The 67,250-nt window shown below is 55.7% G+C and overlaps 6 protein-coding genes across 7 annotated transcripts; 4 read left to right on the top strand and 2 right to left on the bottom strand.

Moving 5' to 3' along the window:
* Positions 1–3,478: 3,478 nt before the first annotated feature.
* On the top strand, positions 3,479–5,265 carry NKG7 (natural killer cell granule protein 7). The gene is made up of 4 exons (XM_079906554.1): positions 3,479–3,851; positions 3,925–4,071; positions 4,159–4,293; positions 4,397–5,265. Exons 1-4 carry the CDS (start codon positions 3,695–3,697, stop codon positions 4,453–4,455), a joined length of 498 nt encoding a protein of 165 aa, XP_079762680.1. The 5' UTR covers positions 3,479–3,694; the 3' UTR covers positions 4,456–5,265.
* Positions 5,266–6,595: 1,330 nt separating this feature from the next.
* On the top strand, positions 6,596–7,918 carry CLDND2 (claudin domain containing 2; the record flags this gene model as incomplete). Its single annotated transcript, XM_079908439.1, has 4 exons — positions 6,596–6,764; positions 7,115–7,252; positions 7,470–7,589; positions 7,845–7,918. 4 exons carry the CDS (start codon positions 6,596–6,598, stop codon positions 7,916–7,918), a joined length of 501 nt encoding a protein of 166 aa, XP_079764565.1.
* A 737-nt stretch (positions 7,919–8,655) lies between these two features.
* ETFB (electron transfer flavoprotein subunit beta) lies at positions 8,656–22,306 on the top strand. The gene is made up of 6 exons (XM_079907644.1): positions 8,656–8,780; positions 15,854–16,012; positions 16,174–16,332; positions 17,060–17,122; positions 19,052–19,210; positions 20,604–22,306. The coding sequence occupies exons 1-6, from the start codon at positions 8,724–8,726 to the stop codon at positions 20,772–20,774; spliced, it is 768 nt and encodes a 255-aa protein (XP_079763770.1). The 5' UTR covers positions 8,656–8,723; the 3' UTR covers positions 20,775–22,306.
* Positions 22,307–23,544: 1,238 nt separating this feature from the next.
* VSIG10L (V-set and immunoglobulin domain containing 10 like) lies at positions 23,545–32,337 on the top strand. The gene is made up of 9 exons (XM_079907600.1): positions 23,545–24,596; positions 25,019–25,312; positions 25,471–25,755; positions 26,723–26,977; positions 27,397–27,675; positions 28,092–28,385; positions 30,842–30,955; positions 31,180–31,334; positions 31,834–32,337. The coding sequence occupies exons 1-9, from the start codon at positions 23,636–23,638 to the stop codon at positions 31,903–31,905; spliced, it is 2,709 nt and encodes a 902-aa protein (XP_079763726.1). The 5' UTR covers positions 23,545–23,635; the 3' UTR covers positions 31,906–32,337.
* A 1,961-nt stretch (positions 32,338–34,298) lies between these two features.
* IGLON5 (IgLON family member 5) lies at positions 34,299–50,605 on the bottom strand. 2 transcript variants are annotated; one of them, XM_079908437.1, is made up of 8 exons: positions 50,434–50,605; positions 41,804–41,882; positions 40,903–41,135; positions 39,095–39,214; positions 37,647–37,781; positions 37,301–37,421; positions 36,561–36,715; positions 34,299–35,838 (listed from the first exon to the last, which is right to left on the bottom strand). In XM_079908437.1, the coding sequence occupies exons 1-8, from the start codon at positions 50,510–50,512 to the stop codon at positions 35,750–35,752; spliced, it is 1,011 nt and encodes a 336-aa protein (XP_079764563.1). In that variant the 5' UTR covers positions 50,513–50,605; the 3' UTR covers positions 34,299–35,749. The 2 variants fall into 2 exon arrangements, with proteins under 2 accessions (XP_079764563.1, XP_079764564.1); XM_079908438.1 differs by lacking the exon at positions 36,561–36,715.
* Positions 50,606–61,135: 10,530 nt separating this feature from the next.
* Positions 61,136–66,984, bottom strand: SIGLECL1 (SIGLEC family like 1; the record flags this gene model as incomplete). Its single annotated transcript, XM_079906670.1, has 4 exons — positions 61,136–61,323; positions 65,105–65,204; positions 65,351–65,632; positions 66,948–66,984. 4 exons carry the CDS (start codon positions 66,982–66,984, stop codon positions 61,179–61,181), a joined length of 564 nt encoding a protein of 187 aa, XP_079762796.1. The 3' UTR covers positions 61,136–61,178.
* Positions 66,985–67,250: the final 266 nt, after the last annotated feature.

The raw sequence follows: 67,250 nt of genomic DNA, 5'->3' as shown, positions 1-67,250 counted from the left end.
AGCTCCTGAACTCTCTCACACCTCTCATCTGCTCCTCCCATGGTCTCCCCCAACTTAGTAAATGACAAGTCCATTTTTGTTTTAAATTTTTTTAAGGTCTTTTTTCTTTTTTTAAAAAAAATTAATTTATTTTATTTATTTTTGCTGTGTTGGGTCTTCGTTTCTGTGCGAGGGCTTTCTCTAGTTGTGGCAAGCGGGGGCCACTCTTCATCGCAGTGCGTGGGCCTCTCTTGTTGTGGAGCACAGGCTCCAGACATGCGGGCTCAGTAGTTGTGGCTCACGGGCCTAGTTGCTCCACGGCATGTGGGATCCTCCCAGACCAGGGCTCGAACCCGTGTCCCCTGCATCAGCAGGCAGATTCTCAACCACTGCGCCACCAGGGAAGCCCGACAAGTCCATTTTTATCTAGCTGCTCAAGCCAGAAACATTGGGATCACCCTCCATAGCTTTCCTTCTGTTACGTCTCACATCTGATTCATCAGCACATCGTTTTGGCTCCACCTTAAAAATGTATTCGGAATTGGACCCCTTCTTGGTCAACCATGGTTACCCCCTGATCCCAGCCACCATCATGTCTCACCTGGCTTATTGCCACAGACTTCTAACCAGCTCAGCCTCAACCCTTACCCACACCCCATCCAATCCCTGCCCCCGCAGTCCATTCTCTACACAGTATCTAAAGGATTTTTTTTTCATTTTTTCTTTTTCAAATTTAATTTTATATTGGAGTATAGTTGATTTACAATGTTCTGTTAGTTTCAGGTGTACAGCTAAGTGATTCAGTTATACATATACATATATCCATTCTTTTTCCGATTCTTTTCCCATATAGGTTATTACAGAATATTGAGTTCCCTGTGCTACACAGTACGTTCTTTTTTTTTCTTTTTTTTTTTTTTTTGCGGTACGCGGGCCTCTCACTGTTGTGGCCTCTTCCATTTCCATTGCGGGGCACAGGCTCCGGACGCGCAGGCTCAGCGGCCATGGCTCACGGGCCCAGCCGCTCCGCGGCATGTGGGATCTTCCTGGACCGGGGCACGAACCCGTGTCCCCTGTATCGGCAGGCGGACTCTCAACCACTGCGCCACCAGGGAAGCGGGTTCTTTAGGTTTTTTTTTAGTTTTAGTTTTTTTTAGTTTTTTTCTTTTAGTTTTTTAAGGAACCTCCATGCTGTTCTCCATAGTGGTTGTACCAATTTACATACCCGCCAACAGTGTAGGAGGATTCCCTTTTCTCCACACCCTCCCCAGCATTTATTGTTTTTAGACTTTAAAGGAGTTTTTATTAAAACATGATTCAAATCATGTCCCCCCCTCTGCTCTCAGTCCTCCAGTGGCTTGGACCTGGAGGTTGGATGAAGATAAAAAATGGAGGGGGTGTGCTGGGATTGAGGTAAGAATTACAGGGTCGGGGAGAAGTATGAAGAAGGAAGTGGGGGTGGGACTGGGGCTGGAGTTGAGACTGGAAATGCCATCTGGTGTGGGGATGGATGTGAGGAGAGGGTTAAGCGTCTGGGTGAGGATGGGTTTGGGTTTGGGGATGGGGTTGAGTTTGGAGTTGGGTTTGGGAATAAGAATGGGGTTAGGTGAGAAGATAGGGATGGGGTTAAATTCAGGGATGGAGTTGGGGTTGAGAAATGGGTTGTGTTTTGGGGTTAGGTTTGGCGTTTTTTTTGTTTTTGTTTTTTTTGTGGTACGCGGGCCTCTCACTGTTGTGGCCTCTCCCGTTGCGGAGCACAGGCTCCAGACGCGCAGGCTCAGCGGCCATGGCTCAGGGGCCCAGCCGCTCCGCGGCATGTGGGATCTTCCCGGACCGGGGCACGAACCCGTGTCCCCTGCATCGGCAGGCGGACTCCCAACCACTGCGCCACCAGGGAAGCCCCTAGGTTTGGGGATTGGGATGGGTTGAATTTGGGGTTGGAGCTGGAGTTTGGAATTGGAACTGGGGTTAAGGATGAGACTGAGGGAATTCCCTGGCTGTCCAGTGGTTAGGACTCAGCGCTTTCACTGCTGGGGCTGGGGTTCAATCCCTGGTCAGGGAACTAAGACCCCGCACGCCATGCGGTGTGGCACACACACACACACCAATAAATAAAATAAATAAAAGGATGGGATTGAATTTGTTGTTAGGAATGAGAATGGGGCTGGGTTGGAGGGTAGGGATGGGGCTAAGGATGGGATTGGAGCTGCCTGCGGTCAGGATGGTGTTGGGTTTGGGATGGGGTCAAGATGACAGATGGGGGGAATCCCCTGGCGGTCCAGTGGCTAGGACTCCGTTCTTTCACTGCCGAGGGCCCGGGATCAATCCCTGGTTGGGGAACGAAGATCCCACAAGCCATGTAGTGAGGCCAGAAAAGAAAAAGAGAGAGAAAAAGATCTCAGATGGGTTCTGTGCGTGTGATCACCACGTGCCCTCAGCTGAGACTTCCCGAAGCTGGTCCGGCAGCTAATCACAGGAGCCGTTTTGGGAGTGGCACCCCAGCTGCTCAGGACCTGGATCCCCTTCTGGGAGCCTGTCCTCAGGAGCGGCCAGTTACCCCACTGGTGAGCATCTGGGAGAAGGATGGGGGCCTGCAAACTGGAGTCTCCAACCAAGGAAGAGGACAGAGCCTCCTGGGTCACTCTGGTTCTCCCCTTCGCCAGCTGTCCTGGGACTGTTAGCTCAGTTCATCTGCGGGACAGAAGTCCTCTCCCAGGTCATTCCTGCTTCGTAGAGGTCAAGTTTGTCTGGGCCTTCCACCTGGGCTGTGGTACCTTTACCTTCTATTTGAGGTGGGGCCCAGGACCTGATGCTGCTGTGAGGGGAGGGCCAGAAAGTCCTGCACTGACATCCTTGACCCCCAACTCCCACTCCCCGACCACAGAAACCCAGATCCCGTTGATGAAGCACACCAGACGGAAAGCCTTGCTCGAAACAGCACTAAGTGTGAACTCATGTATCAGATGAGGATGTGGGCGTGTCTTCCCGCCACAAACTTTCAGAATTGCCATCGCTGTTTACCTGCCCTGGGCATAAGCTCTAAGTAAGGAGCCGGGAGTCTGTGTCCCCACGCTCAGGACCTGGAGTCTAGGCTTCCTAGCAGCTTCCTCCTTCAGCCCCAAGCATCCTAGCCTCCTTCCCCCTCCTTTTATGGAGACCCTAGAATTGGGGCCCCCGTCTGCCAGAACGGAAGGTTGCAGAACCCACAGGAAAGAATGATGCATCCCCCAACGGTCCCCTCTGGCTACACCTCCCCCTCCCATTGAACTCACACCCTGGCCTCACTCACCACACCCCACCTCTGGGCCTCCCAAGCCTCTCTCTCACCTCTTACAGGAAGCCCCCTCTGGTGTGGAGGGCTCCGAGGGCAGGAGGTATGGAAACGTCTGTAGAGACACACTCTACCCACCCAAACCACTGACAATGTGACACCTCCAGGGCCCTCCCCCCACCATATACTGTGAGGAGAACCTCAAGGGGTGGGGGGCGGGTGCCGATGCAAGCCGGGAAGAGAGGATGTGTGACGAGTCAGCCGCCACGAACTGGGTGAGACCAAACTAGTCTGATCTGAAGGACCACAGGTCCCCCAGCTGCCCCAACTGCTTGACTCTCCCAGGAGTCCGGGGGGCAGAGCTTCCTCCTTTCTCAGAGACCCAGGAATCTGTATCACCAGGCTTTTCATCACCCGGGACCCAGAAACCCAGCCTTCGCCCCCATGGAGCCCTGCCGGTCCCTGGCCCTGCTCACTAGCTCCCTGGGCCTGTTGTCTCTTTTGGTGGCTCTGAGCACGAATTTCTGGTTTGTGGCCGAGGGGCCCAGCTCCTCGTCTCACTCGGGCCTCTGGCCAAGGGGAGATCAGGGCTCAGTAGAAGGTAAGGGGGAGCGTGGGGAAGGGTGGGGAAGGGCCTGAGGGGACGGGCACTTAGCGGTCCCGTCTCTGAGCAGGCTATATCCGCGTGACACAGAGCTTCTGCATTCTGGCTGTCCTGTGGGGCCTGATCTCTGTGAGCTTTCTGGTCATGTCCTGCATCCCTTCACTGTCTGCCGCTGGACGCGGCCCCATTGTCTCGACCTTCATAGCCTTTGCCGCAGGTAAGGACTCCGGGCTGCGCTTGGGGCGCTGGGACCTGGTGAGTTTTCGCGGAGGGGCTGAGCCATCCTTCTTGTCTCCGTCCCCAGCCCTCTCCCTGCTAGTGGCCACGGTGGTCTACACTATCGAGCGGTGGAAGCAGCCTGGACACCCCCAGATCGACTCCTTCTTCTCCTGGTCCTTCTACCTGGGCTGGGTTTCAACTGTCCTCTTTCTCTGTGCAGGTGACTGCTGCCCTGGGGAGTTCCAGGGGTGGATAGGGGCCCAGCTGGGGGCTCTGAGGGAGCAGGGCAGGAGCCAGGGTTTAACTTCTCTCTGCCAACCCAGGTGGCCTGAGTCTGGGAGCTCACTACAGGGCCCACCGGCCTGGCTATGAGGCCGTGTGAACCACAGGACGGCTTTGGCGCTCCATTCTCTGAAGGCGTCATCAGGAACCATGAAGACAGCTGGCTCTCCTTCTTGCCCTGACTCCCAGCATCTGCAAGCTCTTTCCTTTGTGTCTTCATTCATTCAATAAAAATTTGCTGGGATCTGGTTATTCTGAGGTTAATGCTACCACAACAGAAGCCAGCGACACTGCAGCTCCACGGCGGATGACACTGGGCACCCAGAGAGGAGTCAATCCTGCTACCTGCCCTGCCCTAGAGATGCTCCCACCAGAGTGGGAACCAGTGTGGGCTCGGGCCTGGCCCCAGGGCCCTTGTCTCTCCATCCTCTATCTCTTTTCTTCCCTTTGTCTTTCTCCCTTTAGCTCTTTTCTTTTGCCCCTTCTGATTTTGTCACCCTTAGCGCGCCTTCCTCATTTCATTAATAAATTCACTCTTGGGACTTCCCTGGTGGTCCAGAGGTTAAGAATCCGTGCTTCCACTGCAGGGGACACGGGTTCAATCCCTGGTCAGGGAACTAAGAACCCGCAAGCCACGGGGTGCAGCCAAAAAATAAAGAAAGAAAGAAAAAGAACAAATTCACTCTTTCAGCTGGCTTTTCCTGAGTGCATCCTTTCTGCTGGGCCTCCCACTGGGGACGCTGAAGGTGAGTCAGATCAGGCCCTGCCCGCCAGGGGCTCCAAGTCCGGTGGGGGCAGGCAGAGCCCAGGGCGGGTGTGGCAGGAAGACTGGCTGTGTCTGGAGGAGGGGTGTGGTGTGGAGGTGAGCTTTCTGGGGAGACTGTGTTTAGGGAACACCTAAATACCGAGGGAAGGTAATGCAGGCAGAGGGACCCTAAGGTGAAGGCGTGGAGAGGCTGGGAGTTCTCAGGGGCTGGAGAATAGTGCTTTGTGGTCCACTGTAGAAGGTGAGCGGGAGGGGAAATGAGGATGGAGAGGCGGGTAGGGGGCAGCACCTCTAGCCCAGCAGTTGACTGTCTCTTGAGGGTGATGGAGAGCTAAGGGTGTGAGCAGGGGAGGGACAGCGTCTGGCCTGGGTGCCAGAAAGCTCCTTCTGGGGCCCATGGGGGAGGCTTGAAGGGGAGAGAAGAGCTTGGCAATCCAACAGGTGGGACATGAGACAGGACAAGGGTGCACTGGGGCCAGGGCATGAGAGGGAAAGGAGGAAAGGAGCCAGAAAGTTTCAGGGGGTGGGAGGAACTGGACTCAGGGATCCAAGGGCTTTGTAGGGTGAGGGGCAGGAAGAGGGCGAGGATAGTGCCCAGGGGTGTGGTCCAACTAGCTGGATGGGGTGATGGTGTCCTCCCTGGTTTGGTGGAAGATGCTGAGATCAGTGGGGATGTGGTTGGGTGTCAGGGTCTGGGAGGTGGTCAGAAGCAGGTGAGGACCTGGGCTGGAGATGCAGTGTGGGGTGCTCTCAGAGCATCAGTGGTCACTGGAGCTCACCTGGCAAGAAGATGCAGAATGGAGTTCTCCCGGAGAACCGGCCTTGAGAAGTGGAGGGAGGGGCAGGAGGCTGCCTGGGGGCCTGGGAGGGCACAGAGAGCTGGGGACCAGGAGAGCTTATGGGGTCAAGGGAAGAGCAGCTTCTAGGACACGGGCTACCATGTCATGGCCCTCAGGGTCCCCCAGACTTGCCACCTGACTCTGAGCTGTCAGTTTGCCAGAAGAGCTGCTTCTGTGTGTGTGTGTGTGTGTGTGTGTGTATGGGTGGGTGGGTGGTTATCTCTTTAAATGGCCACTAGAGAAGGGGGTTCTGGAACTCCTGCTGCCTCACAGAGACCCAGTCTCCCTTCCCCCACCCTCTGGGCTCTGTCTGAGAAGCCCTGGGAGCTGTGGGTGAGTCATTTAGGTGGGTGTGTGGTGGGGAAGGCAAGGGACAGGCCAAAGTCACGTCTACTGGGGGATGGAGGTCTCTGGAAGGCAGAGGTTCCTAAGCAGTGATGCCTGAGGGGGCAGGTGGTCTTGGGTCTGGGAGGGGCCTGAGGGGGGTGGTCCCAGAAGTAGGGGCACCAGGCAGGGGTGCAGGGGTAGCCATCTGGGATATGGAGGGACATGCAGGAGGGGGTCTCAGGGACCTGGGGGTGGGAGGAGCGTTGGCCAATCCTGCATGTGTGGTCCTCGGCAGCAGCCTCCCTGGCATGGGGGTGAAGCGGAGCCTTCAAAGCGGGGGCACCTTGCTGGGCTTTTTGGCCAACATCCTCACCATTCTGTCCATGGCCACCAACTACTGGATCCGCTACTCTGGGGGCCACAGTGGCCTGTGGCAGGAGTGCAGCGGGGGCACCTGCTCCAGCATCTCCTGCCAGAGTGAGGCCCCGCCGCCCAGCTGTCAGACCCTCCCCCCCTACTGGACAGACAGCCCCCCAGCACTGACCACAGCCGGCCCCCTCTCCTGACACTACAGCCGGGCACATCCTGCGGTGCCCCCGCCCCCAGGCCTTCCACTTCAGCCTAAGATCCAGCTGTCCCTCCGTGACCAGGCCACCAGGAACCCCAACTCGGGGACCTGCCTCCCTGTTGCAACATTAACCGCCGCTCACGATGTAACTTCCAAGTCCCCATCCAAAACCCTGACTCTGCTCCCAGCTCGGAGCCGGCGGATGGGGGTGGTGGCCAGGAGCGGCGCCAGCGGGGTTGATGCGGCCCGCTGTCCCCAGCCATGCTGGCGGTGACCGGGGCGTGCATGGTGCTGGCGGCGGGCTGCAGCATCGTGGGCTTGGTGATGGGGCTGCGGATTCTGTGCCAGGAGGGCGACTCGCGGGGCCGGACCACGAGTGCCATCTTCTTCCTCTGCGGTGAGATGGCATAGGGTGGGCCTGGTAGCTGGAGGAGGTAGGGGCCCCGAGGGGGAGGAGCTAAAGAGGCGGGGTCATGAGCGGGGCCAGGGAGAGGGGGTAGAGCAGGGACGGGAGGGCGGGCAAGAAGGGCGTGGTCTGAGGCGGTGGGCGCGGTCAGGGTGAGGCTGGGTGCAGCCCCCTGGCCACCCTCACCTGGCGGGTGGGCGGGGCCCAGGCCTGCTGCAGCTGATCGCCCTGACAGGCTACACAGTGAAGAATGCAGGGAAAAACGACGTCTTCTTCTCCTGGTCCTGTTTTTCGGGGTGGCTGGCTTTACCCTTCTCTGTTCTCGCGGGTAACCTGGATAACGGAAGAGGGTGGAGAGGAGACTGCCCCGAGGACCCCCCCCCTCCCTGCAGAGACTCCCCAGCTGTCCTCCCAGGAAACACCACAATGACCTCCCAGGGACTCCTGAACACACTCCACTCTGGGCTCCCGTGGACCCGACAGAAACGCCCTTGGAGCCCCAAACCCCAGTCCCCGGGGCCCTCCCGACCATCCGCCCTAGGACTCACCCTCCTCCACCCGCCCTCCGTTCCCTTCCCGCCAGGCTTCTGCTTTCTGCTGGCGGACATGATCATGCAGAGCACGGATGCCATCAGTGGATTCCCCGTGTGCTTATGACCGCAGCTGCCTGGGGCAGAATAAAGGAACTGCTTCCATTGCCGCGGCTCCACGTGCCTTTCTGGGGGACCTGAGGACGCGGACACGGGGGTACCTGGAGGCTCAGGGAGGAAGTAAGGACACGAACCTATAGGGAACGTGGAGACATGGGGGGACACGGGAACGGAGATTCGGTCATGGACAGGACAAGAGTTTTGATGGGAACAGGGACAGGGGGTAGTGGGGTCAGGAGGGGACAAGGGCTCGTGGAGAGGATGTAGGGACACAGACATGGAGGAAAAGTGGAGACAGGGACGGGGGAGGACGGATATGGGGGAACGTAGAGGCACGATCATAGAGGGGATGACGAACACGGGCATGGAGAGAATGGGGGGACTCGGACACATAGGCACCGCGACTCGGAGAGGCGAGTAAGAGGGGTGGAACTAGGGGAGAGGGCTAATCCTAGGGCACTGGGAAAAGTTTAGGACTACTCGTTGAAACTCCTCCCTGGCCGCGCTTCCCTCCCCCGCAAGACCTTTCCCCTAGTTCTCGGCCACGCCCCCTTCACAAAGCAGTTTTTCCCTTCCCCTCCGGGTTCCGCCTCCCTCCCCAGGATCCTCTCCCCATTGGCCCGCATCCGCTTGCCGCACCGCCCTCCCCTCAGGCCTCCTGATTGGTCCTCTGTCGGGGCGCGGAGGCGGGCACCGCAGCGGTTGACTGGCTGGTGGCGCGGGGCGCCGGCGCAGAGAAGGACAGGGGGCGGGGCGTCCGGACCGTGAGGCCGAGGGTGAGGACTGACCCGGCGGGTCGCCGCGGAGGGAAGATGGCGGAGCTGCGCGCGCTTGTGGCTGTCAAGAGGGTCATCGACTTCGCCGTGAAGGTGACCGGGCCCCCCTCTCCCTCCTCCCTGAGCCCCGCGGCCGTATACTTCCGGGGTCACGAGCGCACACTGTATGAGGGTCTTCTGGTACCTCTGATCCTCTGCAGCTCTTCCCTCAAACGTCAAAGTCACACCTGAGGGCAAAGGTCAAGAACTGAGAGTTTCTGACGCCCGATCCCTCTTCATTCAAACCCAGCCGTTCTGGGTCATGACCCCGTTCCCCTTCCGCCAGTTCTGTACTCACTGTCTTGAGAACTGTGTGCAGGGCGAGTTACCTTCTCTTTTTCTTACCTGCTGGAGGAGCCGTGGTTCCTGTTTGACACACGCAGAAACTGAGGCGCAGAGGGGTCACTCAGCTGGGAAGGGGCACAGCCGGGATTCCGATCCAGGTCCCTCTGACTCCTCATCCCAGCTAGTGCTTTGCACACAATCCAGGCTTTCACCCACTCGGCTGCACTGCAAACTCAGTTGACTGTTCAGCACAGAAAAAGTGCTGTCATGGAGGTCCTATGGGAACCCAGAAGCTATCACAGCCCCAGGGCAAGTGAGGAGACGCTGGGAAGGGAGAAGTGTGTTTGCTAGAGATGAAAACCAGTCTGACAAGTTGGTGGTATAGCTTATGGTAAGCTCCATGAGAGCATACCCTCCATGAGAGGGGTGGAGGGCAAGGTCTCTGAGGGCCTGACTTGTCCCCAGACAGAAGATGGTCCAGACAGAGATAAATCAGAGACAGTCCCTCAAGCCACTTTGTCTCAGTAGTTGGCCTAAACCAGACTGAAGGCAGTGACTGTCCATCCGTGTATGTCCCCACCCCGCAATGCCCATCAGACCAGGTGTCCACCTCTGTGTCCCCAGCATTGCCCAGTACGGGGCCTGGAGGCCTGACCCTCGCATGAAAACTTAAGCATCATTAACAACCCACATTTAGTGGGTCCTTACTGTGCACTAGGCAGCGTTCCGGGTCCTTGATGGAGATGAGCCTATTCAGTCCTTTCAATACCGTCTAGATTTTTATTTTATTTTTTTTGGTCATGCTGCGTGCCTTGTGGGATCTTAGTTCCCCAACTAGAGATTGAATCCTGGCTACGGCAGTGAAAGTGCAGAGTCTTAACCACTGGACCGCCAGGGAATTCCCCTGTTCAGATATTGTTAATCCTGTTGGACAGGTGAGGACACGCCTGTGGAGGTGCTGTTGGCTGCCGGATCACCCGGCTAGGCAGCTGTAGCCGCCGTCAGGTCAGAATGCAACCAAGTCCTGCTCTCACTCAGCAGCCACTTGGCCTAATGACAGCTCTGGCAGTGTGTGGCAGGGGGGTTGCTTGTTTGGGGGACAGGCTCGTCTTGGGGTCCTGGGACCCAATTCTTCTGGTTTCCTTCCCATTCTGACTGTCCCTTTGGGCTCCCATTGCCCCCCTCTGCCGTAGCCCTGGGCCCTGGCCTGAGATGTCTGGGGTCATATCTGTCTCCCCCGCCAGACAGGCTCACATGTGACTCAGCTCTGGCTCCCAGCATTGCGCCGCCCAGGACCTGGCCCATGGGTGCTTCTGGTGTTTGTGCCAAATGGGGAAGTGTGAACTCCTCCTGACATGAGCTCCTGTCCTTTTTCGCAGTGTTGGCAGGGCCGCCCCTCCCACGGTGCCCCAGGGCATCTCCCTGGATGTGTCTGAAACGAGTGATTCAAACGCTGCTAACTCCCTTAATCACCAACCAGACGCCACCCCAGCCCTCCTTCCCTCGTCTCCCATAGCCTGTCGTTTCTCAGCCCCGTCCCCCCTGCCCTCTCCATCTCTCTGCCCTGCTCCCTCTTCTGCAGCAGTTCAGGCTTCATCTTCTTCTACCTGAACCCTCACCGCTGTCTCCTCCTGTTTCCCCAGTCTCTCCCCTCCAGTCCATCCCCTCCCAGCCTGCGTGTGGGGGGCTTCCTGCCCCCAGGGCTGACCATGGCCCCCTCCGCTCATCCCGCCACTCCCAGCACCCTGAGGACAAAGTCCCAGCCCCTCCGCCACGTGCTCGAGCCCCTTCGTGGTCCAGCCCTGGCCCCCTGGCCCTCCATCACCCCTTTGTGCCTCCCAGCTGCTCATACTTTCCTGACAAACCCGGCTGCTGCTTGCCTTGGGCCTTTGCCCCTGCTGTGCCTTCTGCCTGGGTGCCCTTACAGCTCCCCGCTTCCCCCCTCTGCTTCTCATCCCTCCTTTGTCCTGCCTAACTCTGATCCCACTGATTGTAATAGGGTGTAGGGATTACCTGGCATCGCCACGTCCAGGAAGCCGCCGCCCCCCCCATCCCCTCAGGCTACCCTGATGTGTCCTTGGGCGCTCCTGCAGCCCCCTGGGCTTGCATCTCAGCCCTTCCCACACTGGATTGAGATCCTCTGTTTGCCCAGTTGTCACCCCCTGCCCCCAGACTGGCCGCTCCTTTCGGGAGGGGGTGGTGGTGGTGTGCAAGGTCTGACCCAACTCTGTGTTCCCAGCATTGCTGCCTCACTCCCTTCCAGACTTTCCTCAGAAGTCACCTTGTCGGGCTTCCCTGGTGGCGCAGTGGTTGAGAGTCCGCCTGCCGATGCAGGGGACACGGGTTCGTGCCCCGGTCCGGGAGGATCCCACATGCCGCGGAGCGGCTGGGCCCGTGAGCCATGGCCGCTGAGCCGGCGCGTCCGGAGCCTGTGCTCCGCAATGGGAGGGGCCACAACAGTGAGAGGCCCACGTACCGCAAAAAAAAAAAAAGTCACCTTGTCTATGAGGCCTTCCATGGTCACCTGCTTGGCCTCTCTGTGCCTGAGTTGACCCATCTAGCAAATGAGGGTGGCGGTGGCAGCCACCCACCTCCTGGGCTGTCCGGACGGTTAGATGAGTGACACCTGTAAAGCCCTTGGAGGTTGCCTGCCTCCTGTTTCTGGCTGTTTCTTTCTTTCCTTCTTTCGTTTTTTCTTTCGGCAGCGCTCTGTGGCACGCGGCCAGCCCGGGGTTGAAGCCGTGCTCCGCCATCCCCCAGCCCTGGAAGCGCGGAGTCTTAACCAGCGGACCACCAGGGAGGTCCCCTCTGGCTGTTTCTGTTGAGAGTTAATTTGTTACACCTTTAGAGGGAAAGCCTGGAAGCTTCACTGAATCATCTCCCTCAATTTATAAAACATCGTTATTAAAAAAAAAAAAAAAAGGATCATCACTGATTTTTCAGGCCAACCATGGTTTCCCGACTTACGTAATTTAACTAAACAGTGTTTTTGAAGCTTGAAATCAACTCAGGCTTCAAAGGTCTTCCCCGGAGAAGGTGAGCTGGCACGGGCCCTGGTGCTGGAGAGCTCGCAACCCTTCCTCCTTGGGGGTCAGGAGTCTGGGGCTGAGAGTCCTGCCAGGGCCGGAGCAGGCTTGAGGCCCTCTCTTGGGCCCCCTGGCTTCCCAGTGAGCCCTTATACTGATGGGCTGCTTTCCTATTTATAAAGGGGAAACTCCCATCTTGGATTTTATTTTTTTTCATGAAAGACAGGGCTTTGGCCTGTTAGTTTCCATGCTGTTTAGTAAGTGTTTGATGAACGGACAGGTGCAGGATTTAATGCATTACTCTTGTGAGCAAATTCTCATTCATGCATCCGACAAATATTTCCAGTGCATCCACCACATGCCAGGCACCGCTCTAGACCTTGGGGATGTGGTCATGACCAAAATACCCATAAGTCCCTGTCCTCATGGAGTTGACGTTCTGCTGGGGAGAAGACAGCTAATCAGTACAGCATATGTCATATGGCAGGCCTGCTCCAGAAAGAAACAGAGGAAGGGGGCGGGAAGAGTTAGGAGGGATGCAGTTTGAGGAAGATGACCAGGGAAGGAGGTGAGGGATGGAGCCAGGGGCGTGTCTGGGAAATTCTGGGGAAATCCTGGGTGACATGCCCAGCCCAGGTTCTAGTGGAAAAAAAAAAAACATGGACTCAGTGCATGGTGTTTGCTCCATGGCTTTTTCTGTAAAGTGCATTTATTAAGTTCTGGGGTTTGAGCCTTACTGTTGGTGCTAAGGTGACTTTTTCAAAATGAAGTAACAGTGATAGAAAGTGGGAGTTGTCCTTTTCCTCATTCTCTTCCTCCTTAATGTTACTGGCCCCTGAGGTGCAGCCAGACTGGGGGACCCCTGCCTGAATCCCACATTCCCATCTCAGTTCTGTCCCGTGGATGGGAGGAACAACCACATCCTTCAGCCCCAGAGAAACAGGTGCAGGGAAATAGTCGCAGAGAGAGAGTCCCTGCTGTCAGCCCAGGTCTGCTCCGGCCAAGGAGAAGAAAGAGGTGAGGTCCTGAGCCGGATTAGGCAGGCTCCCAAGCCAGGCTTCTCTGACAGTCTCTCTCTCAGGCTAGAGCCTAGTTCAGCATCCTCCCCCGCTGGGCTGATGTACCCACCAGAAACCCGAGAGTCCTGCTAGACTCTTCCCTCTCCTGCCCCCAGCACCCTGTCAGTTTCACCTCCACAGACCTCTCCAGTCCATCCACTTCCACATGTGGCTGGATTGTCCGAGCCACTGTCATCTCTTAATTTCGGTGACCAACAGCTGCCCACTGTCTCCCCACTTCCGCTCTTGCCATTTTTCCAGTTTTCTACACCGAGATACAGAACGACTTGTACAAACTTAAGTTGGATCCACTCACCTCTTTACCTTTCCTTGTTGTTCTTTGGATCAAGACCCAGCTCCCCGGCATGGCCTGCTGGGCCCTGCGCAGTTGAATTCGTGTCCTATTGCTGCGGTAACTAGTTACCATAAACTCAGTGGCTCACAGCAACACAGATTTATTCTCTTACAGTTCTGGAGGTCAGAAGTCTGAAATGAGTCTACTGGGCTAAGATCAAGGTGTCAGCAGAGCTGCATGGCTTCCAGAGGCTCAAGAAGAGAATCCGTTTCCTGGCCTTCTCCAGCTTCTGGAGGCCACCTGCGTCCCTTGGCTTGTGGCCCCTTCTTATGTCTTCGATCAGCAGTCTAGCGTTTGCTCTCTTGGACCCTGACGCTCTCTCACCTCCCTCTTTCACTTGTAAGGACCCTTGTGATTACTTTGGGCCCACCTGGATAATCCAGGGTAATCTCCCTCTCTCAAATCCTAAACTTAAATCACTTTTGCAAAGTCCCTTTTGCCATGTAGGTGACAGTCACGGGTTCCAGGGATTAGGATATGGGCGCCCTGAGGATCTGTTATTGTGCCTGTCACCCCGGTTCAGCCCCTGCCAGCTTCGCTGACAGCGCACTGTGTTCCCCTGGCCACACCAGCCTCCTGGGACTCCTCAAACCTCAGGGCTTTTGCACATGCTCCTCCCACACCCCCAGCACATTTCCTCACACTTCACCTACTCGATGCCAGTTCCTCTTTCAGGTTCAGCTCAAGTGCCACTGCCTCAGGGAAGCCTTCCCTGATAGCCTCCAACATCAGACTGGGTCAGGCCCCGATCGTGCTGTCTCACAGCTCCTGGACCCCCGTTCAGGAATTGTCAGGTGGTGCAGAGGGGGCTCGAGTGCTTGGGGCGCAGAGCACTGCTGACTGGCCGTGTGGCTTTGGGACAGGTACTTCTACTCGGAGCGTCAGTTTCCTCGTCTGCCCACAGGGACAGCGACAGCTCCTCTTTCACGGGGCTGTTGCCAGGATTGATGAGTTAGGACGTGATTGCTTAGAACAGGGCTCCTGCAGTGGCCAATGCTGTCATCCCTGTTCGCTACCAAGAGGATTGTGGGGGGAACAGTGGCCCCCCTGGGCTATGAAGTTCCTCATCCGTGGAACCTGTGACTGTTACCTTCTTTGGAGATAGAGTCTTTGCAGATGTGATTGAGTTAAGGATTTTTTTTTTTGGCTGCACCGTGTGGGTTGTGGGATCTTAGTTCCCCAACCAGGGACCAAACCCAGGGCCCTGGCAGTGGAAGCGTGGAGTCCTAACCACTGGACCGCCAGGGAAGTCCCGACTGAGTTAAGGATCTTGAGATGGGGAGGTTCTCCTCGATTCCCCAGGTGGGCCCTAAATGCCATCTCAAGAGTCCTTATAAGAGAGGAGTCGAGTTTCGTCTCACACACACACACACACACACACACACACACACACACACACAGAGAAGGCTGCACGGAGATGGAGCACAGAGCTGAGGGTGAAGTGACGCCACCCCAAGCCTAGGACTGCTGGCAGCCCCTCCAAGTTGAAGACGCCGAGGAATAGATTCTCCCCTCGAGCCTCCCGAGGGACCGCAGCCCTGCTGACACCTTGATTTCACGGCAAAACCTATTTTGGCCTTCTGGCCTCCAGAACTGTGAGACGGTAAGCCAGCAAGTTTGTGGTCATTCGTCACGGCAGCCTCGGGAAACTAACAGAAGCAGTAGTTGGTTGTTCCTGCCATGCCCCGCTGTGCCAGACCGGGAGCTCCCGGGCCAGCAGACCTGTCTGCCTCGCACACGGCGGCGCCTAGGAATGCAGCGCAGGGCCAGTGTTCAGTGAAGACTCGCCGTGGGAGGAAAGCAACAGACGAGGTTTGCTTGCCCTTGACCTTAGCCTGTTTGGCAGAGAGAGGTTTTCAATGCTAGTGTTTCTCAGACTCGATCTTAACCATGTGTCGGTCAGGAAAACCATGTGGCAGGCTGGCAGTTTAAAAAAAAAGAACAGAAAATGTCAGGGTATGGTGTATAATGGAAGGGTTAGCATCGATCACCGAACCTTACATTGCCTTGGTATTTACGTTAATGTGTAAATGTGTGTCGTGCATTTATAATACACTTGGGGATGTTGTAACATGCACCTCTCGCAGTGGGTTATGGTAAAGAAAAATTTGAGAGACACTCTTTCAGGCCCGAGGAACAGCCACAGAGTAGGACGAGCATGGCAGACGCCCCTGGCGCTCAGCGAATGTCTGAGTGAGAAGGTGACCTCCACCCGTCTGTGAGTTCTAACCCTCTCTGTCCCTGGAGCTGTGGGACCCTGGACAAGGCCCTGCCCCTTTCCAGGTCCCTGTGGTCCCCGTCCAGCCTGCGCGAGGCTTGGTGTCTCGGCCACTGCCCCCTCCCGACCCCCGCCTTCTCGCCCGCTTCCCCCTGACCCTGCCACCTCCCCTCCTGGCTGAGCAGATACGGGTGAAGTCCGACGGGACGGGTGTGGTCACGGATGGCGTGAAGCACTCCATGAACCCCTTCTGCGAGATCGCCGTGGAGGAGGCCGTACGGCTCAAGGAGAAGAAGCTGGTGAAGGAAGTCATTGCCGTCAGCTGCGGGCCTACCCAGTGCCAGGTGCTCGGGGGCCTGGGGAGGGGCTGGGACCCCAAGTCCCGGGTCTAAGGGAGGAGGGACTGGGGCCTGGACTCCTGGGTCTGAGGGAGGAGGGCTGGAGACTGGGCTCCTGGGTCCCCCTAGGGCTAGAAGCCAAGTCAAGCCCCTTCTCCGCTCCGCAGGAGACCATCCGCACCGCTCTGGCCATGGGTGCAGACCGAGGCATCCACGTGGAGGTGCCGGCTGCCGAGGTGGATCGCCTGGGTCCCCTGCAGGTGGCCCGGGTCCTGGCCAAGCTGGCAGAGAAGGAGAAGGTGGACCTGGTGCTGCTGGGCAAGCAGGTAGGTGACAGAATCGTGAAGCCAAACAGCAAGCTCATTAGGTTAGGTAACAAGCTTCAGGCACAGCTGGATCCAGTCCCACGTGCTCCACACCCCCTCCTCTGTCTTGGCGTCACTCTGTGTATCTCCAGGCTCACATCCCACCAGCCTAACAAACCCAAGAGAAAATAAGAATCTCTTTCCCAAGGACTCCAGCAGAACTTCTAGAGCTGGTACTTCATTGGTCCAGCTGGAGTCACGTGTCCATCCCTGAACCAATCGCTGGGGTCAGGGATAAAACGTTCTCATTGGCCCAGGTGCCATTCATCTAGTTCCCTAGTGTGACTGGCGTAGGGTTTGGCTAGAGGGAGGCCTCTGGATTATTTAGACAGTGGGCAAAGATTTGGCATCTGGGATGCCAGGTGCCCTCATGTACTCCTGGACGAGTGACTGCCTGTCTCGGGGCCCAAGTGAGGGCATGGGATCATTCTAGACCAGGAGTCAGCAAACTGTGGTCCATGGCCACCACTGATTTTATAAATAAAGTTTTGTTGAAATGCTACTGCGTTTGTTTACATAGACACTTATTGTCTGTGTCTGCTCGCGCACTGTAGCAGCAGAGCTGAGTGATTGTGACAGAGACCTGGCCCATTAGAGAAAACATCTGCCAGCCTGCATTCTAGAGAAAGGCCCAGATGGTACGTGAGAAGCTCCATCAGTGTACAGTCTTCTCTCTTTCCCCACTCAGGCCATCGATGATGATTGTAACCAGACAGGGCAGATGACAGCCGGATTTCTGGACTGGCCACAGGTGAGGCCGGAGTGGGGAGCATCTGCTGAAGGCCAGGCCTGGGGGCTCAGAACACAGCCACCCCTGTCCTTGCCCTTCTGGAGGGAGGCAGGTGTAAAGCAGGATGGCTACTCCAGTGGGCAGGAAGGAGGGGCGCACAGCCAGGACACCAGGCCACGTGGTGTGGGCCTTCACATGCCGCTTCCCCAGCCTGCTGCTCCTCAACCACACCACTCATCCCTGCCTCAGGGCCTTTGCACTGACTGTTCCCTCAGTCTGGAACAGAGTTCTCTCAGATCTCCTCAGGGCTTTTCACTCCCCACCAGGTCTCTCCTCAGATATCACCTCTTCGGAGAGGCCTGCCTTGCCCACTGTCTATGAAAGTACTCACGCCCCCTCCCCAACCCCACATTTCCCATTCCAGTCCAATAGAAATGCAAGCGATGTGGGTCATTTAAAGCTTTTCACAGCTACATTAAAAAAGTAAAAAAGGCCAAATTCATTTTAATCCTATATTATTTCACATAATAGATCGATAATATTATTTCAACATGTCATCAATAGAAAAAATATTGAGCTGGGAATTCCCTGGCGGTCCAGTGGTTAAGACTCTGCTTTCACTACCAAGGGCCCAGGTTCAATCCTGGTTGGGGAACTAAGATCCCACAAGCCGTGTGGTGTGGCCGAAAAAGAAAAAATGAAAAAAAAATACTGAGTTATTTTACATTCTTTTGGCTTTTGGTACGAGGTCGTCGAAAACCAGTGTTGTATTTTATATTTACAGCACATCTCAATTCACATGCTCAACTTCCATAAGAAATACTTAGATTCCTAATACTCATTGTTGAAAAAGTGGATTCACGAATCCAACTCGTTCCAAACAGACTTAAACGTTTTCCGATAACTGCATCAAGTATCCTTTTTTTTTTAACAGCTTTATTGAGATAAAACTGACCTGTACAATAAACTGCACACGTGTAATGTGTACAGTTAGGTAAGCTTTGACACGTGTTACTCACACATGAAACCATCACCACAATCATGATAATGGATCTTGCTTATTGGTTTTAAAATGTAAATTAATGAAATAAAATGAAAAATTCCATCCCTCCCTCGATGGAACTAACCACATTTCACATGCTCAGAAGCCACGTGTGGCCAGTGGCCACTGTGTATTTACTTGATTACCGGTGATCTTCATTGCAGGATAAATGCCCCCCAAAGCCGGGTCCTTGTCGGTTGTGTTCATGGTGCATCCCCAGAGCCGGGCTCATGGGACATTCCAACTAAGACCTGAAAGATTTGTCCAGTGAATAAGTGAACGGAGAGAACAGGTTGGTTAGACAGAGAGGGTGTAGGTCACGTCGGGAAATGGTGGTTCAGGACCGAAGGGCAGAGGAGCCTTGGGCCAGAGAGTGGGTGCTGAGGGGGCCCCAGTGGATGTTTCGAGGATCAAGGTACACAGAAGGCTCTGTTGTTGGCTCAGCAGAGGGACCTCAAAGGGAGCTCTTGGGGACAGAAAGGTGGAACCAGGCTGGACACATTTTTGAGCCTCTCTCTGCCTCAGTTTTCCTCATCTGTAAAATGGGGATAATAGCACTTACCTCAAAGAGTTCCTGTGAGGATCTGATGACTTAATACAGTCGCTTAGAACAGTGCCCCAAACTCCATACATGTTCATTATCATTAAGGAAGGGTGATCCAACGGGCAGGTTCAGGACATTAGCACCTACACCCTGGGTCCCAGGAAAGACCCTCCCCTGGAGTTTTGAGTTCCCTTCTTGTGGCTTCCTCCTGTTTTTAAGCTTGATGTCTGTAGGTCACCTTGCGGGACTCCCACTTCTGTTCTCATTCATTGGCCCTCCGTGTGCTGTGCACTCAGCAGTGGCCTGCTCTGTGCCTGCACTGGGTTGACCTCACCTGTGCTCCCCCAACGCTGTCCCTCCCCAGGGCACATTTGCCTCCCAGGTGACGCTGGAAGGGGACAAGGTGAAAGTGGAGCGGGAGGTCGATGGGGGCCTGGAGACCCTGCGCCTGAAGCTGCCTGCCGTGGTGACCGCTGACTTGCGGCTCAACGAGCCCCGCTACGCCACGTTGCCCAACATCATGGTGAGTGCTTGGCAGGTGGGCCACTGGGGGCCTGGGGACGGGTGAGTGCGGCAGGCCCAGTGCCTCCCTGGTGGTCAGGTGGGAGGAGAGAGGACCCAAGAGACGTCTCCTCCAAAGGAAGGGGTCACCCGGTCACTAACGGAGCGGGTTCACTGAATCATTTCTGCCAATAGTGAGAGTTCGAGGTTGCGGGGCAGTGGCTGTTTTGGCGAACAGGGAGGGTTTGCTGGTTACCTCAGCCAATAGAAAGGCTTCACTGGACTCTAGGAAGGGTTCCCCTGTCATTCCAACCAATGGGAAAAGTTCACTGTGTGCTCTTAGCCAAATAAGGAGGATTCATTAAGTCATCTTGGTTTTGTCAGGGAAGGTTCCCCCGGTAATCATTACCAACAGGAAGGCAGCATTTAGGCCATCATGGCTAACAGGAAGAGTTCACTGTTCATCATGGCTCTAGAATGGGTTCATTGGGTCATCTCAGCCAATAGGAAGAGTTCAATGTATCATCTCAGGCAATACGGAGGGTTTAGTGTGTCATCTCAGCCAATAGCGTTTAATGTGTCATCTCAGCCAGTAGGGTGAGTCCAGTGTGTCATCTCAGCCAATAGCGTTTAATGTGTCATCTCAGCCAATAGGGTGAGTCCAGTGTGTCATCTCAGCCAATAGCGTTTAATGTGTCATCTCAGCCAATAGGGTGAGTTCAGTGTGTCATCTCAGCCAATAGCATTTAATGTGTCATCTCAGCCAATAGGGTGAGTCCAGTGTGTCATCTCAGCCAGTAGCGTTTAATGTGTCATCTCAGCCAATAGGGTGAGTCCAGTGTGTCATCTCAGCCAATAGCGTTTAATGTGTCATCTCAGCCAAAATGGAGAGTTCGGTGTGTCATCTCAACTGACAGGGGGCGTTCAGTATGTCATTCCATCCAACAAGGAGGGTTCATTGAGTCGTCTCAGCCAGTAGGTGAGTTCAAGTGAGTCATCTCAGCCAGTAGGAAGGTTTCCGTGTGTCCTCCTAGGCAATAGGGAGGGTTCAGTGAGTCATCATCTCAGCCAACAGGGAGAGTACAATTGGTCATCTTGGCCAAAAGTCTATTGAGTTATTATTGCGAGAAGAATGACTTTGCCAGTCCGTTCCAGCCGGCGAAGGACTTCCCACGGCGGTTGACTAAAGGTGGTCTCCCGCGATAGGAGGGCTCCCCAGGGCATCCCAGGCAGCAGGAATTGTCCACACCAGGTGTGGCCCTGTAAGAGGTCACGTGTGCCCTGGCCAGTGGGCAGGTCCAGAAGGGTTCAGCCAATGGGAGTGGTTCTGCAGACGTGGCACCCATGGAAGGGGGCTGCAGGAGTGTGGGCAGGGGCTTGGGCAGCCCTGTGAACCGTGAGCCTCCCATGTGCAGAAAGCCAAGAAGAAGAAGATCGAAGTGATCAAGGCTGGGGACCTGGGCGTGGACCTGACCTCCAAGCTCTCCGTGATTAGCGTGGAAGACCCACCCCAGCGCACAGCCGGTGTCAAGGTGGAGACCACAGAGGACCTGGTGGCCAAGCTGAAGGAGATTGGGCGCATTTGAGCCCTTTCCCTGAAACCCGGCAATAAAACCATGACTCTTGCGGCGTCTGTCTTTGTTAACTCATTCCCCAGAAACCCATTCTTTGATTCATTCAACAAACATTTACTTAAGTCTCCTGTGTGCCAGGTCCTGTGCTGGGTGACGCTGGGGAGCCAGGGCAGTCACATCCGGCCCCTGCCTGTGAGGAGCTTCCATGGTGAAGGGGGCACAGACAATGGTGCCAGGCCCTTGTTGAGACTTGGGACGCAAGAGGGAATGAGGCCGGAAGGTCTGGTCCTGGTTGGGGAGACAGACAAGCAACAGACAGTCAAAACCTAGTGTGAGGATGAAGAGCGGGGGCCTGGAGCCAGACATAGTGATTTTAGACCCTCACCCTCACACTTAGCAGCTGTGAGATCTTGAGTGAGTTACTTCCTGTCTCTGATCTTCAGTTTCCTCATGTGGACGATCGAAATAGTAAGAGCTTGGTGTAGTGGTTGGGGGCCTGGGGTCTAGAGCCCAAGGCCCTGGGTTCAGCTCCCAGCCTGGCCAGTCGCTGGCTCTGAGAGGACCTTTGGCAGGTTCCTATTCTCTGAGCTTGGCTTTCTTCCTCCATCAGGTGGAGTTAGTGATAATACCCATCTTCTGGTTGTGTGTCATGGCATGACAGACCTCTCCACAACCTGGTGGCTTAAACCAAAACTCATTTTGCTTGTAAATCTGAAATTTGGGCAGGGCTTGGCGAGGACAGCTTGCCTCTGCTCCATGTAGCATCAGTCTGGGTGGCTCAAATGGCGTGTCCAAGATGCCTCAGTCATGTGCCTGGCAAGCTGGCTGGGGATGTTGACTTGAGCTGGCTGTTGGCCAGGGACCATGATTCCTCTCCATTGGGATGATTGAGCTTCCTCACATCATGGCAGCTGCGTCCCAGCGGGAGTATTCTATAATGTGGGAAGTGGAGTATGCCAGTCTCTCAAGGCCTAGATGCAGAAACTAGCACAGGGCCACTTGTGCTGTACTCTCTTGCTCTGACAGTCACAGAGCCTACCTAGATCCAAGGGAGGGGGAGATAGACCCTATTTCTTAGTAGGAGGAGGGTTGGATTTGTAACTTTTTTTTTTTTTTTTTTTATCGGAGCCTGTGCTCAGCGGCCATGGCTCACGGGCCCAGCCGCTCCGCGGCATGTGGGACCTTCCCGGACCGGGGCACGAACCCGTGTCCCCTGCATTGGCAGGCGGACTCTCAACCACTGCGCCACCAGGGAAACCCTGTAACCATTTTAAAGCTACAAAACCTACCCCATGGGGTTTTTTTTGTTTTTTTTAAAAATATCTATTTATTTGTTTGGCTGCGCAGGTCTTAGTTGTGGCTCACGGGATCTAGTTCCCTGACCAGGGATCGAACCTGGGCCCCCTGCACTGGGGGCGCGGAGTCAACCACTGGACCACCAGGGAAGTCCTCCCATGGGGTTTTGAAGGGTAATTAATGTAGCATTTTCACAACCATATCCGACATGCAGAAAATGCTTACTCTGTATTTTAACCATTATTAGCATGGGGTGGTAGGGAAAGCTTTCAGGAGGAGTGAGCAGCCTGACCATTGTGGACCAAGCTCTTCCCTCTGGCTGTGCAACCTCCAGCAGGTCCCATGATGTCTCTGAGCCTAGTATCCTTGTTTGTAAACACCCAGCTCAGAGCATTCGGAAGGGGAATGCTTCCCCTTCCTAATGCCCGGGAAGGGGAAGAATTTCGCGCAGTTCCTGGACCACAGCAAATGGGTAATTATTATTTTGGTTCTTGATAAGGTGAGACTTGAAGGACAAGTTGTGGTTAAGCCAGGTTGGAGGGGGTGGGGGAGTGAGCCAGAGCTTTCAGGCAAAGGAAACTGTCCCGGCCAAGGCTGGGAGGGGAGAGAGGGCCTAAGAATGGCAGGGTGTTCAAAGAGGAAGTGCTGGAGGGGGAAAGGAGTGGGTGGGTCTGGGCCACGCAGGGCCTGGAAGTTCTGATGAGGAACTTGGTTGTCTTCCAAGGCCAGGTGCTGGGGAGCCACAGGAGGGCTGTGAGGGAGGGGGCCACTCGGGGGGGTAGAAAGACTCAAGGACCATCTGGGGGGCCACGGACTGGAGGGAGGAGGCTAGGCAAGCGGACGGAGGAAGTCAAGGCCTGTGCTGGGGTCTGGCTGGTAGAAAGAAAGGGATGGAGCAGAGAGATTCAGGGGGCAGGAGGGGTGGGATCCAGAGACTGACAGCCGTGAGGGGAAGGAACAAGGGAGGAAGGCTCCCAGCATCCCTCTAGATGGCGGCGCCACACTGGAGATGGAGAGTGCAGGAGGGTGGGGTTAGAGGGAAGACTCTACGTTTAGTGGGACATGGGGCATGTTAAGACCTGGGGGTTGAGGAGACACAGTTCCGGCTCTCAGGAGAGAGAACTGGGTGGAAGATAACCCTTTGAGACTCGGCCCTGAGGGCAACAGGGGACCATGGAGAGCAGAGGGGGAGCAGGGTCAGACATGGGTATTTGAAGATGTAGGCAGGACAGAGTGGACCAGACGCCAGGAGGCTGGGGGCGGGGTGCTCTCTCAAAGGGCACCTGACCCTCCTCCAGGAAGTCTTCCTGACGTCACCCCCCCACCCCCCTCCACAAATTTGTTACTAAGTTTCCAGCTGGGACTCCAGTCTCACCGTCTGCCCCCAGGGTGTGGGGAGTGCAGGGGTTACGCTGGGCCTCCCCTCAGTCGGGACTAGCTGATGAGGACAAGTGGGGTGGGGTGGGTGTCTCAGTCATATTATCTGGGTGGGGGATCCTGGCACCTCCCACTGGATCTGGCTCCCTTCCCCGCCCAGGAAGCTATCCGTCCTGTTGGACTCGTCTAGCCCGGGAGGAATGGGTGCAGGCCCTGGGTCTTGCCCCGGTTTCCTCGCGGGTGCAGCTGGCACCATGGGCACCTCACGGGCTCTGCTACTCTTCCTGCTGCTGGGTAAGCCCCCCACCCAGCCCCTTGCCCACCATTTCCCTTTTCTGCAGCCCAACAACTCCCTCCCTTCTTTTTCCTCTGCAGCCTCGGGAGTAAGGGTCCTCGCCTTCAAAGCCTCTTCAGGAATTCAGAGAACCAATCTCTCCTCGGACTCAGAAAGATCTTCCCAGGGCCCGGGTTTGAAAGTTCCCTCCATCAAACCCCCCAGCTGGAAATTTCCAGATCAGTCTCCAGGTTCAAAAGCTGATATCCCTCATTCTGAACGGTCTCCTGAGGTGCTGAATTTGAAGGACGTGCCCGGGTCCTTCCGGTCCACTGTTTCTGCTGAGGGCAAAAAGCTGAAGCTGGACCCCTTCTCTGGAAAACCTGGTTCCAAAGTAGTTCCTCATGCCTCGGGTTCTCGAGTTCCTGCCCCAAACCCGGAGCCTTCCTCCTCTGTTAAGACCCCAGCTTCCAACAGGCAAGTCCCCAATACGAACATCTCTGTGGAGACCCCAGTTTCAAAATTCTCCCCTGAGGATGCGGATCCCAAAGTTGCCTCAAGCTTATCCCCGCAAGTGGGGGGCCCTCTTGCGGTGCTGGTGGGGACCACAATCCAGCTGCCTCTGCTTCCAGTTCCTGGCCTTGGTCCCCCTTCCCCTCTGGTGGTTTGGCGCCAAGGTTCCAAGGTGCTGGCAGCTGGGGCCCTGGGGCCAGGGTCCCCTCTCATCAGCCTGGACCCCACGTACAAAGGCCGCCTACGATTTAACCAGACCCAAGCGAGTCTGGAACTCTCCTCTGCCCAGCTAGAGGATGCTGGGGTCTACACAGCTGAGGTCATCCGGGCCGGGATCTCCCGGCAGATGTGGGAGTTCATTGTGCGTGTATATGGTAAGTGGGCCCTGAGGTCCAGAGTGCTGGCTGCAGGGGCTGCTGTGGGCAAATTACTGCTCTTCTGAGGATGTGTTTCCTGCCCCAGAGGAAGGGGTTCCTAGACAGGGGAGAGAGGACTTCTGGGCTGGAGGGAGGGAGAAGAGGAGCTGGGGGTCAAGACAGGTGCTTGAGGGAAATTGGACCTGGGGACCAAAACTCCTGGGAGCCCGGACTCCCAAGTCCCAGAGAGGGGAGAGCTGGGGACTCAGACTCATGGGTCTGTGAGAAGAAGAGGACTCTTGGGGCTAAGAGGAGGGCTAAGAGGGGGCCTCGGCTGGGGCGAAGTCCTGGGTGTAAGAGGTGGAGGGGGCTGGGGCTCCCTGGTCCTAAGGGACGAGGGGGCTGAGAACCGAGTCCTGAGTCCGTTCCCCCTCTCCCAGAGCCCGTGTCCAACGTGTCGGTGAAGCCTGAGGCCCCGGAAACCGAGGAGGGGGCGGCGGAGCTCCGGCTGCGCTGTGTGGGGTGGAGGCCGGGTCGCGGGGAGCTGAGCTGGACCCGGGACGGACGCGTCCTGGAGGCAGGGGACCCTGCGGGAGTGAAGCCACCCCGGATCCGCGTAGAGGGCGACCAGCTGCTCATCGCGCGCCCTACGCGCAGCGACCACGCCCGGTACACCTGCCGCGTCCACAGCCCCTTCGGCCACGCGGAGGCCGCGACCAACGTCAGTGTTTTCTGTGAGTGCGGCGGTACCTCCGGTCGGGGACAGGGATCTGAGGGCTCAGGCTCCTGGAGTCCCTGGGGAGGAGAGGGCTGGAGGTCCAGTCTCCGGAAATCCTGGAGGAGTCCCAGTTGACCCCGACTCTCGCGGTTCCGACCCCCTTCCTCCGCCTAGACGGCCCGGATCTGCCGGTCATCACTGTCTCCTCCGACCGCGACGCCGACCCCGCCCTCTTTGTCACCGTGGGCAGCAACGTGACCCTGCACTGCACCGCCGCCTCGCGGCCACCGGCCGACATCACATGGAGCCTGGCCGACCCGGCCGAGGCCGCGGTGCCCGCCGGCCCGCGCCTCCTTCTGCCCTCGGTCCGGATCGGCCACGGCGGCGCCTATGCCTGTCTCGCTGCGAACCCGCGCACCGATCACCGCCGCCGCTCGCTGCTCAGACTCCTTGTGGCGGGTGAGAGCCGCGGGGTGGATGGAGGGGCGGGGCCAGCCAGGAAAGGCGGAGATGCCCGGGAGAACGGGCGGAACCAGCAAGGGGCTGGGATACCCGGGGGGGGATGGGCGGGGGGAAAGAGCATGGTGGGGCGTGACCGGCAGGGAGGGGCGGAGATCCCAGTAGAAGGAACGGGGGGGGATGCACAAGAGAAGGGGAGGAGCAAGGATGCCCAGGAGAGGGGGCAGGGCCAGCACCGAGAGGGCGGAGCTTCCTGGGGATGAAGGAGTAGTCAAGGAAAGGGACTAAGTTGCTTGGGCCAGTAAGTGGGATCAGCAAGAGAAAGAAGTTACCTGGGAAAGGGGGCAGGGTCACGAGAGAAAGGGGTGGAATCATTCTAGATGTCCAGAAAAGGGGAGGGTTCAGTAGGAAGAGGCGACTCGTGGAGTAATCAAAGAGGGGGGCCAGGGCTTCCCTGGTGGCGCAGTGGTTGAGAGTCCGCCTGCCGATGCAGGGGACACGGGTTCGTGCCCTGGTCCGGGAAGATCCCACATGCCACGGAGCGGCTGGGCCCGTGAGCCATGGCCGCTGAGCCTGTGCGTCCGGAGCCTGTGCTCCGCAACGGGAGAGGCCACAACAGTGAGAGGCCCGCGTACCGCAAAAAAAAAAAAAAAGAGGGGGGCCAAAGTAACCTGGTAGAAGGGGTGGAGCTAGAGAAAAGGTCGGGGTTACGTTTGGAAGGACAGGGATCAGTGTGGGAGGATGAAGTTTCCTTCGGAAAGGGGGGCAGTCAGTGGGGCTGCGACTGCCCACTTAGCCCAGGAGTTGCCGGGGAAAGGGAGCGGGGTCTGCAAGAGAACGGGGCAGGGTCAGTGCCTACAGGGCGGGGCCAGGTGAAGAAGGAGTGCAGTGAACGCGCGAGAGGCGGGGCTCGAGGGGAGCTGGGAGAGAGCTGACTGACCCCTTGAGCTCTCCCTCCCCTCTACAGATCTGCCCCCCGGGTCCCCACAGTGCTCAGTCGAAGGGGGTCCTGGGGATCGCGTCCTCCTCTTCCGCTGCTCGTGGCCCGGCGGGGTCCCTGCCGCCTCCCTGCAGTTCCAGGGTCTCCCCAAAGGCGTCCAGGCGGAACCGGTGTCCTCGGTGCTCCTGGAGGCTGTCCCCGCCCACCCCCGGCTCAGCGGCGTCCCCGTCACCTGCCTTGCTCGCCACCTGATGACCACGCGTACCTGCACTGTCACCCCGGGTGAGAGCTTCTTTCCTGTTTCCCGAGGAGGAGGGGCTATTTCTTTGCTCCATTAGAACCTGAGAAAAGGGGACTTCCCAACTACAGGAAGAGAGATTTCCTCTATCTAACCCTACAGAAGGTCGGAGGTTTTCCTATACCTAAAGTAGGGGCGGGGCCAAAATTTCTTTCCTGGACGGAGAGGGCTGACACTTTCCCACGTGTTCAGAGCAATACATGGTTGAGAATAATATGAGTTTCCCAGGCCAGGACCTGGCCTGTCTCACGTACTTCCTAAGTCCTTGTTAAGGAAATCAGATGAATGAATGAGGGAGGGAGTGAAAGGGCAGATCTTCCTCTTTTGGCTAAGGTGCCCTATTAGATTCATCAAAGGGCACAGGACCTGTTCTCTTTCTTGATTGGGTTTGTTCCACCCACAGAGGCCCCTCGAGAGGTGCTGCTGCATCCGGTGGTCGAGGAGACACAGTCAGGGAAGGTGGAGGTGGCGCTGCAGGCCTCTGGCTGTGGCCCCCCTTCTCGAGCATCTTGGTTCCGGGAAGGGCGGCCCCTGGCCTCCAGAGGCCGCAGGCACCTGCTGCTCAGCCAGGATGGGCAGAGGCTCCTGATCGGCAACTTCAGCCTGAACTGGGACTTGGGAAATTACTCCGTGATGTGCAGTGGGCCGCTGGGTACTGGGACCGACAGGATCACCCTCACTGGTGAGCCCCATCCTTTCCCGGAACCCAGGTCCTCCAGCCCTCTCTTCTCTCAAACCCAGGAGACTGGGATTCCAGCCTGTTCCTCCCTCAGACCAAGGAGCCCAGGCCCTCAGTTCCCTCCTTCCTCAGACACAGAAATCTTGGTCCCTGGCCTCCGCCGACCCCAGACCCTAGAACTCCCACCCCCAGATCCCTGACCCGTCAGGGAATCCTGGACCCCAGTCACTTTTTCCATGAAACCCTCAGACCCAAGAGTTTGGGCCCCCAGTCCCTTCCTTTCTTAGACCCAGGAGTTGGGGTCTCCAGACCCTCTGCGCCTGGGACCTAGGAGCCCAGGCCCGTGGCCCCCTTTCCTCTCCCTGCTAGGACCCATGAATCCAACCCCCACCTTGATTCCACCCCCGCCCCCTCCCCAGGACCTTCTATCTCCTCATGGAGGCTGCAGAGAACCCGGCATGCAGCAGTGCTGACTTGGGATGTGGAGCGAGGGGCCCTGATTAGCAGTTTCCAGATCCAGGCCCAGGAGAGCCCTGACCTGAGCAGAGCCACCATGTCCAAGGACTGGACCTCCCTGCTCACCCTCGGACCTCGGGATCGCTCAGCTGTGGTGCCCCTCCTTCCTCAGAAGCCCCAGGTCTGGGTCTTTCGTATCCTGCCCACGCTGGGGCTCCAGCCAGGGACCCCATCCGACAGCCGGGTCTGCTGTGCCGGTGAGTTGGAGCCGCTGGGCTTCGTCCTGGGCTGAGAAGCCCTTGTCGTGGGCTCCCTCCTGTCAGTCTGTTTTGTTGGATCTTCCTTCTTTCTCTGTGTTAGTTTCCTGGGGTTGCTGTAATAAGGTCCCATGAAGTGTGTGGCTGGAAACAACAGAAGTGTATCTCTCCTAACCCTGGAGGCCAGGAGTCTGAAATCAGGGTGTCTGCAGGGCCGTGCTTTCTCCGAGACTCTGCGTAGCCTTCTTGCTTGCCTCCTTCTAGCTTCTGATGGTGACGGTCAATCCTTGGCACCACTCCAGTCTCTGCCCTCAGCTTCCCACAGCCTCCTCCTCCCTGTGTGTGCCTCTGTCTTCTTTTTTTAAAATATAAATTTATTTATTTATTTGTTTTTATTTTTGGCTGTATTGGACCTTCATTGCGGTGCACGGGCTTCTCATTGCGGTGGCCTCTCTTGTTGCGGAGCACGGGCTCTAGGCATGTGGGCTTCGGTAGTTGTGGCGCGCAGGCTTAGCTGCTCCGCGGCATGTGGGATCTTCCCGGACCAGGGCTCGAACCCGTGTCCCCTGCATTGGCAGGCGGATTCTTAACCACTGCGCCACCAGGGAAGCCCCGCCTCTGTCTTCTTGTAAGGACACAAGTCTTATCAGATTAGGGCCCACCCTCATGATCTCATCTCGACTTGATTGGTTGAATTGTGTCTCCCCCCAGAGACACTGTAGTCCCCTTTTATCCTCGGTTTTGATTTCTGAGGTTTCAGTTACCAGGGGTCAACCGTGGTCTGAAAATATTCCATGGAAAATTTCAGAAATTGGCGATTCGTAAGTTTTAAATTGCGTGCCTGAGCAGCGTGGTGGACTGTCACGCTGGCCCCCTCCATCCCACCTGGGATGTGAATCACACCTCTGTCCGGAGTATTCTGCCTGTTTGAAACTGTCTCAGTTATCAGCTCAACTGTCACGCTATGTCAGTGCTTTCGTTCAGGTAACCCTTATTTTAGTAATGGCCCCAAAGCGCAAGAGTAGTGATGCTGGAAAAAGCATAGAATACGTAGGGTTTTGTACTATCCGTGGTTTCAGGCATCCACTGAGGGTCTTGGAATGTATCCCCTGAAGATAAGGGCAGGGGGAACTACTGTATACTGACGTCCTGACCCTCAGTACCCGTGAACGTGACCTTCTTTGGAAAAGAAGTCTCTGCATATTATCTGGATTACATCTGCAAAGACTCTATTTCCAAAGAAGGTCACATTCACAGGTACTGAGGGTTAGGATAGCACTGTATCTTTTTTGGGGAGACAGTTCAACCAGCAACACTCCCCAACTTCTAAGTATTGGATGTGTCAGCCCTCAGCCCTCTTCTCCACCTATATTTCTCCCCAGTGTGGCCTGTCCACTCTCATCACCTTATATATCATTAATACTCAGATGACTCTCAAATGTCTGATCTCCAGCCCAGACCTCTGAACTCCAGACTTGACATCTTCACTTTGGATGTCCAGCTGGCATTTCAGACTTTACATGTCCAAAATAGATCTCTTGAGGTTTTTTTCTCCCAAACTACACCCTCCCCCCCACCCCCCACCAACTCTCCAGTCTTCCCATCCTGGGACAGGGCACCACCCAAGTGCTGACATCACCTTCAACATCCCAAATACCAGCAGGGTCCCATCGCTTCCTTCTGAGATGCTTTCCCAATCCGTCCACTTCTTTCCATTACACTCTGGTCAGACACCACCATCCTCTCTTGCCTGGACTGCAGCAGCCGTTTACCTGCTCTCTCTATGCCCCCTCTTGCCCTCTTACAATCCATTCTCCAGGTAGAAGCCGAAGTTATGCAAATCTGATCACGTTGTTGCCGCCTTGCTGAAAAGCCTTTCGTGCCTAGGCTCTGGCCCCTGTGAATCCCTCTAACTTCATCCTTTACCTCTTCCACCTTCATTCTGTGTCATCCACCCACAGTTTTCATTGAACGCAGAAAACTCTTTCCTACCTCTGAGTCTTTGCATGTTCCGTTCCTCCTGCTTGGAACACCCTTCCCCCTGTTTAGCATGCCCGGCTCCTTACTCCCCAGGTCTCTGCTCAGATGTTCCTCAAGGACCTTCCTTCACCCACTTTTCTAAATGTCACCTCCCCTTCCATATTTTCTATCATAGCCCATTGATTTTTTCTTCTGAGCACAATCTGAAATTATGTTATTTATTTGCACATTCGTTTCTGATTTCCTCCTAAAATGAACCCTCGCGATAGCAGGTATCTTCGTTTGCTCACCAACGGAGCTTCACCACCTGGCAGAATGCCAGGCACACCACATTCACTAAGGAAATGTTAAATGAATTGAGAGTGCTGGGGTCCCAGATTCCTGGGTTCTGACGGGGGGCTGAGGCAGGGGGCTCAGGAAACAGGTCCAGATTTGGCCCCCGCTCTCCTTATCCTCCTTCTCTTGGTCTCTTCCAGGCCCCATCCTGGGCCCCGGGGCCATCGCTGGCATCGTCCTGGGCTCCCTACTGGGCCTGGGACTCCTGGCAGCACTTCTCATCCTGGGCATCTGCTATCTGTGCCGCTTTCAAGGTGAGTGAGTGACCGAGTCGTAGGTTCCCTACAAAGAGTCCCATTGGTTCAGCATCTGAACCAATCAGCAGCAGTTACCTCATCCAACCTGCCTGCCTACCTCCATATCAGCCAATCAGCGTAAGGCTCCACCTCTCAGCCCAGTTTCCCTTGCCGTTGACTGCGTGGGGGTGTCAGAGCAGCCAATCAACTGCTTCTATTTCTCTTCCTCCTCCCTTTCCCAGGAAAGACTCCTAACAGAAAGAAGCGTACGCCCAGGTTGACCCCTGTATTCACCGTACCGGAAAATAAGATGCAGAGCGTGACCCCAGAGCAGACCCCACAGCCTCTGCCCCTCGAAGTTCCTCTGGAGGACCCTAGCCCAACCAGGGCCCACCCAGTGAGTGTGGGTGCCCCAGTGTCCTGGAATGGGGGTGGAACTTTTTGTGTTTTAGTCAGAGGAGATGGTTTGAATTCTCTTCCTCCAGCTTTTCTTATTGGTTTACAAAATTGGTAGATTTTCCCTGTCTTTTTTTTTTTTTTAATATATAAAAGTTGGACAGGACTTCCCATCCAATTTTTATATATATTAAAAGAAGTGCGAAATTCCAATTCCCCCCCCCCCGCCAAATGAAGGAAAACGCCTTCATTCTTTTCCATAAAAATTGGCAAAACTTCCATTTTCTCTCCGAAGTGGGATAGAACGTCTTCTTCCCCATAAAATTTGGGTTGTTGCATGTCTTATCTCTCCCAAGGGTGGCTAGACACTTTTTCCTCCTTGCAAACGGAGGGAACTCAGCTAATTTTGGAATGGTGCGAGCTAGCTCTAGAAAAGGGTGAGTTATGTCACATCCAGGGCAACCCCTGAAGTTGTCCCCCTTCCCTCCCTTCGCTTACAGGCCTCTGGTCCGAGGACAGTCAGCTTTCCACGTGGGGACCCCAAGATTGCTCGGACAGCCACGCACGTGTGACCAGGGCTAGTGGCCTGCTCTGCGCAGGACTTTTGGGGCGGGACTTCCTGTTTCACTCCAGCAGCAGTAGGGGACCTCCTGTCCTGTTGTGACTGAAGGTTGGACCCGTAAGGTGGGACTTCCTGTCTCCCTCTCTCAGCGCAGAAGACTCGCCTTGTATTTGTGCAGCTAAGGAGATGGGACTTCTGGGCTAGGAGAGACTCCTGCTGACCTAACAGTGTGGCCTGCACAACCTCCAAGCAGTCAAGGACCTGTGGCCGACTGGGAGGGCTTGCTGTGCTGCCCCGAGCTGGAGAGGGCGGCCTGCCTCCATTCTCTAGAAAGGTCTTCCTATGTCAACGTTTGCCTGCTTCAGGCCACACTCCATCCAGCTCCCGGGGTCTTCATCTTGGATCAGATCGCGTTCCTCTTCTCTTTAAGCCCTTCTATGGCTGCCCGTTGCCCTTCAGATATTGTCCAAACTCCTCATCATGACCTTCAAAGTCTTGTGGTTTGGCCTCTGTCAGCCTCTCTGACCTTCCCTTCCAGAAGTTTCACCCCTGCTTCTCTCCACCATACTTAAGTTTGCCTCCAGGCCTTTGCTCCCAGAGTGTACTGGGCCTGGAGCAACATTCTTTGCTCTATGTCATTCATTTTTTTTGTGGTACGCGGGCCTCTCAGTGTTGTGGCCTCTCCCGTTGTGGAGCACAGGCTCCGGACGCGTAGGCTCAGTGGCCATGGCTCACGGGCCCAGCCGCTCTGCCGCATGTGGGATCCTCCCGGACCGGGGCACGAACCCGCGTCCCCTGCATCGGCAGGCGGACTCTCAACCACTGCGCCACCAGGGAAGCCCTATGTCATTCATTTTTCAAGTGTAAAGGTAACCGTTACCATCTTAGAGGACCCTTCCCTAACCCATGACCCTAACGTGCCTCAGTCACGGGCTTAGGTCCCAGAGGCCCTGAACCACCTGCTCCTCGTAGTTAAACACATAACTATTTGTTTAGCCTCCGACCCCCTCTTAACCGGGAGCTCCACGAAGGTGGAGACCGTGTCGTTATCCTCAGCGCTTAACACAGAGTTTGGTGCACAGCAGGCCATCCATATTTGTTGACTGATCAAGTATTTGGGGCCAGTGAAGGACCGGGCTTGCCGCTACCATCCCCAGCAGGATGGCCTCCTTTTCCACCTGGGTTTCTCATTGGAAATTTAAGGAGTGCATCAGTGAAGATTCTTTCGGCTGTAAGTAACAACATAAATGATGGCAAGGGATGGAGGTAGGTGGTTTCAGGCTGACTCAGCAACTTAGTGACCCCATCAAGTACCTGGGTACTTTGTGTCCTTCTGCTCTGCCACCCTCAGTGGGTCAGCATATTGCCTCACGTAGCAAAATGGCTGCTGCAGCTCAGATCTTCACGCAACTGTATCTGACGACAAAAGGAAGGGAGCAGCGTTCCTCTCCTCTCATGAGTGGGGGAAAAAATTTCCTGGAAGCCTAACAGTAAATTTCCCTTATGTCTCATTGAGCAAAAACTGGCCACATCACTGCAAGGGAGGCTGGGCAACCAAATATCTCAGCCTGTATCGTGGGAGGTGGGCAAAGAGGAAAGTGGCAACAACTAAAGTATAGGCAACCAGCGTCTGTCTCAAGGAAGGAAAGGATTGTGGTTAAAGATTGGGGTGGAAGAGGCCTTTAGGAAATACAGTCCTTGGATCTTTTTAAAAAGGTGGTGGCTGGGGTCCTGGATACCTGGACTCTCTACATCTGTATCAGCTAGAATTTTCATTTCCTTTTTAATCACTAGAAACAGAAAACCTAACATGAGTTGGCTTAAACATACATGGGATGTTATTGCTTATGTAAGTGAATGTGGGCATCAGGTTAGGTTTTGATCCACTTGCTCCAGTGATGTCATATGGACCCAGTTTCTCTAGACCTTCCACTCTGCATTCCATAGTGTTTCTATCATTCTCAGGCTCCACGTGTTGTCTTCCCCACCGTGGCTATCCCCATAGACCCAAGATCTCTCCATGCGATGGGAAAAGGAGCCCTGCAGATCCAGACTTCACGCCATTGAGCCGCGTGATGCAGCAGAAGAGCGTCTCTTCTTAGGAAATCCACACAGCTCTGCTGTTCACTCTCTCAGTGGGCTGGCTGGGCCACGTGCCCACCTCTGAACCAGTCACAGTGGGAAGCGGGCTATGCTGAGTGGCTTAAGCCAATCGTGCCACCTCTGCAAATGGGTCAGTTGCAAATCTACCAGAGAGAAAAGGGAGGGCAGAAGTGACGCTGGGGAGGCACCACCCATGACCACAACTCTGCCCTCCACTCACCCATATCCTTAATGACATTGACACCTGCAGGCGGAGGCTTTGGAAAAAGGCGTTTATTGGTGTGGTGGTCTCAACACTCCCCATGACTTGGAACACACGGCCCCCAGGGCCCCCCGCCCCCCCTCCCTTGCACCCCTCCCCCTGCCCGCCCTGTCCCCCGGACCCTGGGAATGGAAGACAATGTGGGATGGGGTCCACGCCCCCGTCTGAGGTACAGTCACTGCCCCTTGCCCCTCTGCCCCTGCTCTGCCCTCTCTCCCCGTCCCAAGCTCTGGGTGGTGTAGTTCAGGGTGGGTGTTTATAGAGGGTCTCCCGGGAGTTGGAGCTGGTGACTTGGCATCTTGGTCTGGGCTCAGGATGTCTGATGCCTCTCTCTCCCCCACCTTGTGTGATGTGGTGTGCCAGGGCGGGGTGTTCCTACAATCAGAGCCCCTTCCTGATAACAGTTGCCCATCCTGGGGGGAACTACAGCTGGTCACCAGCTACAGGACAGCTGGAGCCGGGGGGCTATTGCTGGTCACAGTCGCTGGTGTGTGTGTGTGTGTGTGTGTCTGAGTGTGTGTGAGGGTGGTCAGGTCAGCCTTTAGGAGGTTCAGCCGGTGGAGAGGCCAGGGAGTGGTAGCCCAGCAAGCCCACACCTGTGGGCCAGCTGCAGCTGGTTGGCGCTGCAGGTGGTCGAGGGGAGTGGGGGCAGGGTAGGGCAAAGCACTGAGACACACAGGTGACAACAGGCACCGGCCTGACATTTGGATGGAAGCACCGATTGGCCCAGGAGGGGGCCAGAAAGTCCAGGGTGGGGAGGGACAGGGAAAGTGGGAAGGTCTCAGGCCGCTGAGCCAGTGATGGGGCCTCCGGCTCCAGGCAGCCAGTCGGCTGACAGCAGGGAGGCCCAGAGCCAAGACGGAGATCGTGCACCTGCTCACAGAGGCTGAGTGACAGCTTGGCAGGCAAGCGTGATGGCCCTGCCTACTCCCAACCTGCCCAGGAGACAGCCTATCAACAGGGTGGGGAGCGGGTGCTGTGAATGCGTATATTGGGAAAGCAGGGAGCCTGGAAAACCTCTCCTCACAGCTTCCGGCACGAAGCCCCCATACCTACCTCTAGCCAGAGGTGAGAGACAGCAAGGTTGGGGGCAGTGGATGTGCGGGGTGTCGAAGAGGGAAGAGTGCTGAGCTCCCTTTCCCACCCATTCATACACACACACACACGCACACACGCGCGTGCAGGCTCACGCTCACACCCACTACACACACGCGATCCAGTTGACAGCCTGAGCTAAGAGACGGGTGTGGGGTGGCCGGGGATGGGTCACAATCGGAAAGGTGAACAGTGGCGAGAATGGCTGTAGAAAGATGCATAATTTTGCGTTATCCCTCACAGTGATGGGTTCTGTAAAGATCTTTCCTCCTTCTCTTCCTTTTCCTCTTAGAGCTCCTCTGCCCCCTCGAGACCCGCGGCGCTTGTTCCCCCTTCTCCTCTTGCTCTCGGCCTCAGACCGCCCGCGGGGGGACTCCAGGGCACTGGGTTCTTCCTACATCCTCCACCACAGCCAGCCCAGGGCGGAGAGGAGGGTCAGAGGCCCTGGGGGCCTTGGGGCCGAGTTCTCCAGGGATCCTGGGCCTGGGGAAAGAGAGAGGGTCAGGGGAGGAGGCCCAGAGTGCGGAGACCCCATGTGTGTCTCTCCCGAGCGTCTTGTCTCTGCTCTGAGGGTGTGGTCTGAGGATGCCTCCTGGGGACCTTTCTGGGCTTTCTTTCACTCAGTGTGCCTGTCCTCTGACTGTTTTAGTCTAAGCATCTGGCTGATGACTGTCTTCTCCACCTGCAAAGCTCTCCCCACAGATCTTGGCCGGGCTGGCTTCTCCCGACCACTCAGGTCTCAGTTCAAATGTTACCCCCTCCAGGAAGCTTTCTCTGATGAGCTTATCCAATGCTACCATCCCCAATTCTATTATTTATTTTCTTTGTAGCCCTTATTGATATGCAAGATTTTTTTTTGCTTATTTATGTGTGTATGTATTCGTTGGCTTTTCATTTTACTTATGTGTCTACTTGTTTATTGCGTTTCTACTACTGCTAGACTGTAAGCTGTGCAAGTCCCTAGACCTTGGCTCCTTTGTGCATTGCTGTGTCCCGAGCACCCAACGCCTGGCCCTTAGTGGGCGCCCAATGAATGTGTCTGTAGAAGGGATCGGTTTCTTGCTCAGTCGAGGGTGCGTCTCTTTCCTAAGTTCGGGGACAGTCTGGGGTCGGCCCGGCATCTCCACCTCTCTGGCCCCGCCCACTCAGCCCCGGCCCCACCCACGCCGCTCCGGCCCCGCCCCTCCTGCCGCTCAGGGACGCACGCAGGAGCCGCATGGAGGCGCTGGACATTCCCAGCCGGTTGGCTGCGCGACACGTGTAGTTGCCGTAATGCCGGGCGCTCACGTTGGCGAAGAGAAGCATCGAGCGGGTGCGCTCCGTCTGCACCTTCAGGCCCTCGGCCGTGCCACTGCTCAGCCTGCCGGGGATCCGGGTGAGGGACCAGGCCGCAGGACCCCGGCCCGGGGCCCTCTCCAGGCGGAAAGCCCAACCCCCTGACTGTCAGGCTCCCCGATTCCCTGGAGACCCTACATTCTGTTCCCTACCCCAGCGACCCCTAGCCTCGGGTTCTAGCGCCACTACCTCGGGCCACTCCCGCCGACGCCCCTCTCCAGAAAGCCTAGCCCCTCAGGGACACTGGACTCTCTCAGTGTGTACCTCCGACCACTAGGGGCACCCAGGCCCCGCTAGACCCCAGATGTAATGGTCCCCTAACCCTAAAACTTCTCTGCCGGATCCTCAGTATCGACCCCCATCCCAGACCTTCTTCCTGAAGAGCTGGAGGAGACCAGGCTCCAGCATTCATCATTCTGGGACCCAGATTTCCAGTAAGCCACCACAGTTTTCCTGGGGCTCAGAGGACCCCAACACCTAGAAGCCGGACCCTCAAGTTCTCAGGAACCAGTACTCTGCTCCCTCTGCCCCCCTCCCCGCGGTCCAAAGGACCAAGGACCCCCCCCCCCCCCACCATCACCACCACGGCCGGCCCCGGTGCCGTCCTCACAGTCTGTCATCCTTGTACCACTGGAAATCCGCGGGGGGCACGGCCATAGCTTCGCAGCGCAGGAGGGCGGCCCGGCCCACGGCTGTGCGGGCGCTGGTCACGTCCGTGATGGTCGGAGGATCTGGTGAGGGACCAGGGTCAGCGAATTCTCCTAGCCGGGTGCGGACGAAGGGGTCCCACCCCCAGCCCGCTCCTCTCTCCTTACCAGGAGTCCAGGTCTCCAGCATCCCCCCCCACAAAGACTCCTTCCTCGCGCAGACTCACCCCCTTCCTCCTCCCTCACACCCTTCATCCCCAGGGACCCAGGACCCGCCCCGCTTTCGTGCCCAGTGCCAGGGGGGCTCACAGTTGACTGTGACCAGCACGCGGCGGCTGTCAGGTGCAGAGTTAACCCCGTTGTGAGTCACGCACTCGTATTCCCCGGCCTGGCCCCGCTGGATGTCGTAAATCTCAAGGATCTCACCTTCCGAGGTGAAGCCATCTGTGGGGGGAGGGGAGGGGAGGGGGCGGGGCCAGACACAAACACTTAACACGGGACAACACGGGCACAACACGGACACACATCAGCGGGGCGGACAGCGCAGGGCCTGGAGTGCCCGGGTCAGTGGGAATGGGGAGGGGCTTGCCGGGCCTGGGATCTCCTGCTAGGGGTGGGGCACAGAATGAGAATCTGGGGCTTAGTAACTAGAACCCAGTGGGGAGGGTCCTAGAATTGGGGGCGTTCAGGGGATACAGCGATCTGGGAGTCCATAACTCAGATCGTGTAGCTCACAGGACCCAGTGGGGAGGATCCAGAGTTCTGGGATCTAGCCCTCGGGGCCCAAGGAATCAGGATCTGGTGACTGGGGTCAGCAATCCAGATATCTGGGGTCTCGTGACAGAGCGCTGGCTCAGGAGACCCTTTGGGACTCAGAGCATCCGGGGATCCAGAGACTCGAGCCCCGGACTGTGGGGCTCAGGTGAACCACTAGGGGAGGATCCAAGGACCTGAGACCTAGTTACTGGGTTCTGGGGTCCCAAGGGATCTACCGATCGGCACAACTGGTCTCCAAAGACCCCGTGAGTAAGGATCTAGGGATCTGGGAAATGGTAGTAGAGATCTAGGTAGAAGGGGAGTGGGTGATGTCTGGGACCTGGAATGTCCCTTTCAGGCCCCTTGGCTCTCTGTTTGGGGGCAGCCATGGTTCTTAGCCCTAGCACTGGAATCCCTTGAAGGGCTTGTTCAGACAGATTGTGGTGGTGATGTGGGGAGGGGTGGTTCTGACTCATGAGCTCTGGGGTGGGCCAAAGAGTGTGCATTTCTGTCAAGTTTCCAGGTGACGCCAATGCTGCCAGTCTGGGGCCCACACTCTGAGAACCACAGGCCTAAGGCATCTGGTAGAAATGTAGTGATGCGAGCAGGAGACGGGAGCGTGGGCCAGGGCCGTGGCTGGAACCTGGCTCTGGCCATCTAGTGCTAGGGGTCTGAATCCAGGAGAATCCTGTGAGCTGGGGGGAAAGAGACTGAGGCTGCTGGGGTCGGGGATGTGGGGCAAGCTGGGATCTAGGAGGTGATTTGGAGGAAACGCCCAGGCCTGGGATGGCACGTGGGGAAGGCTCCAAGGCTCTGGGGTCTTCCAGTGAAATAGCAGGGCCAGGGTAGGAGGGGGAAATCCAGTCATCACAAGGGTTCCGGGGGAATCAAGGGAGGGGGGTCATGGGAGATCCTGGGTATCTAGCTAGGGATATGGGGAATTGAGGGGCCCAGACTGCGGAGTGGGGGAAGGGGCTTTCGGCCAGGGGTGGGGTCCTCACCTCGGAGCTGCCTCCAGGTGACCGTGGGCTCCGGCCGCCCCACGGCCAGGCAGAGCAGGTTCACATTGCTCCCCTCGTTCACGGTCACGGGCGAAGAGATATTCACGATGCGGGCAGGGACTGCAGGCCGGAGGGAAGGTCAGTGAGAGGCCAGATGTAGGCTCCCAAGACCCAGGATCCAGGCCTGGCCCCTCCTCCTTCAGACCCAGGGGTCTGGGCCCCCAGCCCCTACTCCCTCAGACCCAGGGGTCTGGGCCCCCAGCCCCTCCTCCCTCAGACCCAGGAGTCCAGACCCCTGGCCCCTCCCCCCTCAGACCCAGGATCCAGGCCCCTGGCCCCTCCCCCCTCAGACCCAGAGTCCAGACCCCCAGCCCCTCCTCCCTCAGACCCAGGAGTCCCCGCCCCTAATCCCTCCCCCCTCAGACCCAGGATCCAGGCCCCCAGCCCCTCCCGCCTCAGACCCAGGATCCAGGCCCCCGGCCCCGCCCCCCTCAGACCCAGGATCCAGGCCCCCGGCCCCGCCCCCCTCAGACCCAGGATCCAGGCCCCCGGCCCCTCCCCCCTCAGACCCAGGGGTCCAGCTGACACTCCTCTTTCTGGAAGCAATCCTGTGTGTTCCATTCCCTCTGGGTCTGGCTGCTTCCCCAGCTGCTGGTCTTGTCTCCATCACTCCTTCTCAGTCTCTCTCCAGCTTCCTCCTAACTTGGTTTCTATTTTCTATCTTCTGGCCTGAATTCCTCCTTCCCCATCTCTATTTTTATTGATTAGTATTACTATTAAAAAAATTATTTAACGAATGCTCGTATGGTGCTTCCTGTGTGTAAGTTTACAGTGTTCTAAGTGTTTGGCAAAAATTAACCCATTAAACCCTCACTACTGCCTTCTGGGGTAGATGTTGCGCTACTCATCAATTCTAACACCCAGGGGCGTTTCCCACCTCCACCCACCCGTGTGCGCATTTCTCCAGTCAGGATGGCTTTATGGCGTAGGACGCCAGTGTTTCACTGGGAGGGGTTTTTTGTTTTGTTTTTTTCCCCATTTCTAGCCAGGCATAAAATAAAGGTGCCCCTTCCAGCTGACGATGTTTTGGACTTGATACATGACAGCGTCATCCCTGTTTTGCAGATGCGGAGTCTGAGACCGCCCGGCTCGCTCTGGGTCCCTCAGCCCCTGGGTGGTGGCGGTGAGCTTGGAACCTGGAGGAATCTGGCTTCAAGTCGGGGCTTGTCCACGGCCCCGCTGGGCTGTCCCTGTGGTCCTGTCTCTCCAAGTGCTCCCTGCACTCCAGACCACCTCTGATGCCACGTGAGGCAGCCTCCTGCCCTCTCCGTGGATTTCTCCAGCCCCACCTCTCCCACTCTGCGCATCCAGCCCCCGCACGTGCTGTTCTTTTTCCGGGACCAGCCCTGCACCCACCTGAAGGTCTCAGCTCAGACGTTATGTCTGGGAAGCTGCCTCTCCTTGGAAAGTCACCTGCAAAGGGGCAGGGACAGCCTGCCTGGCTCCTCCTCTGTCCCCAGCCCGCGGAGCAATGCTTGCAGGTAGCAGGTGCTCCGTAAACAGGGCTGAGTGAATGAATGCGGTCTTCCTCCGAGTCCACGCTCAGCCCTGTAGCTCTCCTGCCCTAGAAGTTGCCTGTGACTTTCCCTCCCTCTGCTTGGCTGGAATTCGTGAGGGCAGGGTGTGCGTCTGCCTTCCCACGGCGGTGTCCCAGGGATCGGCGAGGACGTGAGGGTCCCCTGTCCCCTGCGCCCGCCACCCGGGCCCCTCCCGCCCACCCCCACCCAGGGCCGCAGCTGAGGGCTCACCGTGGACGATGAGGTAGACCTGAGTGGTGTACGGCTGGCGGCGCGTCTGGAAGGAGCAGGTGTAGAGGCCCTCGTCGCCCAGCCCCACCTGGGTGATGAGGATGGAGAACTCCTCGGGCGTGTTGGTGAGCAGCCGCACTCTCGGGTCACTGGTCCAGCGGTCGTTGCCCGCGTACAGGATGTTGGAGCGGTTCAGCCAGGCCACTCGGGTCACATGCTCGTCGATGAAGCAGCTGGCGGGGAGGACGAGGGCAGGGTGGTTTTCTTCTCTCTCACACCCCACCCCCCGGCCCTCCAGGGTCCCCCGTCACGGGGGCTTGGTGGTGGGGGGAGGAAGGCCCACTGCATCTCCAGTTCCCACTGCAGTCCTTGGAGGCAGGTGTGACTGCACCCACTTCACAGGTAGGCAAACTGAGCCTCAGAGAGGGAGAGCTGTGAGCCCAAGTGCAGAACAGAATGACAGCTGATGCTTCTTGAGTGATCGTTGTGTGTCAGAGACCCAAAAAGAGGGGGGAAAGACACACTGGGGGAGAGGGACCCAGAGATAGAAGGACAGAGACCCAGAGAGAGGGGCTCAGAGACTCAGAGAGAGGGGGACAGGGATCCAGAGAGAGGGGGACAGACCCAGACTGGGGAGGCAGAGAGCAGGCACAGTGTGCCAGGCTCTCTAAGCTCAGGGCGTGTGTACAGACTCTTGAATCCTCACAACAACGCAGGTGGTGGTCACCATTCCTCCACCCATTTGACAGATGGGGACACTGAGGCCCAGGGGTGGGCCTGGGCCCAGAGGCTGGGCCCCAGTGACCTCTCTCTTGACAGGGGAGGTGTGGGCTGTGCCTGGAGATCAGGACCATTTCCCCCCAAGGAAGGTGAAGGGGCAGCACCCTCCGGGTCTCCCTACCTTAGCGTGGCGTTGTCACCTTCGCACACTGTGTAGTTGTCCGCAGGGGAGCTGAACTCCAGGCTCTGGGACAGCAGCCCTGTGGAGGGGAGGGCAGCTCAGCTCGGCGGGACTGTACACATCTGTATACACACACACACACACACACACACACACACACACCCCCGCAGATACAGACACCTCCCACACCCACCGGCATACACGTTCACTGTTGTTTTCAGAGACACACATGGCAGACACACTCAGAGCAGACACACGCAACACCTTCCCACAAGCCCACACTGACCCAGACAGACTGGGACACACAAACCTATGTACCTCCAGAGACAGCACACAATCACAGCACACAAACACACATGCATGTGCACACAGACACACAGACACCGACACATAGACACACTCAGAGATGCTGTGTACAGACGTGCACACACACAGACATATGCACAGATTCACAATTACAGAACTGCATATGTGCAGATACAAAGAGATACGCACAGATGTGCACACAGGTACGTATACAAGCACAGATACACATGTACACAGACACACGTGCAGACATGGCACAAGGCACACACACATGTTCACAGTGTACAGACACACATACACACAGATTCAAGAACCCACACATACATACACAGATATCCGCGTACACAGGCACACATGCACATATTCACAGACTCACGGGTACATAGATACACATATACACAGATACATATACGGATGTAACAGACACATGCACACGGATACACACAGTTACACACATTAATTCAGAAACACGTGGGAAGACACGCTTCAGGGAGACCCTCGACACCCACATAAGTGCACAGACGTCCAGACATGCAAGTGCAAACACGCACACAAACGCGGACGGACACGAATATCCACGCGGACACACGTCTAGCACAGACGCCCAGGACGCGCTGAGGCGTGCTACAGAGAGCCTCGCGTCTACAGACTCCCCCGTGTGCCCGTGCCCGGTGGGGCACGCTCTTGAGGGCGCATGCCCACGCCCGCCTGCGCGCTGCAGCGCCTCCCCCCGCCCCCGTCATTCATCTCTCTGTGGACCGTGGCCAGCGGCTGGACCGGGGCCAGGGAGTGGGAGCTGGGCACGCGGAGGCGGCGGATGGAGACAGCACCAGGAGGGGAAAGGAGGCGGCCGGATGACCTTGGACGCCAGGGCGCACGGGTCTACACAGGGCTGCCCTGGCCCCCACCCCAGGATGAGGACCTAATTAATCTAATGAGTTAATTGCCCGTGCCCCACCAACGACTCCCAGAGGCCCTCGGGGCTGGGCCAGAGCCAGTGCAGTGGGCTCGCCAGGCCCTGGGGGTTTGCAGCCCCTCACCCTGGGCTCGCCTGGGCCAGAGTCGCTCCTGTAATCTGAAGGGCCCTGGAGGGAGGGAAGGGACTTGCCCGTCCTGAGCTGTGCAGAGAGGATGCTGCCACGTAGAACCCTAGGAAGGAGGGGGCGGCCAGGGGACAGACAGACACACACACAGTCACCGGGGTCCAGGAAGGATGCGCAGAGCCAGCCCCGGGGCCAGGAGACAGTCCCACGCATGGCAATGGGTCCTGCTCAGCGGGACAGAGACCTAGATACTCACGCTGACGCACGCAGCCCGGGACACACACCCAGCAGAAGGTCAGTTAGAAAAGGCAGCTCTCTCCCAGAAGCACGCCTCTCCGCCACCAGAGGGACATGGTACCCTGACCCGCCCCACCATACACAACCGGCCCCACACGGGTACGCTGACACCAGCGGGCCCTCACACGCAGGTGCAAAGTCTACACGGTTACAGCCCTACCTGGAGGGCTGTCTCTCTCTCTCTCTCTCTCTCTCTCACACACACACACACACACACACACACACACATACACACACACACACAGGCTGAATCGGTCACAGTGACACTACCAGCCGGAGGGCTGTGCTCATGCCCACGCCCTACCCTGGAAAGTCGTGCATGAAGATACGGCCTGTGCAGTGAAACAGCCACACAGTTGTAGCCTCTCAAATACAAAGGGGCTGCCCTGGGCCAAGAATCGGGCGCATGCACTCCCGCTGTCACCTCTGATCAGATCACACACGGCCCTATCCGCACACCCGCCACCCCCGGTCACACACATCCTAGACCAAGGTTTCTCCATCTCGGCACCGTTGACACTGGGGGCTGGGTGATCATTGTGGGGCCGTCCTGTGCGGTGTAGGATGTTCCGCAGCTCCCCTGGCCTCGACCCCCTAGATGCCAGTAGCTGCCCTGCCCCAACCAAAATTACATTGCCAGATACCTCCCAGGGGCAAAATCACCCCACCTGCCCCCCTCCCCCCAGCCCTGTGACAGCCACTGTCCAGGGTTCAAGGAGGACAACCCCAGTCTGGGGGTTGCCGAGGAAGCTGTCTAAGGTGCCCCACTTCAGGGAAGAACCCGGGGCTCCCGGGGTGGGGAGTGGACCTCACAGAGGTGGGCAGGATCTTGATCATATGTACAGCAGACAGAAAGACAGACAGACGCACACTCCTTGCCAGAGGGATCTTTCCAACACTCGGCATGGCCCCCTGGAGTCCGGGGCCCCGGCATCACGCTCCTGCTTCCTCTCCCCTAGCGTAGCCCAGCTCTGCATTTCCCACTTTTTCTCCCCTCTCCCTCCTTCCCACTGTTTCCCATCAAAACGCTTCTCCTTCTCCAGGGACCTAGTACATGGGGGCCTCTCCTAGGAGAGATGGCCCATCCGAGCCCATGCGAGCGCCCGCTCTGCTCCCACGGCTCCGTGGATCCGAGGTCTCTGCCTCCCCCAGCTGCCTCTCCAGGGCAGGGCCTGGCTCAGACCATCTGTTTCCCCAGCATGCCCAGCTGGGCCCTGGCTGCGGGCAGTCTTGGGAGATGAGTGATGAAGTTACCTCAAGTGGGTCTTCGGTTCCTGGTCTGTGTGTCTATAACTTTGGATGTTGTGGGTCTGCATGTCTGTCTCATGCAGTTCCCAGACTCCAGGCTCAGGAGGACCCTCCATGCTGCGTGACCTTGGGTAAGTCCCTTCCCCTCTCTGGGCTTTGGTAAATGGGGGTGGGGGTCAGGTTAGCCATTCCACCACCCTGTCACTGGGCCCAGCCCCTCCCTCTGTCTCAGTCCCAGTCACCCTGCACTGTTTTCAGGTCTGCTTTCCTCACCAGACGGGAGCCTCTTAGGGCAGGGCCTGGGTCTCCCCACCTCCAGCATCACCCAGCTCAGCGCCTGGTCCACAGGAGGCCTCAAGAGATGTTTAATATAAAAATAAACAAGCTAGTGCACATGAGGTCCCCTCTGCAGGAATTCTGCTTGGGAAACTCTGACTCCCTACTCCCTCCAGCCCTAGTCTGTGTTCCCACAATGCCTGGACTACCTCCCTTACAGCTGTGGTGACTGTATCTGTCTCCCCCAGCAGACTATAAGTTTCTTTTTTGTTTTTTGAGCATACCACGTGGCATGTGGGATCTTTGTTCCCTGACCAGGGATTGAACACGTGCCCCCTGCAGTGGAAGTGTGGAGTCCTAACCCCTGGACCGCCAGGGAAGTCCCAGCTGTAAGTTTCTTGAGGGCAGAGCCTGGGTCTGACTCAGGTCTGTATCCCCAACATCTTCCAGCACAGGGCCTGGCCTGGAAAGCCTTGGGAAATATTTGTTGAATGAGTGAATATAAATGGATTCCTACAACATGCTTTGCCACCTCTTGGACTCTTACACATGCTTCAAAACCTCAACTCAAATGCCCCCTCCTCCAGAAGGACCTCCCTGACTGTTCAAGGCAGAGAGTCTCCACTCTCTCTACTGCGTACCCTCTGACTCAGCTGGGACAGTGTCCAGGGGTGTCTTCCCTACCTGGCCGGGAGTCCCCTGAGGGCCTGAATCTTGGTTGTGTCCCCCAGAGCTGGGCTTAGCTCTGAGCAGGGAACTGTTTGTAGAGGGGATGGATGGTCTCTAGAGACTCGCTAAGAAAGCCGTAAGGAGTCTGGGCTGATAGAGCAAATGTCTGTCCCCCCGTTTCTTGGCTGGGTGACCCCCGGCCAGTCTGAGCCTCAGTTTCCCCAACTGTAGAAAGGAGAAAAACAGTAGTGCGTCCCTCGGAGGGTTTTTTGTCAGGGATTCCATGAGAACGTGCAAGCAAAATGTGTAGCTCAGCACTTAGCAAGCGAAAAGGGCCCAAGAAATGCTAGCTGTTCCTAACAGCACCTTCTTTTTAAAGAAACATCTATTGTTATCCCCCGGTTCGGTGTCGGTCCCCCGGGAGTGGAGGGAGGGGGGCAGAGCAGGTCTGGCCTGTAGGTTGCTCTATGCCCAGCACCCACCCCTGAGTCGGCGACGCATGTACAGACGCGCTGTCAGCATCTGCTCTGTCACGACCACGCCAGCATGACCAGGCTGCTATAAGAACGGACCGGGGAGCCGGGCTGCCAGGGTTGAAATTCCAGCTGTGCCACTGGGTTGCACAAGTTACTTCCCCTCCCTGAGACTCAGTTTCCCCACCTGTAAGTGGGGACGATCGTCGTGCCTCCCTCATTGGGTTGTGGGGGAGAGGATGAGAGGAGGTCACCCAAGCAACGGGCTCAATACAGTGCCTACTAGTTAAGTGCTTGCAAACAGCTCTATGTGTGTTGGGTGATGGGATGCTTACGCGGCAGGTGCCAGCCTGGCGGGAGATCCAGTGGTGATGGGACAGACCACACGGGTCTCTGCCAGTCCAGACCAGTGGCTCTCATACCCGTTTGATAAACCAAGGGATGAAGGTTGCAGTGGGTGAATTCCCTTCTCTTGAGAGAAGGGGATCTCTGGGACTTCCCTGGTGGTGCAGTGGTTAAGAATCTGCCTGCCAATGCAGGGGACACGGCTTTGAGCCCTGGTCCGGGAAGATCCCACGTGTCGCGGAGCAACAAAGCCCACGAGCCACAACTACTGAGCCCGCGGGCCGCAACTGCTGAAGCCTGTATGCCTAGAGCCCGTGCTCCGCAACAAGAGAAGCTTGTTGAAGAGTAGCCCCCGCTCGCCACAACTAGAGAAAGCCTGCGTGCAGCAACAAAGACCCAACGGAGCCAAACAACAAAAAAAAAAACAGAAAAAAAAAAAAAGAGAAGGGGATTTCTAACAAGCTGAGTGACCTTGAGTTGGAGATAAGAACCACCTGCCGCCCCTCAAAGGAACTTAGGTGGAAATGGGACCCTCCAATGCAGGGTCCAGCATCCCAGAACTCACAGATGGGGAACCCGAGGCCCAGGGGTGTGTGTGAACTTGTGGCGGGCGTCTGGGGAGCTGGTGGCAGAAGCCCGGCTGGAGGGAGGGGTGGGGGCCATGTGAGTGCGGGTCCGTGTGGCTTTGGCAGGGAAGAGCCGTGAGAAGGGGCTGGGCCTGGTCTAACGGCCACTGAGGAGCCCCCAGAGCCCTCTTCCTCTTTGCTGATCTCCCAAGTCCTTCTTATCACTGATGCCCGCAGTCTGGTTGCAGAGCCAAGAGCCCGGGAACCTTCCACATGCTGCCTGTTCCTTTCCGCTGGTTCTCACCGCAGGGCCCTTGCCTCTGCCGTTCCCTCGGGATCTTTCCAAGGCTGGTTTCTCCCGTCCTTTCAGTCTGAACTCCCCTCAGCTGCTCAGACACCACCTGAGGTCACAAGGCCAACTTGTCTGCCGAGTCATTCTTTTTTTTTTTTTTTTCTCGGTACGCAGACCTCTCAGTGCCGTGGCCTCTCCCGTTGCGGAGCACAGGCTCCGGACGTGCAGGCTCAGCGGCCATGGCTCACGGGCCCAGCCGCTCCGCGGCATGTGGGATCTTCCCGGACCGGGGCACGAACCCGTGTCCCCTGCATCGGCAGGCGGACTCTCAACCACTGCGCCACCAGGGAAGCCCTGCCGAGTCATTCTTATTTTCTCTACGTGAATCGTCACATTCTGAAATTAGCTGTTTACTTCTGAGGTTTTTTTAGTTTGTGGAGCTCTCTCCATCCCACTAGGATGTAAGCTCTGCGAGGGCAGGGACTTCACTGCTGTGTTTATAGATTCCCAGTGCTTAGAACAGCGACTGTGTGCTCAGTAAATACCTGTTAAATGAGCCGATGAGGCGGCGCCCCCAGTCCAGACAAACCGGGGGGGCCTGGGGGGTCACCCACGCCCAGGTTCACCCTGTCCCCACTCCGTGTAATATGGCAGAAGAATTGACCCCATATCTCCTGCAGCATCTGCTTTTGTAAGTGGATGTGTGTGTGTGTGTTGGCATAAAGAATTTAAGGGGAAAAAAAAAAAAGGAACGATAGAATAATATCTACAGATGTTGGGGAGGTAGAGTTAAGTGGGGAAAAAAGCCAGTTTTGCAGAGAAATGGCTTTATTTTGTTTCTATCTGGGGAAAAACATCAACAAACTAACCAATCCCTTACAGATGCTGAACTGCGTGTCTGACGGTGTAGGCGGGAGAAGGCTGGGGACGCCGGTTCCCTCTCGAGAGTGGGTTTGGGGAGGGTGGGGGAGCGGGACACAGTGGGGTTTGCTCTTATGCAGATTTGTAGTGGATGCTTTCCTCCCGTAATCTGGAAACCATCCAATGAATAAAAGAGAGGAGGAGATGCAGTATCTTCCACTGGCTTTTGCTCAGCCCCAACGGTCAGAGGGTGGGTGAGGGGGGCTCTCTCTCTGCCTCCCTAATCCCATCTCAGCTCATCCCCCACCCCGCCCTATCCCCCTTGCTTGCAGTTCTCTGATGGGGGACAAAAGGCTCAGAGATGGGACTGGACTTGACCTAGGTCACAGACCACCTCCTGGCTCCACTAAGATCCCAGCCCAGCACCTGTGAACAGCAGTGATTTCTAGGGTTCTGAAGAGTAGAAGTAGAAGGAAATGGGAAGTTACCTGAGAGTGAAGGAAGAGAGACAGAGAGAGAGCTAACGGGAGACAGCCAGAGACAGTGAAAGGACAGGGAGGAAAATGAGTGGGCGAGATGAGACGTGAGCTCCCAGAAGTGAATGGGGACCAAGGTACATCTCAGGGGCCAGAAAGAGGCAGAGAGACACACGTGCTGTGACATGGAGACGCAGTTCCAGAGGCGGGGAGGGACACATGTGAAATTGTGCTGAGCCCAGCAGGGATGGAGAGAAGGGGACCCAGAGACAGAGACAAACGGAATGTCACCCAGAGCCAGGGAGCCTCCGGAAATGGCCGAGACGTGAGAGAGACCTAAAGAGACAAGTGACAGAGACAGAGACACAGACAGGCAGGGATGCAGACGGGTCAAGTGGGAGGGGCACTCAGACGGTCTGCACCAGGGAGGGAGTGACCCTCCGGCTCAGCATCCTGTGTCCTGTGTGTGCAGGGCCGGGTCTATGTGACCCTGGGTGTCTGCAGGTGCGGCTCCGGGTCAGACCAGGGGGATGGGTGTCTCTGTAGCTGTGCGAGCTCGGTGTGTGTGGGCGGGTGGCTGAGAGCCGCTGTCGCTGTCTCGCTGAGACTGTTGGGGGTTCTAGGGTGTTCCCGATTGTGTGTCCCTGACTCTGTGATCCTGGCTTGGAGCAGGGCCTGGGGGAATGCTCTGGAAGCACAGAATTAACCCTGTCCCCTGCCCCCTGCCTCCTTGCTCTCCCCTCCTCTCCTCAGGGGGCATCTCCTGGACCATCCCCAGGTTGCCAGCCCGCTGGGGAGACACGAGATCCAGCTACATGTCCTCTAAACAGAGACTGCCAAGTTCACTCCCCAGCACCCCCCTCCCCACTTTCCATTCTCCCCTTCCTGCGCTACGAAAGACCAGCCCCAGTCCCCCTCCCCCACTGGGAGGGCTGAGTTTAACCCTTTGACCCCGTGTTAACCCTTCCCTTCCCTCCCTCCTCAATCTGCCCGTCTCTTAGGCTCCGTCCTGCCCCGAACCCAAATATCCAGCCAGAGCTTTCCACATCTGAGTCCCCAGCCCAGCACCCCAACTTCTTGGATCTCCAGCTCCATTGCCCCCACATAACGGCAACCGTCCAACTACTAATACTTTCTCCCAACCTAGACCACCCAGCTGGGGGATTTCAGCCGCTTCCCAGCTGGGAGACCAGACCCCACCCCCTTCTTTTCCCGGCCCTGGGACGGAGGTCTATAGACACCCCTGCCCCCTCCTCTTACTGACCCTGGGAAGACACCATCCCCCCAACCTTTCCCCAGAAACGCCTACCCCAGCCCTCAGGCAGGAAGCCCCTGCGGGACCCTCTCCACGCAGAGATGAAGACCCCCGACGGGGCATCCCCCTTCTTACCCTCCTCCCACCCCCACCAACTCAGTTCAGACATTCTGCCCGGGGACCCTTACTTAGCTTCTGATCTCCCTCCCCGATCCCGAGCCGCAGACTCCCGCCCCCAGGCCGGGACCAGGTGTCCGAGACCCTCTCGCCGGCCCGGAGAAGCAGACCTCCGCCCCTAGGCCCAGGCTCGGGCCCCAGGACGCGGACCCCCGCCTCCGGGCATGGATCCAGACGTCCGAGGACCCCTTTCCCAGCCAGAGGATGCAGCCCCCGCCCCCGGGCCCAGACCTCCGCGTCCGGGGGCCTCCTCTTCCCTGCTCAGGGTTGCGCCCTCCCCAGCCCCCAATCCCCGCCCGGGACCCTGGAGTCCCGGCCGAGCCCCCCGCCCCCGGCGCTGCGGTACCTCGACTGATGACGGCCAGGCCGGCCAGGGCGGCGGCGGCGAGAAGCCGGAGCCGGGCCCCGGGCGCAGGGGGGGGCATCGCGGCAGCAGCGGCGCGAAGGGGGAGGGGAAAGGGGGGGCCGGTCCGGGGCGCGCGAGGCCTGGGGGGAGAGGGGGAGGGGGAGGGGGACCCCGCCTGCGGCTGCACCGGCCCGGGGGGCGGCGGGGGCGGGGGGAGGGGGCTGGGGGGGCGCGACGAGGCGGCCGGAGCTGCTGCAGACCCGGGGAGGGGGCGGTGCTGACGGGCAGGAAGGCCGACCAATCAGGGGAGGCGGGGGGCCAGGGAGGCGGGGCCGAGGAGGGTTGCTCTTTGGAGGGAGAGGCCTTTGTTACTGCGGCCCGGCCCCTACCCCCTCCCGCCCCCTCGATCCACAGGGCTTCCCACCTCGGCTCCCTAGAACCCCGGGTCTGGGACACTTTTCCTGGAGCCCACCTCCCTCCTGCTTCAGGTCCCAATCTCATCCTCCCTCAGACCCAGAAATTCCGGCCCCCCAACCCCAGGAGTCCGGCCCCCAGCCCCCTCAGGCCCAGGAGTCTGCTCCCCAAGTCCCCACCTCCCCCAGACCCAGGAATCAGAACTCCCAGCCCCCTCTTCCTGTGGGACATAGTTCCGCTTCTCCATCTACTTTCATGAATAACACTGACTTTGGGGTGAAATTTCCTTCTTCCGTCCATCCCAACCCTCGTCCCCAGGATAATAGGGGAATGGGGAGAGACGGGGGGGCGGGGGGGGGGACCTGACCTTGGGAGATGGTAATCCAGGGTTCAGGTATGGAGAATCCCCACTGCTCATTCTTTCAGTCACTTGGCTGCGGGCGAGACCTTGGACAAGTCACTTCTTTCCCCAGAATCTCAGTGTCTTCCCTGCAAGATGGAATCATCTCTATTTCTCAAGGTTATTGAGAAGAATAACGGAGATTCTGGGGAGGGTGCTAACTCAGCCCAGTGCCCTAACAACCTGAAGTTAGCTCTTCCTCCTGGTCCCACTATACATCCATTTACCAGGTATAGTCCTCCCTCCTGGCCCACCAGGTGAGGCATCCCTGTCCCCTGTGCCCCCATCTAGCCTCTGAGGCAAGAGAGCAATCCCTGAGCCTACTCCATGTCTGGGGCACTTGGAGGCAGAAGGTTCTGAAGTCACCCCCTAGGGGCTGTTTACCTGCAAAAGCACAGCCATCCTCTATTCCTCCCCCCAACCCCCAAATCCAATCTGTCTGCAAGAGAAGCTAGCTCGGCCTCCACCTTCAAAACAGATCTCTACTCTGTCCTCTTCTTCCCACTCCACCCTTCCCTGAGCTGTCACGTCTCCCCTGGATGACTGCTCTGAAGGCAGCAGCCAATGCCCTGGTCTCTAGGCCTCCACCTTCAGATCCACAAGCACTGAACTCATAGACCAGCTGATGCTACTGCACTGCCTCACTCACTCAACTCCAGCTGCTGTGGCCTTCATTGGGCTCCTTGAACAAGCCCAACTTGTTCCAACCTCAGGGCCTTTGCACTTGTTGTTACCTCTGCCGGAATGCTCTTCTCACCAGATTGGCACAAGACTCCTATCATTCAGGTCTCACCTTTCAGAAGCCTTTGTTGGGACTTCCCTGGTGGTCCAGTGGTAAAGAATCTGCCTTACAATGCAGGGGACGTGGGTTCGATCCCTGGTCAGGGAACTAAGATCCCACATGCCTCGGGACAAGCCCGCATGCCACAGCTACTGAGCTCGCGCACCTCAACTAGAGAGCCTTTGAGCCACAACTGCCTTGCACACATGCCCTGGAGCCCACGCGCCACAACTAGAGAAGAGAAAATCCACCACCACAACCAGAGAGAAGCCCACGCACCACAGTGAAGAGACGGCGTGCCGCAACTAAGACCTGACACAGCCAAAAATAAAGAAATTGAATAAAAAAAAATAAATCTTAAAAAATAAGCCTTTGTTGATCATGCTATCCAAAGTAACCCCCACTCGCAATGCAACAGCTCTCTGTGACATCGGTTTTGTTTTCTCCATAGCCTTTACCGTTCCCTTATTTCACGTGTTCACTTGTTTGTTTCCAGTCACTTCCCTTCCCCTCCATCTCCCGCTTCCAGAATGTAAGCTTTGCTAAGGCAGGGTTTTGTGCTTTTGATTGTTTGTTTAATTGAGGTATAGTTGATTTGCAATATTATATTAGTTTCAGGTGTACAATATAGTGATTCAAAATTTTTATAGATTATACTCCATTTAAAGTTATAAACTATTGGTTATATTCCCTGTGCTATACAATATAATCCTATAGTTTCTTTCTTTTTTTTTTTTTTTTTGCGGTACACGGGCCTCTCACTGCCGTGGCCTCTCCCGTTGCAGAGCACAGCCTCCGGACGCGCAAGCTCAGCGGCCATGGCTCACGGGCCCAGCCGCTCCGCGGCATGTGGGATCTTCCCGGACCGGGGCACGAACCCGCGTCCCCTGCATCGGCAGGCAGACTCTCAACCACTGTGCCACAAGGGAAGCCCCAGTTTATTTCTTTTATACGTAGTAGTTTGTACCTCTTAATCCTCCACCCCATCTTGCCCCTCCCCCCTTCCCTCTCCCCACTGGTAACCACTAGTTTGTTCTCTACATCTGTCAGTCTGTTTCTGTTTTGTTATACTCATCCGTTTGTTTTATGTTTTAGATTCCACATATAAGTGATAACATACGGTATTTGCCGGTCTGACTTATTTTACTAAGCATAATACCCTCCGGGTTCATCCATGTTGTTGCAAAAGGCAAAATTTCATTCTTTTTTCTTTCAGCTGAGTAGTATTCGTATATATACATATATGAATATTTATTCATTTATCTGTTGATGGACACTTAGGTTGCTACCATGTCTTGGCTATTGTAAATAATGCTGCTATGAACACTGGGGTGCATGTGTCTTTTCAAATTAGTGTTTTTCATTTTCTTTGCATATATGCCCAGGAGTAGAATTGCTGGATCATACGGTTGTACTATTTTATTTTTTTGAGGAACCTCCGTACTGTTTTCCACAGTGGCTGCACCCATTTACATTCCCCCCAACAGTGGAGAAGAGTTCTCTTTTCTCCACATCCTCTCCAGCATTTGTTATTTGTGCTTTTTGCTGATAGCCATCCTGACAGGCGTGAGGTGACAGCTCAGTGTGGTTTTGATGTTCATTTCTCTGGTGCTTAGCAATGTCGAGCATCTAGGACAGGTGTTTTGTTTGTTTGTTTTTGTCTGCTTTTGTTCAAGGCTTATCTCCAGAGCTTAGCCCAGTGACTGACACCTCGTAGGTACTCAGAGAGAACGAAGATCCAGAGAGGGAAAGGGACCCACCTACGGTAACACAGCCAGGTGGCGTAAGAGCTGGTGGTGTGCCACACTGATTTGTGAGAACTGATGGTTAAGTTTTCAGGAATTTTCAAAATGGATGTTAAACCACGGTTAGCCTGAAATTGGACATGATGGAAATATTTACACGGTGGCAACTGGCAAACAGTACAAATCAGCACTTTTTGTCTGAGAGCCATTGTACCAACACACCCCTGTACAAAATCCATTGGGGTCCTGGCAAAAGGTCATTTATGGCTTCACTATGATGAGGCTTAGGTTGAGGACAGGGTTCTCTCTTCCTGGAATGACCCATCCCAGGCCTGATGACAATATGAGCGCTTCCTACACGCAGGCACCTTTCTGAGCACATTTTTACATTCTCCTTGAAGCCTTACGATGTCCCTGGGGGGGTGTCTTATCTTTACCTCTGTTTCACAGATGAGGAAACAGACATAGAGAAGTAAAAGCAGAGAAGTAAAAAAGTAAAGGAATTCCTCAAAGCTGTAGACACAGCTGAAGACATTTGCCATATGTGTATCTGATAACGCACTTATAGCCAGACTATATCAATGTAAAGAGCTCCCACAAATCAACAACAAAAGAGACCACTCAATTTGTAAATGGGCAAAAGACTTGGACAAATACTTCACAGAAAGAGGATTTCTAATAAGCACCTGAAAAAAATACCCAACACCATTAGTCATCAGGGGAATCAAATCAGGACCACTCACTAGAATGGCTAAAAGGATTGATAGTAGTAAGTGTTGGCAAGGATGTGGAGCACCTGGAACTCTCATACCCTGCAAGCTTACTTGCCCTTTGACCTCAAGGGGGGTCTGGCCAAAGGGAGGCACAGGCAGAACACTGAAGGGTGGCTGGAGAATGCTCTGGTCCTTGCCCGCTGCCCTACGTTGGGGCCTGTCAGGTGGCCCCTTGGCCACGGCTCCGGTTCTCAATAGGCCTCAGAGACACCATTTCTCTCCTAGTTCCTCAAGGACACAGCAGAACCTGGAAGGAATCTTTTCCTTTTGTTCCTGGTTCCTAGGAGCCTTACCATCCCTGTATCCCTAACCCCGCTCGCACCTCTGTGAATGGTACCTTTATCACAAAGTCTATTTAGGAATCCCGCTGGAGGTGGCTGTCTCTTTCCGGCCAGGACCCCTGCTGTCCTAACCCTGTTGGGGTTTCACAGTCGAGGCCCAAAGCCCCCTGAAGATGATGTTTAGAAGGTTCAGGAGTGTGGAAGATGCCTCATTTCATACCTAACAAGTGAAATAAAGATTCTGATGGCCACAGATACTATTTTTTCATACACTGGATAGGCAAAGTTCAAAGGACCCAGAAACACACCAGGTTGGCGATAGCAGTTGTCGACAAGAGTGAAATCGGTTCCCTTTCTGTGAAGGTCACGTTGGCATCATCCCTGGAAACTATGTACCTCACCCTTAACCTTGAAAGTCCATATCCAGAATTTTCTCCTGCAGGTGTATTCTCATTCATGCCCAACGGCTGAATGTAGCATTGTCTGCAGTGCTCAGAGGACAAACTACCTAAATACTCAACAAAGGACTGGTTTGATACATTGTATGCATTGATAGGCAGCTGGTAAAGAGTGAGGTGAATGATACAGACGGTGTGGTGTTCTGTGAGTGAAAGGAAGCAAAGTACATCATGCAAATGTGTAACACACACAGGTGCTCGTAGGTCCAGCCTATTCCTCTAGAACAGGCTTTCTCAGTCTTGGCATCGCTGACATCTGGGGCTGGGTGATTCTTTATGGTGGGGGCTGCCCCGTGTGTTGAGGGGTGTTAAGCAGCATCCCAGGACTCCACGCACTAGATGTCGTGACAACCCAGACGGTCCCCTGGGAAGGGCAGCATGGATCCTGGTTGAGACCCACCTGTCTGGGAGGAAACACTAGGCACCAGAACGTGTTCGTCTCTGGGGAGGAGGACCAAGCTCCAGCCTGTCTCGGAGATGCGGAGAAGTGGCCCTAATGGGCCCAGCTCCTAGGAGCAGCCAGGAGACGGCAGTGCACCCGAATGGACTTGGCTTTGCCTCTCAGGCTGTGAGCCCCTGGGAAGGAGCCTCCCCTTTCTGAAGCTCAGCGTCCTCATCCTCGAGGGCCTAGCTCCCATCTCACAAGTTTGCAGTGTGACCATAGGGAGGCTTCTGGGCCTCAGTTTCCTCCTCTGTGAAAGGGTCACAATGACCAGACCGCAGGGCCGCTGGGTTAAGTGAATAAGGGCTGAGGGCTTGGGTCACTCAGTCCTGGCCAGTGCCATGATCATGGCTGTTGCCATCACCTCCTGAAGGGACAGAGGAGGTTTATACAAATCTGTCTTCCCGTGATCTCCTCTTCCTCTCCCTCTGTGCATCTCCCCTTCATCCTTCTTTCTCTCTGGTTTATGTCCCTGTCTCCGCCTCCTTGTCATTCTCCACCTCAGTTGCCATCTGTCTCTTTCCGTCTCTGTCTCCACCTTTCTGTCTCTCCCTCACTGTTTCTCATTCCTTCCTTCTGTTGCTCATGTAGCAAATGTTTCCCCGAGCCCCCCGGGTGCCACACTCCGTGCTGAGCACTGCATGGATGCAGAGGTGAGACGGGCCTCCCCCTGTCCAGACTGGGACCCAGGTCAACCCAGGGGTGTAGGAGGGGCAGGGAAGGGCCCTGTGAGTGGGAAATGCCAAGGCTCAGAGGTCGGCACTAAACTGCCTAAACCACCGAGTCCCATCATCTCTCAGAGGAGGATACTCTTGTCCTCATCTAGGCTGACTCATCTGCATCTCCTGCGCTTCCAACTGGCCTCAGACAGGTGTGCAGTGAAGGGTTGACTCAGCAGGCCTGGGTTGTCCAAACCCTGCCCATTTTAAACAGAGGACTGGCCCCTGGGAGGGAACCTCTAAGCCCTTGGAATGTCCTGATAAGGGTGTCTTTGTTTATCTGGGGACCTGGGGCCACACCAGATAGTCTATGCTAACAGTATGATTTATGGGAGATGCCTTGAGTCATGTGGTATCAGCTTGATATCCTGGTGGGCGGTGGCCCTGGAAACTAAGAGCTACATAACCAGCCTCCAATAAAACCCTGGACGTCGAGGCTCAGGTGAGCACCCCTTGTCGACAACACTCTGTGTGTCTTGTCACACGTTGCTGCTGGGAGATCACGCAGACTCCCCGCTCCGCTGGGACAGGACCACTGGAGGCTCCTGGCCTCTCTGGGACTCTGCCCTGCGTGCTCTTCCCATGGCCAGCTCTTTTTTTCAAAGTAAATTTTTAAAATTTATTTATTTTTGGCTGCCTTGGGTCTTCGTTGCTGTGCGCAGGCTTTTCTCTGGTTGTGGCGAGCGGGGGCTACTCTTCGTTGTGGTGCGAGGGCTTCTCATTGCGGTGGCTTCTCTTGCTGCGGAGCACGGGCTCTAGGTGCGCAGGCTTCAGTAGATGTGGGGCAGGCGGGCTTAGTTGCTTCATGGCATGTGGGATCTTCCTGGACCAGGGCTTGAACCCGTGTCCCCTGTATTGGCAGGCGGATTCTTAGAACCACGTGCCACCAGGGAAGCCCCCATGGCTAGTTTTAATCTCTATCCTTTTGCTGCAATAAATCGTGAGTATGAGAGCTTTGCGGAGTTCTGTGAGTCCTTCCCGTGAATTGTTGAAAAACAGTGGACATCAGCAAATGTCTGCTCAGAAGGGGTGAGCTGTAGGCTCCTGGGGGCCCTCTGCGTGGGCCCCCCCCCGTGCACGACTACATTTCAAGCATTTGATTCTTATCCTGGTGCAGAGAGTCTGTGCCTGGCCCCATGTCACACAGCCTGGGGTTGGAGCCGTGCCTGACCCCTTAGCGCCCTCTAGTGTCTCTCTCTTGACTCTGGAGGAAAAGGTTAGCCCTGGAACCGCTTCTAGGAAGAGGATCCACTTTCCAACCTCATCTTTATTCATGGACCTGCTGCTGGCTCCCTGCTGTCCCCACCCTGCCGCCCACTCAGGAGGAAAATGAAAAATTCATTTTTCCTGAATTCCGTCTCCGTGACTCCACGAGGCCCTAACTGATGGAGTGTGGGGTCTTTGAAGTGGAACTCAAGGATGTTGCCACGTGTGTTCTTACAATGAGAAAAACAACTTTTGAGGAAAATGCCTTTGTTTTTCCCACTTGTGTCTAGGTGTTTTATAGTGTGATAACTCTGCTCACACCCGGAGTCTGAACATTAGATAAGGACTTGAGTGTAGGATGCTCGCCATAAGTTCACGCTTTGTTTTTCCCAAGACACCTTTTAATATAACCACTTGGGGGCTTCCCTGGTGGCACAGTGGTTAAGAGTCTACCTGCCAATGCAGGGGACACGGGTTCGAGCTCTGGTCCGGGAAGATCCCACATGCCTCGGAGCAACTAAGCCCGTGCGCCACAACTACTGAGCCTGAGCTCTAGAGCCCTCGAGCCACAACTACTGAGCCCGCGTGCTGCAACTACTGAAGCCCGCATGCCTAGAGTCCATGCTCCGCAACAAGAGAAGCCACCGCAATGAGATAGCCCGCGCACCGCAATAAAGAGTAGCCCCCGCTCACCGCAACTAGAGAAAGCCTGCGCGCAGCAACGAAGACCCAACGCAGCCAAATATAATAAATAAATAAATTTATAAAAATAAAAAAAAAATAACCACTTAGAGTTAAGCCTGTGAACAGTTAGTGACCTGGCCCCAACCACCTTACAAGTAATAGGTGCTGCTACCCTGCGATCTCGGGCTTGCCAGTGCCCCGGGATGGAGGACTGCCCTTCCCCGGCTCAACCGCGCCCTCTTGCGTCTAGGATCTGTAAGTCACCAAAATCCTGTGACGCTACTCAGCATTGTGCGGGTGCTGTTGAAACCGCACCTTCCCCAAAGCGGGAGTTGGACGCTGAGGGAGCCATGTGCCAGCGCCGTACGGGTGGCTTCTGCCTCCCCAGTTAGCAGGTCATAAGCTCATAAGCTGCATATATATAATTTTTTTTTTAATGCAATACCCCAGCTCTGGCTTCTCCACCCGGTTCGTCCTGGAGGGTGGGGGGAGCCGGCCAGGCACAGCCCTCCTTGATTCGCCTGAGAGTGGCTTGGGTGAAGGTTGAGGGCTGTTTGCAGGGAGCCTCATCCAGGCCCAGCCAGTGGCACCTTTCCTGGCTTGTTTCTCCCTGTCGTCTGCCCCCTGCCAAGACACTCTGCTTGCCCTGCCCTGGCTGGAGCGCTCCAAGCCCCCTGGCTTTGATCCTGTGTCTTACTGTGCCTGGACTGCCAGCACCCCTCCCAGCTCAGGTGGCAACGCTCCAGCTCCCCAGGTGAGGTCAAGCCCCCCTTCCCCAGTGCCGGCCCCCCGCCCTCCCAGAGGCTCCCTGTACACAGCCCCTGGCCACGCAGGCTGTGACAACCTGTATTCGTTGCGGGCAAGGACCTGGATCCGACTCATCGCCGTGCCCTCACTCCGGGGCCTGGCACACAGGAGGCCTCCGGGGACGTTTGTGGCAACACGACTGAGTGACTTCCTGGATCTTCCCTCTCCACCGGGAATTCGTTCTCATCCTCGCAGCCCTGAGCCCGGGGTTCTGTTTGTGCTTGGCCTGAGGTGTTTGAATTCTGAATAAGGACACCTCCTGTTGGCAGGGGTTGGGTTGAGATCAAGGGAGACCCCTCTGCGTCTGTGCTTCTGATGAGATTTGCAAATGAGAGGCCCACATATGGCTTTTCCTGGGACCATGCTGTTCTTTAAAAAACACGGTCTCGATTACCAACATGTTTGAATCCAGAAATTTCCCACGGAAATCTGGATCTCTGGGGAAAACCCCCCCCCGCAGATCCGGCCATAGAGATCCTACAGCTGCTCGGGGCGGGTGGGTGGTGGAAGGCGTGGGAGTGGAGACGGCGGCTGCGGGGCGGCCCCTTCAGGTGGGGCACCTGCTCTCAGGTGGATGCGGTCCCCCCAGGCTGCCTGGCTCCTGTGGGCTTGAGTTTGCAGCCTCTGCACTGGAGGCTTATAAGGTCAGGAGAAAATGATCAGGGACCCGGACAGCTGTTCCAGGGACCCAGGGGTCCTGAGCAGGGCAAGGTCTTGCTGTGTGGCCTGGGGCGCAGTGAGCCTCAGTTTCCCCGTTTGCCATGTGGGAATGGGGAGTATCCCCAGAGTCCCTGCAGAGGGACCTATAGGGTCTCATTTCCCTTCTACGGGTCTCAGTTTCTCTCCCTGTAGAATGCTGGGGCTGGACGTGGTTGGTGGTCACTGTCACTCTGGTTCACAGGGCCCCATGGGGCCTCTGCCATGGTAACAGTCCATAGCCTAGTACTGCCCCCTACAGGGTTCTTGTATTTCACCTGTGCTCCTGGGTGACTCAGGCCGGTCCAGACCTCGCTCCTCCAGGGCAGGGAGCAGGTGTGTGGGCTGACAGGAGGCCTAGGGGGGTGTCTGCCCAGTGGATGGGTGAGTGCTGAGCAGGGCCTCTGGCCTTAGCTTCTGAACAGTAGCCGCCGCTCCTGCCCTGCCGGTCTACGCAGGTCTTCCCCGGGCCACTGGATCTAGGTGGCTGTGAGCCACGCGCTGGGCTTGATCTGTCCTGGAGTTCACGTGTCTGCGGTCTTCTTTCGCTCTCAAGAGCCCTAGACTGTGGGAGACACAGATCCTGGCGTCCCTCTGCCGTGGGCAAGCCCCTCCCCTTTAAGGGTCTCCCACAAACGGAGGGATCCCATTAGCTCCTTGAAGCCTCTGTCATGGGCTGAATTGTGTCCCTTCCCGCCTCACCCCATCTGTACGTTGAAGCCCTAGACCCCAGCACCTCAGAATGTGACTCTGTTTGGAGACAGGGCCTTTAAAGAGATGAGGTGAAATGAGGTCACGTGGGTGGGCCCTAATCCAATAGGATTGGTGCCCTCATAAGGAGGAGATTAGGACACAGACATGCACCGAAGGATGACCACGTGAGGACACAAGAGGAAGATGACTGTCTGCGAGCCAAGGGGAGAGGCCTCAGAAGGCATGAACCCCGCCCACACCTTGATCTTGGACTTGTAGTTTCCAGAATAGTGAAAAACTAAATTTCTGTTGTTTAAGCTCCCAAGTCTGTGGTGCTTTCTTTTGGCAGCACAAGCGGACTCATAAGCCCCTTTCTAGATGTTGCTCTCCTTTCCTGGTGGGGCAAGGGCTGCCTGTGGGAGGGGCAGCAGGTGGGGCTGGGACCCCTCAGGGTCGTCACCATCTGGGGCACAGGGGGCTTGGCTACTGGAATGGGGCCTCGGCTTGAAGAAGCGGACAGATGCTCTGCTAAGGCTGAGCCCTGGTTCTCCCGGCCGGTTGCCAGGTACCCGGGGGCTCTGGGAATCTTTGTGTCTAACGAGTGCCCTCTGGCGGCCTCAGCTGTGCAGCAGCCCAGCCCAGGGACTTAACCTGTAACAGAAGCAGGTGAGGTTTCAGCTTCAGACTCCTTGGGTGTTTCTGGCTCCTCCAGCAGCTCTGGTTTCTTGAAGATCAGGGCCTCATTGGCCATGGGAATATGACTCTCCTCCCACCACTTACGCATCTTCATTCTAAGGCAATGAGCCCCGTGGTTAACGCTGTGCTCAGTTCCCCCTGGTTCCCAGCAGGAGCCCTGGGCTGGGGGCCAGAAGACCCAATTTCCCTCCGTTTGCTGGTTCTGTGAGCAGCATCGCCTCCCCTCAAATGGGGATACAAGTCCCTACTCTCTTGGCCTGGACCCTCTTCCCAGCATCCTGTTCACAGCCCTCCCATGGCTCCTCGGTGTCCCCTGGCACAAAGTCCCCCAGCCCTCCAGCCTGGCGGCCCTTCATGACTGTGCCTTCCCTCTGCTTCTCTCCTGCCCCCCTAAAGTCTCGATATGTATGCAATTTTTTTTATAGACAAATCTTTTTTTTTTTAATTAAAAAAATATTTTTTTGGCTGTGCTGCACAGCTTGTGGGATTCCCCGACCAGGGATCGAACCCACACCCTCGGCAGTGAAAGCACGGAGTCCTAACCACTGGACCGTCAGGGCATTCCTTAGAGAAATCTCTTCTGCATCCCTTTTCTTTCTCAATATTCCTGGCATATTTGTGCATATCAGTGTACAGAGAGTCCCCTTAGTCTTTTCACAGTTGTAAGTTTTTGGCCTTCCTCCCACGGAGAGGTGGGGTTTATTTCCTCTCCCCTTGAATCTTGACTAGCTTACGACTTTTTGTAAAAGAATATGGCAGAAAGGACACTGTCAATTCCAGGTCTAGCCCTAAAGGGGACTGGCAACTTACGCCTTGGAAGAGACCACCATGAGAGGCCCTGAGACTCCTTGGAAAGGGGGAGGGGCCCAGCAATCTTCTGACTGTCCCCATCAAAATGCCACAGCCCAGCCCAGCTGCTAGCTAACTACCACCACGTGACCTCAGTAGATGCCACAGGAGGGCAGAAAAATCACCCAGTTGGGTCCCACCCACATTCCTGATCCATGAAATTGTAAGACACGCTAAAACGATCATGGCTTAAAATCATGGCTTAAGCAGTAGGGCCGGGGGATTATGACAACAAAGCAACCAGAACTGTTGTCGAGTTCTCTTGAACGCGTTGAGTTCAGCTCTTGTCACCCACAACTGGAAGAGTTCTGACTACTGCGACTTATCTCCCTTAGTAACCACCAAGCTTCCGTTATCCTCCAAAGATTTCCACCTGTGAAAATATGAACCCCAATGCCCCATGCTCTCCCTGGTTCTACTCTATCAGCTTTCCTGTGCTCTCATTCCAATCTCATGTTCCTCTTCTTTGATCCCACAGGTGGAAACTTCAAGGCCAAGACACCATGTTCTCTAGCACCTGTGAAGACCCTCTTGGTTTCCCTTCCTTCCCAACCCCACAGGGTACAACTGGTTGCCCACTTGAAGTGCTCTCTCCCTCCAGCCTCCCTGCCTCCGTTTCCCCCACCCCATCAGCCTTCCATGGACCCTGCCTGCAAAGACCCAAACCTAGATCAATGCCACCATCTACTCTTTCTTTCCAATGACCACTGGTGGGAGGAAACATCACAGGGCAATGCCGCTTACTGCCACTAACAATTAATAATCTCCAAAAAAAATTAATAATCTCCAGTCACTGCTGGGCCTTTGCTGCTGCTCACCAAGTGTTGTCCTTGTCCTTGTACAGATCCCAGTGATTCTCCTCAGTGGCTATCCTAACCACGCCTAACACTGTCCGTCTTCTTCATTCTCTACCCCTCACCCCTGCTCCCACCCACATCACTTTCAGCAGATGGCTTTGCCGTATTTCTTCTCTCCGGAGAGGAGCCACTGGGTAGGAGCCAATCACAAATGGCCACCCAGTGATAAATGTCACTTAAAGGTGAACCAGAAAAAGAACATCTGCTATTGGATTTTGAGAATAAGGATGACTGGTTGGTTTAGACAATGTCATTTCAGGGGCACGGAGCTGGAGAGCATATTGACGTGGACTGGAGAATGTGAGGGTGATGAGAATCAGAAAGTGGATGTCAGCTCTCTCTCTCTCTCAAAAAAAAAAAAAAACCCAAACACTGGATGGTACATAGAAGGAGTTTGTGGGGCTGAGGTGGGAGAGATTTGGACATACTTATATAATTCAGAGAAAGAGCCAGTGAAGAGAGGGTGATTGATAATTTAAGAGACAGGAGGAATGATTAATGAAGTGTGGACGAGAAGGATTCCCAAGCAAAGGAGGTAGGGCTAACCTTGGACGGGAAGAGGGATGCCTCTTTCTCTGAAAAGGGCAAGGAGTTAAATCATCAGTGCCAATGGGAAATAACTTTGTAGGTTTGGGGAGCTGCTTTTTTCCTGCGAAGTAGGGAAACCTTACTGCTAAGAGTGAGAGGGGAGGAGATAAGAGAGTTGGGGGGAAAAGGAAAACATTTGTAGTACTGACAGAGTGCTATGTTGGGAGGGGCTGACTAGAGGTAGGCTGAGGGATTTCTGGGCAGTATTGATGCTTGTTCCCAAGGGATAAGGAGATACAGAAGGGGTAAGTTTCCCTTAGTATCTTCCTTGTGCCGGCCTCTGACACAGCACTTGTTTACTTGTCTATGTCCTTGGAAAATACAGGAGACAAGGTTAGAGGGAAAAAAAAAGAGAAAGAAGGTTTGACAAATATTAACTAAGAATCCCATAGTGAAAGGAAAGGGCAGAGGCATATATGAAAGAATGTTTGAGACTTTTCCAGGACTGATAAAAGACACCAAAGCAGAGATTAAAGAGGCCAAACAAATATAACAACAGACAAAAAAAGATATCCACACTTAGTCACATCAGAGTGAAACCTTTAGTGCTAATACCCCAAGGCCCAGATGGCTATGAGGGCCCTGAAAAGGCACCCAGCCCGGGTACCGGGGAAGGTTTCCTGGAGCCCATGATGGAAGAGCTGTGAGCTGAGTCCTAAGCAATGAGTAAACGTCAGCCAGGTAAGAGAGGGGTTCAGGGATGGGAGATGAAGTGTAGGGAAGGGCACCAGGCAGAAGTCACTGTACAGCTCGAGCAGATTTAAACAACATGACTAATAAATTTGGTTTAAAGGATATATATATATACACATATATACACGTACATATATATAATATTTATATAAAACACTGCATTCCACAAGCGTAGAATGCATAGTCTTTTCAAGCCCACATTGGAATATTTATTTATATAAACTAAACAAAAATTTTGTCACGAAGAAATAAAGAACTGAAATCATGCATAGCATATTCTTTGACCTTATTGGATTTAAATAGAAATAAAGAAAAGAGGATTATTAGAAAATATTGATGCCGCTAAAAAAACTTCTATGGGTCAAAAAATAATAACGGAAATTAGCGATATTTAAACCAAAAGATAATAAAAGACTTTATAGTAAAACTTGTGAGACTCAGCTACAGTCATGCTTACAGGGAAATTTATAGCCTTAAATGGAAAACTGGAAAAGAAGAATGGCTGAAATGTAATGATGTAAGCGTCTGTATCAAGAAAACTGACAGAGCTGAATTAACTGGAAGAATCATAAGGAAGGAAATAAAGAATGTAAATAAATGTGGTAGGCTTTGGGGAAGGCTTGCTGTTGATTTTTTTTTTTTTTTTTTTTTTTTTTTTTTTGCGGTACGCGGGCCTCTCACTGTTGTGGCCTCTCCCGTTGCGGAGCACAGGCTCCGGATGCGCAAGCTCAGCGGCCATGGCTCACGGGCCCAGCCGCTCTGCGGCATGTGGGATCTTCCCGGACCAGGGCACGAACCCGCGTCCCCTGCATCGGCAGGTGGACTCTCAACCACTGCGCCACCAGGGAAGGGAAGGCCCCTTGCTGCTGAATTTTAACTTGATACTCACGCAAGGAGAACAAGGAAGGAGAATAGTGCTGATGCAATGGGTCCATACACGACGCCCTGGATCAGCCCTTTCACGAACGCATTGGAAACTGAATTCTTATCTGGAATCAGAGGGAAGTGGGAGTAGTTTTTCTCCTAAGGCTGTAAATTCTGAGCCAATACTCTTTCCTCTGGCTCTGTACCCAACCTCATCCTGGTCCCTAGGTGGTGTCGTTCTAGCCCAGCAACTAGACCCCCGTATACTTACCTGGTATGAGGAAGATGCTTGAAGTATGGATGCCGTATCGGTCCTTCCCCTCACAGTGGAGGCCCATGGTTATTTCAGGCTCGCCGAGGAGGGTGATGGTGCTGTTGGCCCAAGGGGCAATTATGCTAAAAGTCACCTGGAAGATGTTATTCATGTTGTTCAGACCCATGGGAGCACCTCCCATCAACCACTGCAGGGAGGGCGTGGGGAGCCCATGGAAGGAACCGCTGCACTGCAGAGTCTTCTCCAAGGAACAAGAAGAATAAAGCAGACTGGCGGGGGCTGTAGGGAAGCAACGTCAAGGGTCAGCAAGCATCCTGACTTCTCTGCTTCCTCCAGGATGAACACCAAGGTCTGGTGAGTTTCCCATACTTTGTTGCTGGGAGAGGAGGGGCGCTGTCCACTGGGAGATGACAACTGGAAACGGGTGTCTGGTCTCTCCTAGGTCCTGCCCTGTGTGCTCTTCCCTCTGCTGATTTTAGTCTCTGTTCTTTTGTTATAATAAATCGTAACCAGGGGAGACTTCCCTGGTGGTGCAGTGGTTAAGAGTCTGCCTGTCAATGCAGGGGACATGGGTTCGAGCCCTGGTCCGGGAAGATCCCACATGCCGCGGAGCAACTCAGCCCGTGCGCCACAACTACGGAGCCTGTGCTCTAGAGCCTGCGAGCCACAACTACTGAGCCTACTTGCCACAACTACTGAAGCCCGCGCACCTAGAGCCTGTGCTCTGCAACAAGAGAAGCCACTGCAATGAGAAGCCCGTGCACCACAACGAAGAGTAGCCCCTGTTTGCTGCAACTAGAGAAAGCCTGTGCGCAGCAATGAAGACCCAACGCAGCCAAAAATAAATAAAGAAAAAAATATATTTATAAATAAATAAATAAATTGTAACCAGGAATAGAATAGTTCTGCTGAATTCTGTGAGTCCTTGTGAGTTACTGAACCTGAGGGTGGTCTTGAGGACTCCCAAACTGCACCAGCCCAACCTGGTCTGCTGGGTATTTTTTAGTTCTCTTGTTGTTGGTAGTAACTGTATCTTGTAACCTTGGTCATGTTGCATCATTTCTGTATCGTAGTTTCTCAAATCAGAAAAATGGGTACAGGGACTTCCCTGGTGGTTCAGTGGTTAAGAATCCTCCACCAATGCAGGGGACACGGGTTGGATCCCTGGTCCGGGAAGATCCCACATGCCGCAGAGCAACTAAGCCCGTGCACCACAACTACTGAGACTGCACTCTAGAGTCTGTGAGCCACAACTACTGAGCCTGTGCTGTAGGGCCCACGAGACACAGCTACGGAGCCCGTGCACCACAACTCCTGAAGCCCGCGTGCCTAGAGCCTGTGCTCCGCAGCAACAGAAGCCACCGCAAGGAGAAGCCCGTGCAGTGCAACGAAGAGCAGCCCCCCCTCGCCACAACTAGAGAAAGCCCGCGCGCGCACCAACAAAGACCCAACGTAGCCTAAAATAAATAAATTGATTTTTTTTTAAAAAAGAGAGAGAGATTAAGGACCCTGCCTGAGGTCATAGAGAAAAGAGTAACAGCAGGAGGCTGGACCCTGGCTTCCCACACGTGAAGTCCAGTCCCCAGCTCATCACATTGGGGATCTCGATACACTTGGTTCTGGGTCACCATGCTTTTTGTCTTCTCCAAGACTTAACAGCACCCACAGCACAGGTGATGGTGTTGAGAGAGCAGATGTGGATACATTGATCATTTGGGTTCTACAGTGCCTGGGCACAGCATGAAAATGGAACTAGGAGTCAGAAGAGCTGAGCACTCCACTAGCTAAATTTCTAGTGACTTTGGCCAAGTTGCTTAACCTCCCAAAGACTGTTTCCTCATCTGTGAAATGGGGACTGTAATTCCTCAGGGAGTTGTTGGGTAGAGAAAATGGGACA

The sequence above is a fragment of the Stenella coeruleoalba genome, assembly GCF_951394435.1.
Source record: "Stenella coeruleoalba genome assembly, chromosome: 20".
Classification (NCBI taxonomy): domain Eukaryota; kingdom Metazoa; phylum Chordata; class Mammalia; order Artiodactyla; family Delphinidae; genus Stenella; species Stenella coeruleoalba.
This window is presented reverse-complemented; position numbering and strand designations above follow the sequence as displayed.

What these genes read in the sequence shown, in the direction of transcription:
- NKG7 (XM_079906554.1), top strand. Translation starts at nt 3,695, where the DNA reads ATGGAGCCCTGCCGGTCCCTGGCCCTGCTCACTAGCTCCCTGGGCCTG. An exon ending in AGATCAGGGCTCAGTAGAAG is followed by an intron (nt 3,852 to 3,924) that starts GTAAGGGGGAGC and finishes GTCTCTGAGCAG; the next exon opens with GCTATATCCGCGTGACACAG. An exon ending in CTTCATAGCCTTTGCCGCAG is followed by an intron (nt 4,072 to 4,158) that starts GTAAGGACTCCG and finishes CTCCGTCCCCAG; the next exon opens with CCCTCTCCCTGCTAGTGGCC.
- ETFB (XM_079907644.1), top strand. Translation starts at nt 8,724, where the DNA reads ATGGCGGAGCTGCGCGCGCTTGTGGCTGTCAAGAGGGTCATCGACTTC. An exon ending in GCGGGCCTACCCAGTGCCAG is followed by an intron (nt 16,013 to 16,173) that starts GTGCTCGGGGGC and finishes TCCGCTCCGCAG; the next exon opens with GAGACCATCCGCACCGCTCT. An exon ending in TGGTGCTGCTGGGCAAGCAG is followed by an intron (nt 16,333 to 17,059) that starts GTAGGTGACAGA and finishes TTCCCCACTCAG; the next exon opens with GCCATCGATGATGATTGTAA.
- VSIG10L (XM_079907600.1), top strand. Translation starts at nt 23,636, where the DNA reads ATGGGTGCAGGCCCTGGGTCTTGCCCCGGTTTCCTCGCGGGTGCAGCT. An exon ending in CAGCCGGGTCTGCTGTGCCG is followed by an intron (nt 28,386 to 30,841) that starts GTGAGTTGGAGC and finishes GGTCTCTTCCAG; the next exon opens with GCCCCATCCTGGGCCCCGGG. An exon ending in GCCCAACCAGGGCCCACCCA is followed by an intron (nt 31,335 to 31,833) that starts GTGAGTGTGGGT and finishes CTTCGCTTACAG; the next exon opens with GCCTCTGGTCCGAGGACAGT.
- IGLON5 (XM_079908437.1), bottom strand. Translation starts at nt 50,512, where the DNA reads ATGCCCCCCCCTGCGCCCGGGGCCCGGCTCCGGCTTCTCGCCGCCGCC. An exon ending in GGTGACAACGCCACGCTAAG is followed by an intron (nt 41,136 to 41,803) that starts GTAGGGAGACCC and finishes CCTCCCCGCCAG; the next exon opens with CTGCTTCATCGACGAGCATG. An exon ending in CACCTGGAGGCAGCTCCGAG is followed by an intron (nt 37,782 to 39,094) that starts GTGAGGACCCCA and finishes CTCCCCCCACAG; the next exon opens with ATGGCTTCACCTCGGAAGGT.